This window comes from Zosterops lateralis (assembly GCF_965231275.1).
Source record: "Zosterops lateralis genome assembly, chromosome: 1".
NCBI lineage: Eukaryota > Metazoa > Chordata > Aves > Passeriformes > Zosteropidae > Zosterops > Zosterops lateralis.
The window spans coordinates 105,553,452-105,616,779 of NC_139762.1; the positions used below are offsets into that span (position 1 = coordinate 105,553,452).

At 37.9% G+C, this 63,328-nt stretch overlaps 1 protein-coding gene and 1 long non-coding RNA gene across 4 annotated transcripts; one reads left to right on the top strand and one right to left on the bottom strand.

The window, feature by feature from the left end:
* Positions 1 to 8,161: 8,161 nt before the first annotated feature.
* Positions 8,162 to 13,207, bottom strand: LOC310919040. Its single transcript, XR_014591780.1, has 3 exons — positions 13,011 to 13,207; positions 11,030 to 11,082; positions 8,162 to 8,647 (listed from the first exon to the last, which is right to left on the bottom strand). It is a non-coding gene; the product is annotated as an uncharacterized lncRNA (long non-coding RNA).
* On the top strand, positions 12,248 to 51,805 carry RBBP8 (RB binding protein 8, endonuclease). Of its 3 annotated transcripts, none has more exons than XM_083878134.1 (20): positions 12,248 to 12,385; positions 14,009 to 14,058; positions 20,950 to 21,170; positions 26,298 to 26,340; positions 28,719 to 28,814; positions 30,917 to 31,029; positions 32,571 to 32,646; positions 35,692 to 35,861; positions 37,265 to 37,366; positions 38,056 to 38,153; positions 38,806 to 38,939; positions 39,880 to 40,765; positions 40,850 to 40,976; positions 42,310 to 42,410; positions 42,801 to 42,915; positions 43,790 to 43,942; positions 44,539 to 44,608; positions 45,526 to 45,622; positions 49,150 to 49,291; positions 51,206 to 51,805. In XM_083878134.1, exons 3-20 carry the CDS (start codon positions 21,059 to 21,061, stop codon positions 51,301 to 51,303), a joined length of 2,733 nt encoding a protein of 910 aa, XP_083734260.1. In that variant the 5' UTR covers positions 12,248 to 12,385; positions 14,009 to 14,058; positions 20,950 to 21,058; the 3' UTR covers positions 51,304 to 51,805. The 3 variants fall into 3 exon arrangements, with proteins under 3 accessions (XP_083734260.1, XP_083734261.1, XP_083734259.1); XM_083878135.1 differs by lacking the exons at positions 12,248 to 12,385; positions 14,009 to 14,058 and adding exons at positions 18,261 to 18,455; positions 19,505 to 19,581; XM_083878133.1 differs by lacking the exons at positions 12,248 to 12,385; positions 14,009 to 14,058 and adding an exon at positions 18,261 to 18,455.
* Positions 51,806 to 63,328: the final 11,523 nt, after the last annotated feature.

The following is a 63,328-nucleotide window of genomic DNA, read 5'->3' on the forward strand; positions in this document are numbered from 1 at the left end:
CTCACATATGGCTTACGGATGTCTGTCAGAGTCATAGGACTCACTGCAGGACATCTGGTAATTTGTTGGTATAAAACACTAAATGCACCAGAACCACTTAACTTCACCAGCTTCTATGCAGAGGCCCTGTAATGTGTCCTGCAAGAAGATGGGGAGGTACTATGTCACTCTACAGAAACACACAGCAGCCTCAGACTGCTAGGTTCAAGTTTAGGTTCATTATTCTAATTCATTAGTATAATTATTCTATTCTATAATAATTATTCTATTCTATAATAATTATTCTATTCATTAGTGAAAGCTAATCAGATTAAGATAATTAAAATGCAACCAGGCACCTTCAGCAGAAAAAACAAGACTAGAAGTCCAAGCAAGGAGCAGCATGTTTTTGCCCATTGGTTGTGGTTTTCCTTGTTTGCTCAAGTTACCAGAGTCCTTGAAGTTACATGGAGCAAGCACGGCCAGGTACTGGCATTGTTTTAGCAGTATGATGAAACTAAACTGTAAAGAAATCTCCAAGGTTTGTGCGACTTAACACAGAGTTCTGTGGGTAGATCTTGGGCTGCAGACATAGGTTATGTGGGGAATTCAGTTCCTTACAGTAACTCCAGCTCCTCAGGGCAATCTTGGACTTGTCACTTCAACTCTCTGTGTCTTTTCTCCTCCCCATTACAGCCACAATGATGATGCACTGCTGTCTTACCCTTTCCTGCCTCACCTCCTTGGAACAGGAGCTCCTCGGGAAGCAAGTTGCTGGCAGGAGCACAGCAACAGTGGGGCCACCGGCGCTGATCTTCATGGCTCTACCAGCAGCAGGAGGGTGTGTGGCACTCCAGTGTCACCTCTAGAGCACACACAGCAAGGTTCACTGTCCCTGCCACAGTGCAGGCAGAAGGACGGCAGGCAATAACCATGCTCTGCACACTTAATAATTTAAAGGAGGTAATTGCCATACATAATTTAAACCTTATGGGTAATTCAGGAAAGTGGAATTAATTAACTATGTTGGCACTTGGTTTTGATTCTACTGCTAGGATGTATTATAAAACACATAAACATCATGGAAGTGTTATTCTATTTGTCATGCTGTGTAACAAACTGGGGAAAATACTACTGAATAGGAAGCCAACATCTTTCCTCACTGCCTTAAGTAATCATCTCTTCCAGTACAGATCTGAGGCAACAGCATTCCTGCTATTAGCTGTCTTCCAGTTACACAGGAATATGAGGTACAGAAATAAAATTCCATTTGTATTACATCTGCCTTTCCTAAGTGGCCAGTGTGTACCTTGCTCAATTTAATTCTGGAATCTCAGACCCAGCCAGAAGCCAGCCTCCACAAGGTCACTCACCTGGCAGTCTTTTGCCAGGTTCTTCGCACTTGCCTATTTTCTTAATTTTCTTTCATGGTGTTTGTGTGTCTTTTGATCTTTCTGAATGATAAAACAAGGTAACCTGAAAAAAAAAAAAAAAAAAGGAAAAAAAAAAAAAAAAAAAAGCCATTTTAGCATGTGTAACAACAACCTTGTTGGAATTTCTCTGGAAGGCTTGTAGTCCAATCTTGTAGCAGCTAACACCTCAGGTTGAGTCCTTTTCTTGTTGTGACCCAAACATTTGCAAAAAATTGGCACTTTTATCCCTTTTTTTCCTCATAGTATCTAGATTTTTAAAAATGAATATTTCACACATCAGTTTTCACTTAGGTATTGAGACAGCTGGCTGCCCTGATGGAAGTGCAGAGATTCCAGCTGAGCTGAGTGTCCCCTCAAAGTAAAAGTAAGGTAATGGCTGCTCAAAATTAGGCAACTGCCATGTTCTCAGTGGCAAAACTTTATAGAGAGACCAGACTAAAGAGCTGTGCCAAGAGAGATATTACGTCCTTTTGCTTTTGAAGTGTTCCTAAAGCTCAGGTTTAGAGACCAAGGCTTTCCTCAGGTGCTAGAGCTCTGTAAGCAGCAGTAGCATATGTATTTCAAACATCAGCCACTGCTGAAAGACAATGAACAAAGGGCATGCAAAAGGGAGGAAAGAACTCCGAGCCAAATTCTCTCAGGTCACATACCAGGTGAGATGACACCAGTTCAGGCTGTTCACTTGTCCAAACGAGGCCCTACTGCCATCTGCCCACATATTTCTATCTTTCCGGTGTTGTTGCCACAGCAAGTCCTTCATTCTTTTGAAAAAAAAAAAAAAAAAAAAAAAACAAAGAAAAAAAGGCCACCTGAGCCATTGTATGTGTATTGATTTGGTTGATTTGCTGCCTGTGTAACTCAGAGCATCATTAATCTGATACAGAGAGCACTATTTGAAAGGCTTTGACTACGTACAATATCAAGTGTCACCCTGGGCTTTAGAGTACAAAAAGTACAGATAGCACAAACAAAAGGGCCATATTTACCCTGGTTTAACTCTTCCAGCCTTGTAACAATTGCCTTAATATGGTTATTCTGAGTTCAATCAAAGGAAAATCTGAACCAGAATAGAAAAGGGAGAAAGTTGCTTGGATAAAGATGTTTTCTTGATTTCTTAAGAATGTTGTTTGATGGATATCACTGAAAATGCCAGATGATTGGAAACATTCATGTTACTGTTTTTCAGATGTTGGAATTGTCTGGTTTCTGGATAGCAATATGCTTATCGAAGGTGCTAATCACTTCCTCCACATAAGTAAGATTAATTTCTCTCCAGAAAATTAATATCCAGGTAGCCTCAGACCAGGACTAGTGAACTGCTTCATAAGCAGTTGGGTATCAGTAAAAACTCCTGAGAGTATATTTAGAGAAAGTAGCAGCAGGCATTTGCTTTCACAAGAAAAAACCTTTCAAACTCAAATACACCTTGTGATCTTGTCCAAATTCCTTCCCCTCACCTGTATTCTGATCCATCCTTCTATTGCTGTGTCAGCTATCATCCTTGCTGTTCCCATGCCCTCTTTCTCTTATTCTCATCAATTGCTGCCAGCTGCTGCCTTCCCCAACAAGACTTAACAACCACAGCACACAGGGCTGCTGTACAGGCTGCAGGTCACCAGCCAAGTGCTTTTGGAGTTTGCTCTGTGATCCCACATGGATTTTCAGTATGTTTCCCCTGTTCCTATTACCCACACATATGCATCCAGAAGAGGTAGACTATTTCATTATGCCAGCTGGATTAAAAAAAAAAAAAAAAAAAAAAAAAAAAAAAAAAAAAAAAAAGCACCAAATCTCCAGTGTAATAGGGCTGTCATAAGCCTGAAGCAAAACAAAACTCAGCACCCTGGCCAGCCTTCCTACCCTTGATCACTCCCCATATTACTCACCCCCAGGGCCTCAGTCTAACCTTTATGTCATGCCTGTGGCAGACAGAAACTCCTACAGTTTCACTGAAGCTAAATATTATTTGAATTTTCAGTCATTCAGGTGTCCCTTAAAAGAAACTTTGCAATGCAATTCAATGATTGTCTTTCTCCTACCAATACAATCCTTTTTATGTTGAAAAGGGTATTTTGATCTGAATGACAGAGGCTGAGCTGGATCCTGCTTTGTTTTCAAGCCAACAAGGTGGTGGAGGGCCAGGGCACACTTCAGCTTCCAGGTTTTTATACAGCCCAGAAACAGGCAAAACACGATCTATAAACTTTAAATGAGGTGAGAGGGGGACACCAAAGCCACTGAAGTTGCTCAGTTTTTAAACCAGTTCCAGTACCAGTTGAAATCAACAGCAGGTGCCTTGAAATTCACTGAGAACAGAACGGTGTTCTTTCATGTGCATGTGCTATTCCTCGGGCTTAGCCCTGCAAAAATATAAAAAAGAAAAAAAAAATTTCTAAAGAAACTGATGTTGTTGCTGACCCAGGTAGAACACCTATGACAAAAAAAAAAACAAACAACTTCTCTGTGTCACTGAATTATTGTTTCTTACTGACATTAAGAAAACAACCTGGAGATAAGCCATTGATAAATGGTTTCTATTTCCCCAAAGGTAAGTTTCCCGTTTTACACTGCAGTGCAGACAATCGAGCCTATGTCAGCTTGTCAGTAACGCGTGACAGTGGTTTCCTGTAACAAACAGGCCATGTTCCACTCTACACATTCCAATTCCATTAATCCTTCTACTACTTTGTGTTTGAAATATAAGCAGCATGATTGGAAAAACAATAAAGCTATCATCTGAGAAGTAAGTATATAAGGGTGCAGAATTCTTAGAAAACAGTATTGCTGACACTGGACTGTCCCTGGGCTTCTCAACACTTAGTGAAGATGAGATCTTGACACCCTAAGAACAGGTTAACCTAATTCACATGTGCTGACAAAACCCAGGAACTGAGGGTTTAACCCCTGCTGCTGCAATGAAGCAAGCTGAAGCTGCTGCAATGAAGCAACAGATTGCTCCTGCAAAGAGTAATTACCCCTGCTTCTGCTCTGCTTTCACCCCAAAATAGTCACCATTTATCTATTTTGCCAGCCTTTTATTGAGGAGCAGCTGGATAGCTGGCTGCACAGGGGATGCAGATGTCCCTTCCAGCACAGGCATTCAGGCAGCAGAATCTTTGCCAGCCCAGTTTATAAAACAGGGTGACCCATTTCATTCCTTGGTTCTGTGTGCCCCCACAGACTTAAATAAAGACAAGTCTTTGAAGAGTCCTAAAACACAAAACCTAAAGAGCAGCAAATTAGTGAAAGGAGAAAGCACGACTGGACAATTTCCTCACGCACTCACACTGAGATCATCCATTTCATGATGAAAAATTATTTTATGCACTTCCTTAATGAAATAACAATATCTTAATTTCTAACACGGAAGCCTGCTTTAACAGTAGCAGAGCCTAGATCAATAACTTAGATGTGGTTTAACATTTTCTGCTTTTGTTTCGCTGCCTTTTAAAGCATAACTCAAATACAAGTTCCTGATATTTGTTCCTAGAATTAATTATATTCCTGTATTTGCTTGAATACAAGCCAGAAAGTAATGAACTACAGACCTGAGTGTCAGAAAAAACATATGATCAAAGGTACAAATACACAATTCACTATTCCAAACATTCTTTAAATTACTGGGGTGGGTTAAAGTGTTCTCCCATTTAGCTCACACATTTACTGAATTAAAAAAGCATTTGTTGGTCAGTATTCTTTGCTTTCTTTTAGGTTCCTAGTTGCTGCCATTTTACAGAGCATACTGTCTGGTCCTGACTGCATATGAGTCAGCCTAGTTTTAAGAAGGTAGGTGGAGAATTAGTGTTTGGGCCAGGTGAGGAGAGTGATAGTTGTTTCCCAGTTAGTTTTGACTAGAAGTGGTTTATTGGGGAGCATGGGGTAAGCATCCTCAGAAATGCAGTTGTGTTAATTCTAGAGGGTGCATCAGAGTGGTTTTTCTAGGTGTTTTCTAGGTGCTGTGCCCAGGAAAGAATGGTTTCACCACTGCGTGTGTGCATTTCTAGATGCTTACAGAAGAAAAACACCTTGCTAATTTGCAAATAGAAACATTCAAGGCCTCTGCACTGTACAAGTAAGCCACTTTTTAAAACTCTAGATCAAATTCCAATTATTTTACTTTCAAAAAAGCATCTGTTAAAACATGAATTTCCTAAAGAAGATCATACTGCAAAAACTTGCACAAAGGATGATTAGGACAATTCCTTTTAGGTAACTGAATTACATAACACTTAAATGATATGCTTTACCTGTACAAGCACCAATTTAGAGGACATACTCCAGGTCAGCCTTACTGACTTTGCTGCCCACTTTTTGCTAATCATGGGGGAATACAAATTAACCTTATGAGTGGCATATGAGCAAGCTCAGTGGATTAAGCCTCAGCTTTAAAAGGTAACCACCACCAAAAGGACTAGGGAACACCATCAGAATTCACTAGTAAGTTCACTTTGCCAGTAGGATACATTGACACTTGCTACAAGTATTGTTCAGAAGGGACTAGGGCAAGGTAGCCAGCGTGCTGTAAATTCATGTCTTAGCTTACTTCTCTCTAATCTGCCTACGTCAGACACAGTGATGAAAGATGAGATTTTAAAGTGATTGCACTGAGCAAATCGAAAAAGTTGTCTCATCACTGAGGTTCACATTCAAAACTAGACCTCCTGTCTTAGCTTAGCTGATTTGGAATGGAAGTCAAAGTGGCTGCAGACAAATTTGGTCTAGCTTAAGTGAATCATCCAAAAAACTCTTCTACACTAAAATCCTGAAATATCTGTTTTCTCAGACAACATGACTCAGTACTTAGCTATCAGCTGGATTCTGACTTTGCCTTAGGTGGAGGCTCAGATAAAGGTGACCTGAGCCATCAGTCCTGACAATCCTGCCTTCTGTTAGGAGCTTATGGAAGCACCAGAAAAAATACACTTTCCTTAAGGCAAACTACCACTTCCCTTGGAATTTTCAGAAGCTCACCAGTACTTAAGGAAACAGCAATACTTACATTGTGTCTGTATTATACAGCTTTTTTTTTTTCTTTTTGATCACTAGAGCATTGAAAAGGCTGTGATGTTATGCACAGCACAGTAAACACAGTGCAAAACGAAATTTGACTGGGATCATGTAACGAAGAATCACTTCAAAGTTTATATCTTTCCTGTGCGGGTGAAGAGTTTATGTTTTAGCCATGCAGTTTTCCTGAGGGAGAAAAATAACTCTAATACAAAAGATACTGTTAAATCGCAATTACCTTTTCTGTGTTTGTTTGTATTCTTTCAGTTGATCCCATCTCTTTAATGATAAAGCATTTGGAAATGAGGAAAACGTATCATTTCTAGACTTATTCCAGTAATGTGCTCATACTGTAGCTGTCAGTTCATTATACAGTTTCCTCATTAAATTTTAAGGCCTTTAACAGCATTCACATTGTATTAAGTGAAGTTTTGATCACTTTGCATGTACCAGTTCCCCAAAAGTTTGGAGCATGTGCCCCTCAGACATGCTATCACTGCTTTGTTTCAAAATGAAACACGTTTGGCTTTAAAAAATAATCCTGTGAGCCCACCATTTTTGTCTACCTTGCCAAGGTTTGCTGGTACCTCAGCTATCCTGATACAGATTTTGTGAGACTGTGCTATTATATTTATTTAATAATTATGGTTTAAAAATTCCTTTTGTTTAAGTATAAAAATTTTAAACCAGACTATTTCACCATTATACTCCACCAAAAAAGCCCACCAACACTTTCATCAGAATATTTTGGAGACAATGGCAAAGTTGGCTTCTGGATCAATCAAGAAGGTGAGTGGTGGTCTCTTTGCCGTTTGTGAATGTCAGGGCTTCAGATGTATGTCTCAGAGGAAGGTGTACAGAAGCTCTGTAAAGATCTGTGCTAGTGAAAGGCACCACCACACCTTTCCCACTTCTCACTGCCCTTCCCCTCTTTCTGCCGCAAGATACCTCCTCCTGGGGTTTCCCAGAGGTAGCTAATCTGAAACAGGATAAAGAAGAAATACTGAATGAGGCATAAAAATAAGCCACTCTGTTCATCCAGTTTCAATAATGCTGCAAGACTGGTGTGAACTTCTTCCTTTTAAAGTCCTAAGAGAGCTGACAACAGGTTAAACGGTGTGACTGTTGTAGCTGCTGGATATAAACAAGTGATCATAGATGACAGAAGCTGAAGAAGTGAGAGAGGGAGAGGATGTAGAGTTAGTGATCTGCTGCGTGATGCCCTGAACTGATACAAGCATACTTATGGTTTAAGTCACAGGCTGAAGGTCAAAGGTGGACGCTTGATGGGTCTGTCTTGATTTTCCATTTTTTTCATGCATGGCCAGGAAGGGAACCTTGAGTCACCATAAAGCATGGTTCTGTATACTGTGTATGGACTTGCACCACAGAGAAATGCCTGCCTAAATTTCTTTCCCCCTTGCTTAACAAAGTGAGTAGCTCCCTTAACAGGTCCCTTAACAGCTCAAGCCAGAAACATATACTGGAACAATAATTTTTTCAAAATTATTTTATCATACAAGAAAGACAACATAAGAGGATTAAAAATCTGACTTCAGTAAAGTCATTAGCAAAGCTCCTTCTAACTTTAGAAGCTTGGAATTTTCTCTGACAGACATTAATTGCAGAAGTCAAAAGCTTTGCTTTTGAAAAGTTGGAACATACATTTACATCCATCTAGTGTAACAAAAGATAATGTCTCACTAACACTAGGTTTCAAAACAAAAATATATTTTCTCACTGATACTCAATGAACCAGAAAGCAACAAATCACGTTATTTTTTAAAAAACAGACCTATTGAAAATTTTAGTGAGTCTTTCTTCAGGAAGAAGATTTAAACAATTACTTCATTTTGCAATATGAGGCACAAATAGAAATCTAATGTGCTAAGAATATTTCAGCAAGACTCCTAGAAAAACTGTAGCTCCTTAACAAAACTATCTGGTGTATTAGTAAAACAGAAGACAAATGAGTAGTAGACTATCTACTCGGATTTTCTAAGGTCTATGACCAAGGCCTGCAGAGGATACCATAAGTATAGATCAAGGAATGAGAAAGTTCTCATATTTAAAATAACTGAAGGTCTAGATGACAAAACAGAGAAATAAAATATGACTGAAAAATTATGCTGAATAATTTCAGCAGGTGAAAAGAAAACTGTGAAGTCCATGATATCCCATGCTTCTATGTCTTCATATAGAAAGCCTGTTCCTTAATACAGTTGCATCTAAAAAAGAAGACAAATAACAAAAAAAGTATTTATTATTCAGACACCTAAACAACGACAGCAACACCTCTTCTGGTTCCTGCTTTATAACTCTCTCTACAGCAAATATTCACTCTTTTGTAATGATTAATCTCCATTTTAAAAAGGCAAAGTAGTTCTAAATGTCTGTAAGACACCAAAAAATAGTAACATGTCAAGTTTTTTTCCTCTCAGAGAAAAATAGCAAGCTTTTGTATCAGGCTTACTTTTGTAGTGAGAATAGTGATAGTTCTCCTGTAATTCGTTTTTTATATCCTGCTGTCTCAGACAAGGTAAAGGAGAAACTGTTGTCATCAACAAATTAGTTGCAACAAGTTCTAAACCTGTTTTTGCTCAGGAAACCATGAAAAATGCTTTAGGTTGCATCCCTTGGCTCACTTAAAGGCATTTTTCTCTAGTTAGCCTCTAGGTCAGAAATTAACTGCTGCTACCTCTCTTCCTTTTCCAAGGTTGGACTTGGCCTACTTTTCATTATGCCCTTTATGAACCAACAGTCTCCTGCCCTTACACTGCTACACGACTTGTCAAGTGGAAAGAAATAATACCTAACTGTGATAGGGGGTGAGAGCATGTGTGTTATCTGAATTTGCTGGTGAATACTGAACAGCTTTTGATAGCTACAGGGAGGTATGTTGTAAACTCTCTGTAATGAATACTTGTAGACATGAATGTTTGTGCATACCTTCACTATAAGAACAAGTTGAAGCCTGCACCATTTATACTGTCTTACTTTTCAGAATTGCACCTCTCTTGAGACTTCTCTCCTGAAGAAGATTTTATGGGATCACTGTATAAATTGGTAGAGTTCACAGATAAGCATGATGAGACTTTTCTTAATGGAAGCTGGAGATGACAAACAACTTTATTCTCACCTGGAAAAGGGTGTAACAGTAGGTTTGATTTTGAAGAGAATTCATCTGTGAAATCTATTCAATGCAAATTATATTTGAAATAAGAGAAAAATAGGTCCTTCAGATAATTATACTGCCTTCCTCAGGAGGGAAAACTCTCTCTCAGAGAATTCTGAGTGAGCCTGATACTACAATATTTATGTCTGTGGTAAGTCTACATTTAAAACTGTTATGAGACTGAGAACAAGAGTCAACTGATGTCAAAATAGGTGTTGATACATACAATGACTTCTGTGTCTTAAACTTTTGCTTTTTACTTATAAAAATTAAATTTCTGTAATTTGTGGAAATGAATATAAAAGCATAACTTAAAATCTCAATCCTGACAGGAACTCTGTATGAGAAGCTCTAACTAAGAAAAAGCCCCTGCTGAATCTCTAAGGGGTGTACCTGGTGCGTTTTGTTTGAGGGGAAAAAGAGTCTAGAAAGAACCAGCTTCTTTAAGCTTGCAAGTGAAAGGAAGAAGCAGTAAACATCCTTTTCATCCCTAGACTTTTCAGAGTCCAATAAAGAGTTCAATGGCAAATACAATGCCTTTAAAGACCCACCATCAGGCTCACTATAAGACTACAAGTTCAATGATGAGCTCAGGATGTAGAAAGGAATATTTCAGACAGTATCTTTTATTAGATGAGCTGACATAGTTGGAAGTAGACCAGCTTTGAAGCACATCAGCCCTCCTTAAGTCTAGTATAAGTTTAGAGCCTTTGCCACATTGCACAGTCTCACAGCTATTTTGGGTGGTAATTTACTTGTGTTAATCAGTTACACAGTTCATCCAATTATGTGACACTCATAAAACTCAAATCGTAGGTAGACATGGTACATTCACATTGGATAGGGATTTACAGTTCAAGATTAAGTGCTTGTGGAAAGGGCTTTGGAGACTTTAAAAACTTCCATTTGATATGGCACCAAGATTGGGGCATACCCAGAACCCAAGGTCTCCATCACATTTGGCAGTGATGCCTGATTATTCAGTACAGCCTCCTGAATCACCAAAACCACTTCCTGCAGCGGACTTTCTGTAAATCCCTTATCCAAGTACTGACCCAGCCCAGCCCTGCTTAGCTGTATGCAATCATAGCCTAAGGTGATGTGACTGCAAGCACAAACAGCATACATCTGGCATTTCAGCTCAGTTAGCTGTCTTCAGAAAAGAGCCTTCTTTTCAATGCAGTTTTATAGGAAAGGTTACTTTCCTGTAGTAAAATCATCTAAATATATTCAAATATCAGCTTGTCTTTTATATTCAGTCAGTGGTGAAAACACTGCTACACAACACTGTTCAAATTTGCTGGTAACTTCCTGTTCTGATCACAGATTGTCTAGTAACTATTATTGAAACTGGTAAGAAAAGATTATCTAAAAAATTATAAATATCACTGTGGGATCCTTTTATGAACAAACACAGTTTTATACAGTTACTCACAGTCTTTGATAACATTCAATATGGTGAAACTTTTCAAGCCCAATTTTAGGTGCCTAAACAAAAAATAAGCACAGGTTTAGCAGACTGGTTATATATGTAGCCATGATTACATTTCCAAAAGTGTTAATTACAGCTTTTACTGATTTTACTCAACATCTCTGAGAATCACAGCAGGAGATCTAAAAATTATGGCCTATATCTGTATCTGAAAAAAAAAAAGTTTACACAGATGCAGGCTTCTGTTGGGGCATATGCTGATCTCTGCCTACACCCTGAATAACTATGCAATATGCAGGACTGCTGTGCAACTATTCTTGCCCCACAGCCATGAACAAGAAGCAGCACAGCTGCAATTGCAGCCCATGTGCTACTGTAGCAGGGCAACTGCCGCAGTTCCTCACAGTTATGGAAGCTTGGCCTATACGTGCCATGTTCTCTGACCTGTTTCACCTTGAAACAGGCTGTGCTGTAATTCAAGGTCAGGTTGCACAGACCTAGGGCTTCACCAAAGTCACAAGGTGGATATTCCTTGTGCAAGCTCCCAATGTGCTGCCTCTCATGTGGTAACAGGCATGCTGAGTCCTATGCACACAGTAAATATACTTTGCACTGGAAATAAATCTGAATTAGTGCATAATGTTGGGGGGGGGTTAGCTGGTCACACTAAAGATTTGGTGTTACTCCAGTATAATAAGTCTATACTGTTAGTGTTATTTAAAAAAAAAAAAAAAAAAAAAAAAAAACCACCAAAAAAAACAAAAAAAAACGAATTTCCTTCTCTGCTTCTCTTTGCACTTATGCTGGGCAGACCTCTAGCCCAGTTCATCTGCATATAAAATGAAACAAAATTTATAACAATAAGATCTTGCTACGCTTCATAAGGATGTATCACTCCCCCACCCCTCAGTAAATTATTTTGCTGGAGGCTACATCATTCTCTCTGAGTAGTACGAGGGAGTTGACAGAGGCATGAATAATTCGCGGCGCAGAAGCCTCCCCAGCCGAGCTGAGCTGCAGCATGTTGGGCCGGCCTTTGATGCAGACTGGTTGAGCAGGTTCCTGGGTGCCCCGGGAACCGGTCTGACGGGCCTGTTATGCCAACAAATTCTGGTATGATTCCATGCTCTCCAGAATGCAGAAACCTGCCCAGCCAGTTAAATGAAAGGCATATTAGGTTATCCATTGCACATTGTATATATCTTAGGTGCAGCAGATCTCCTCTCGGCATTCTCTAGTGTGGTCCACAGTGGCTTCCTCATCTCACTTACACTTGAGGTTTATAGCTGGAGGGGAAGTCAATAGTAAATATTTATCACCCCGACCAAGAGCAGAACTTTTCACAATTCAAACAGAAGGGTGAGTTTTGAAAATCTTTCTTTAAAATTAATTTAAGATAACCTTAAGCAAAAAAATTCTCTGATGCTTGAAGTGGTATAGTGGCTATCTCCTTAATGTGTGTGAGCACTGCCAGTCTCTATGGCACTTGTTGACAGGATTTCGGTAATTGCAGCTGTTTGAGCCTTCTGTGTGCAGCTCAACATCATCTGCTCTGTCTGCAGGATTTACTGCAGAGACAGTTCAATGAGCCTAGCATGGGAGTGAGAGACAGAAACTCTACAGCCAATGACTTGGTATTTTGAGCAGCTCACTTAAGTATTTCTTATTGGTCTTCTCTTATACAGTATTCTTATAATCCCTGTCACATAACAGCACTGTTTTGATCAGGCATAGTGTCATTAGAGTAAGATGTGTGGTTACTAATTCTTACCAGAGTAAAATTTTAATTGTTCAATTTTATAGAGTGAGCTACTTAAGCCTAGATTTATCTGTTTCATGGTAGGATAGGAAACTTACTTGTCATTCTTACTGCTTTTCTTTCTACATACTTATTAGAAATTTACCTGTTTAGAGTGACTAGTGGTGGTAGTAATGGCAATAAAAAGCAGGGCTAGTCATAAAGAGTATGACCTGAAAGTTGTACCTGTATCTGCAGCTGAATCCATTCACAGGTTCTGTGTCAAATAAGAAAAATTAAACAGTGTAAAAACAAAAGCTGTGGAATCTGGTAACTGATTAACTAGTGGAGCACAGAACTACTTGCTGAGCTGAATAGAAAGGAATGAAGACAGGTTTTGTCATGCCTGTTAGGACAAAATAACTCTTTAACTTAAGTAAATGTGAATCTTTTCAATATCTGTGTAGCTACATTTTTAAAACAATCACACAGCTACTTCCGTCTCCCAGGAATTCTTGGTTTTATCTAACTTTAAGCAAAACAATTACTATTCTCTTTTGTGATGTGAAAAAACCCCATATCAGAATCAGTGGATACAAACCACTAGATACAAAATATCTATACAGGATTATGTAAGACTTTATGGTACTCACACAACAGGAAGCTTCAATTATGTCTACTGCCAGCTATTTCCAGGTTGAAGCTAAAATTAATATTATTCTTTTGTAGAGTGCCAAGAAAAAGGCCTCCTGAGCCTCTTAAAAAAATCAATGAAGTGAAATCACCTCAATATCAGCACTGTGATTCTCACCTTCTCATTATCAGCACAGCACTGTGCGCATGTAATTTTTTTTCTTCAAAGTGCAGATAAACAGAAAAGAACATAGGAAAATGTTGTCAGAAGCTGATAATATTCATCAGGAAAAAACAGTTTAATTTTCTTATATTCTCAGTTGATTCTGCTATCAAATATGTAAGGAAAACTTGCTAAGGGATAAGCCATTCTCCAAAGAAAAATTACAGCTGGCTGAACTGTATGGTCAGCACAAGAACTCTATGTAGAGCCTATAAAATGCTACAAGTGAGCTTTGATTTCTAAAGCCATAGGATTTTAACACAGAACATTTTGAATATAATTAAAATTCAAACTCAATAAACCATTTTTTCAAAATGCTGCTTTCCATTCTTTACAGTTTATATGTTCTGTTTTATTTGGTTTTTCCTCAGCTGCCTTTCTTTTTTAGGTGGCTGGAAGCACAGGGGTTATTGTCTGGGGATTTCTTTCTCCCAGATGGTAAGTAAAATATTACTTCCCATATGTTGTTTCTTTTCTGTCCCTGAATTCATGTTGTTCACTACAGTAAAAGGTAGGTGGCATGATTTTTCGCACAGATCTGTTAACTTCTACTTCAGCCTTCCAAAGCTGAGATAAATACACATAATTACTCAAACTGGTCATGTTACCCTGAGAAACATCCGTATGAACAAAACATTTCCGCATGCAGCTAACACAAATAGGTGCTGCTGCATAGAGCCTGAGGACCAGGAACACTGCACTGGGGTCCTGCAACAGCATCCCTCATGTTGCGCCTTTTTTTTTTTTTTTTTTTTTTTCATCAAGGCTTCCTAAGAGACCTGAGAGTTTGAGTTGAATAAGCCCTGCCAGGTTCTTACTATAGATGAGGAGCAGTGAAAGCACTTCAAAGAAGAGAGTTCCTTAAAATGAACAGTGTTACTGGCATTGGGGAATTTGATCTTGGCTCAGTTTCAAATGTGGCTACGCAAGCAGCTTGAGAAGAATCAAATTCAACTAGTAGGGGGATGGAGTGGCTTCTCTCTATTTTTCCAGAGAAAGTAACCACCTGTGAGAGACAGGAGTGGTGGTGTCTGTTGTCTGTGTGTCCTCCCATCTGTAAGAAATCATGCTACTCAGAGCACTTCCAGTTCCTACACTTCCAGTTCAAATTCCATTTAGGTAGCAGCTGAACTGTGCCACATACTCTTATTTGCTGCATCTGAAGTTGGCTCCTTTGATGTTCTTACTGGCAATTGTAACATAAAGTAGATTAAATGAACATGACTAAAGAGTTAATAATATATTTATCCTTGCAGATGTGCAAGTCGAGGAGGTTGTGAACACATTGGCCATGTATATGTATGTGTGATCTATTAAATCCGATGCAAATACAAAAGGATCTCACTATTTTATTTTATACATATATATATATATGCAAAGAATGAAATAGTTACCTCTGTGCATAAAGCAAATAAAATATTTAAATTGGACTTCCTATTGTAATTCAAATCTGGTTTTAATCTTTACATCTAAATTTAAAGCCATAGAAACAAACAAACAAAAAATAAGCTTTCTGCTAATGCGTTTTAGCCCTACTCTGTATGCATATGCAGTGAACTAGGCCATCTGCTGCTACCTGAGTGGTTAGAAACACTGATGCAGCCTCTGTACTACTCCTCAAAAAGGGAGGGGGGTGTGTGTGAATTAAAGGCTATTTTTAGTTTTATCTGTGCTGCAACACCGCAGTACTCTTACAATAGGATTTCAGTTCTTAGCTGATTTGCTGGTAAACAGTCCACTCATCAAGGAGAAAGGCATTGCCACTAAACTGTAACTGAAAATCAACAGCTCCACATACTACTACAGGATTAAACATTTCAGACCATCCAGGTCTAAAATGGGCTAGGACAAAACAAAATTCCCTTTTTGCAGAATTGCTCATGGATAAGTGTTCTGTCACCTAGTTCAACGTGCCACAGTAAGGGTTATTTTGAAATCTGGACATGAGCCATGACACCACAGGAAGTTTTGTATCTGTTCAAGCGCAGCAACGGTGAAGCATTTTTCCCACAGTTTTATTGTCTAGGTGTGTGTGTTTACTTTTACGAGGTGAATGAGATGCAGTTCCAGTTAGACTAGTCATCTTAAGACACCCAGTGTGTGAATGTGGAATATCAGACTCTCCAGTAGTTTTCTAGCATGTTCAATGAGCCAGGAATCTATTCAGTGGCCAACTATGTGATTAGGGAGTATATAAAATCAAATAAATCTGGAAGGGAGATAAAAGTAAAGTTCAACCGTTAGCGTTACTCTGTTTTCATTTACTGTGGAGTAGATAAGGATAACGCTGTAGAAGCCACTGGACTTATATTGCTCTAAAGATCAACATGAGGGAATACAAAAACAAACAGCTCAGGGTTTATTGGGAAATAAAAGGGATGACATAATTATTTGCCCGAGTGCTTCCTATAAATAGTAAGAAAGGTACAGTTTATGGTAAAGTATCTGATCAGTCAGCAAGAGGGCTATTTTATAGCTACTTATCAGATCTGTGCATAGATTTAAGACATCTGCTTCTCTTAACATGAGGAAATGATTACTTGCCTACATCACAAACTTTTAGATTACAGAAGTTTCAAAAGCAGAATAAAAGCTGCCAATAAGCACTATTTAGAAAGACTGGAGTGTCTGTCACAACCCATTATAACATGACAGCTTCTTCCAAAACACGTAGCTAATTTTAGTTCCACCATATGTCTACTGATCTGATAATGGATCAAACTTAAAATTTGATAAGTAATCTGCTGCTGAGCTTCTGAACAACATTTTCATTTTACTTAAGTTGAAAAATAAGAGGTTAAACAATGATGAGAAATGAGCAAAAAAGTTAAGTAGAAGATTTTTTCAAAATACTTCAGAATTAATGGTACATACTTGATGGGAAAACAAGAATATTTTCAACAATGGGCAACAACAGATTTGAAGCTTGAATCATGTGTCATCTCCTGTCTTACAGTATTTCAAAATACCTCAAAAATGTTGAGGTATTATTCTTATTTATATATTTAATTTATGTTGTAGCTCCTTATTTATGATGTTTTCTTGACACTTGAGTGGTCTGAGTAATGTAAAAAGAATTAGATGGAACAGCTACTAACAATTATGAAACACCTGGAGAATTAACTTCTAAAATATTACTATTAACAATCTAGAATGTTTGCAGTACTCCCCCTTCCAAACTGATCAATAGTATGTCTTCTAGTCATGCAACCAAGCTGTCTCTGCAAGAATTCCTACATGCGCCAAAATGGTCCAGTGGAATCATGTGAAGGCAGAATAGTAATAGTGAAAAACTGTTTTGTTTCTATTTCATTACTAAGAACTACCTAAAATCAAGGGCTTTATCTCATTGCAGACAGCAGGGCAGGTCCCAATGAATGAAGGAATATTAATCTGCAATTTAGGAAAAAAATAATTTTTTGAGAAGTGACAAAAAAGTTCAGCAGCCTCGACTGTGCTAACTATATGTGCCTACTGGTTTCCATACCCACATAAAACACAAAAAAATGCCTAGGCTGCTTTGTTGTACAGTAAAATGATGAGCCATGGAAAGAGTGAAGATCAAGAGGATGAGGGGAAGCCCCCCCCACGTACTTCTGTGTGTAAACCCCAGCGAAGAGATTACAAATCCTGGGGCACAGAATAAATTCAACAGTGCAACATTAAAGGCAAGGCCACTTCTGGCACAGTTGTACACCCCAATGATCCTCTTTACACCGAAACCAGCAGGCTGATGTCAGAAATAGTGCGGCCAGCAGGATCCTGTACTCGGCACTGGTGAGGCTGTGAGGCTTGGGCCCCTCAGTTCAGGAAGGGCGTTGAGGTGCTGGAGGGAGTCCAGAGAAGGGCAGCAAAGCAGGGTCTGCAGCACATTCCCATGAGGAGCCCTGAGGGGGCCGGGGGCGTTTTGCCTGGAGGAGGCTCAGTGAGACCTTCTCGCTCTCTACAAACACCAGAAAGGAGGCTGTAGCCAGCTGGGGTCAACCTTTTCTCCCAGGCAACAAGCGACGGGACAAAAAAGAAGTGGCCCCAGGTTGCTGCAGAGGAGGCTTAGGTTGGACATTAGGAAGAATTTCTTCACAGAAGGGATGATTAGACATTGGAATGGACTGCCCAGGGAGGTGGTAGAGTCACCCTCCCTGCAGGCATCTAAGGAAAGATTGGATGTCGCAGTCTGTGCCATGATCTAGCTGACACGGTGGTGTTTGGTCCAAGGCTGGACTCGATGATCTCAGTGGTCTTTTCCAACCCAGCTAACGCTGTGACACTGTGACTGTCGTCGCACCCACCACCCAAACCCCGCGGTGGCCGCCGGGGCGGGACACTCAAACCCTCACGCAGCCGCTGTCTCGCGAGAGCACCGAGGAAACCTCGCGAGAGCTCCCCGCGCGCCCCGCCTCCCTGGGCGCTCGCTGAAATTATTATGGTTTTTTTTCCCGCCGCTGGCGCGCGGAGCCGCCGGGAGCCAACCAGGTAACGGCGCGCGCTCCGCTCGTCCCTCCGCCGGGGAGAGACCGCGAGCGCGCCGCCCCCGCCCCGCCCCGCCCCGCCCCGCCCCGCCCCGGGGCCGCCACAGCCGCAGCCCCGAGCCCGCCACAGCCCCTCCGGCCCCGAGCCCGCCACAGCCCCTCCGGCCCCGGCCCGGGTCCCCGCCGGGCGCTGCCCCGCCTGCCCCAGGGAGCCCATCCTCTCCGTCTGGGAGGCTCCCGGCGTGTGGGACATGCCGTACCGCTCCTCTGGCGTCCCGGCTGCGGGGTGTGACCCGAGCCTGGCGGGAAGCTCCCAGGTGTTGGTCATGGCAGGATTTCCCAGAGCATCCCGGCGTGTCTTTTCGAGTGAGTTTTCTGTGCGGTGTTCGTGCGAGAGGGAAAGGAGAACAAAGTTGACCGCCGGGAGGTACAGGAGAGTTGAGTTTGTAGGAGCAGCCGGTGGTTTTTGGTGAGGGCGCCCAGAGTCCCGAGGGGCGGAGAGGCATCAACACTGATAAGCGGCCTCGGCGCCTTTATCGGTGCTGATGGATTCCAGGAGGCAAATCACTGATGAAGCCGTGGAAAGCTTTACGGTGCCGGAGGGAGTTGGTTTGTGGAAGAAGAGGGAAATGGACGCTTTTAGGTGGCTCTATGGAAGCGGCAGGCGGCGGGACAGCAGCAAAGCAGGACATCCGGAGAGGGGCTGGCGCTGTGCTTCCACCCCCATCTCCAGCAGCTTCCAGTGATGTCCCTGCCTGCGAGTGTCCGAACATCCAGCTCTGGAGTTTTTTTCCCCCAAGGACTGGAAAGCACTTTCTTAGGGCTGGAGACTAAGCCATCACTTTTACACCTGTGCAGCTGCCCAGGCCCTTCAAAGGCCCGAACACCTGTAGGAAGCAATGTATCATTTTGGGATCTTGAAGCAGATGAAGCTTGGGAAAATGCCTTGCCCTTTTTTCCTATTTGCAGTCGGCTGATGTGCTAGTAATTTGCAGAAACTCTGAGCGAGTTTTGTGCTTTTTTTTTTTTTTTTTTTTTTTTTTAGTCATCTTGGGGGAAAAAAACCCAAAACAAACACTATGGACACCATTTGCTGTCTAGAGTCAGATGACTTCTCCGTGGAAATGAGTCATCTGAGATACTTAAATCGGAAACAGTGAGTGAAAGCAGGCGTGTGCTTGATAGAGAAAAAGCTTGATCCTGAAACATCTGTTGAAGGTGCAAAGCAGGAGTTTAAAAGCCATTCTTAATGTCATTAGGCACTTGTTTCCACAGAGTGTTGTAAGATGGCTTAATGTGGCTGCACACAAAGTGGAGCATTTCAGCTGCAACAATGCAAGCAAATTACTGTTCAGCTTCTGTTGAAGACTCGTAGGCATTGCTGATTTCAAAGGGTAATTTAATTTTCTCTTAAGGATTTCTCTGAAGATAACATTTGCAGACTTGAAGCCATATCCTGAAACAGTCACTGAATTTGCTATGGACAGAGAAGGTTAAAGCAAATGTGGAGCTGCCAGCTGCATTATTGTAACATTTATGTATCCTTATGCTAAAGAAAACTTACAGTTCAAGTGTTTCTGTTGAGAATAATGTTCTGACAGTCAGACTGAAAAAAAAAGTGACTTAAAACAGTGCACAGAGAGATGAGACAGGAGAGTGGAACCAAAGCCTCCAGGCCCTACACTTGGTTACTGACCACTGGACTGAACATTTGATTGTGGTGAATCTGGGGGACCAGCTAAACCAGTAGCTGCATTCAGATATTCTTTAAGTTGTTTGAAGTCTCTCAAGATAGGAAATGCAGCTTCTTGACTAATCATGGACCTTGAACTGTAACTTACACCTCAAAAATGTGAGAGCAAATTGTTCCTTCCATTTGGCAGTAAAGGCATGGTGGGTTGCTTGCTCAAGTTGCTAATTTAGGATTAGCACAAAATACCTAGCATTTTTTTTTTTTTCCTTACTGCATTTTAAATTACAAAGTCATAGAGATAGCTATGTCCACCTGGTAATGACAGTCCCTGTTCAAAAGTGTTTGTTTAAAATTGACTGCATAAAAATGGGGAAAACTTGGAATGTCCAGTTTCACACAGAGGGAACTGAAGGACAGAGATTACAGGAGTATTTCAGCATTGGACACCCAGTGCTGGTAGAATTGAATCTTACCTTGGCTCAGAGCCAGATGTGAGTACCATGCTTCCTCTGTAGTTTGCCTGAAGGCATCATCTCTGTTAAGAAGCCTTCAAAACAAGTGAGAATTATGGATAAGATTATCCTAAAAATTGTAGGCAGTCAAGCTTCTGAGACAGAGCTATCTGACTTTGATAGTTCTTCTCAAATATTAATGTTTTGGAGATTTATAAATTTTTTGTGATTACTCTCCATTTTTTTTTATCAGGGAATGGGAATAATTGTAATATAGAATTATGAAGACTTCAAGGAGATGTGAGCTTTTCTTTGCAAAAGGGTGTCATTTGAATCCAAGTTTATATAAAGGATGTATATAAACAAATCCATCTCTGATAAAACTTTTTGCTGGCAGCCAGATTTTGGTACTATGGCTTACTTTTGGAAAACAGGAATTCGGTGTAACTGTATCTTTAGATAGGAAAAAATAATGACTCCAAAGTATTTTAATCTAAATTTAAGTTGATAGCTTTTGAAGGGGAGGAAGATTCTGTGAGCTTGTAATTGCCTGCAGCAAAATATTTAGAATTGTCCAAGCCTTCAGGGTGACTGTCAGTGTGAAAGTATATAAATATATATCCTCAACAAGGATAGACAGTAAACTTTGCATTTCATCCATGGCTACAAGTTGTGCTCTGATCAATTTAAAAGTGTTATCATTCTGTTGTTACAGACGTACCCCTCTCTTCAGAAACAGTTTCATAACTATGTAATTTAAAATACAAAGTTTGAGAGTGAGCCAGTTCTGCAAGTCAAAGAAGCTGGGAGCAGAAAAAAGCAAGATGAGTGCATCTGGAGGAACCTGTGGGAGCCCTAGTTCTGCAGAACCTACAGGAGACTTCTTCAAAGAACTGTGGTCCAAACTGAAAGAATGTCATGATAAAGAAGTACAAGGTAAATCATTGAAGGTTGGATTTGTTAGGTTAAAGTTGGTGTTTGTCAGTTCCCACAGGAAAACTTTGAACCAAAGTGCTCTGCATGGAACTAAATAGATTTTTAATGTTTTCAGTTGTGCAGAAAGTTGGACCCAATGATTACAAATGAGTAATCCTTAGAGTCCTTAGAGTTTGACCACCTAAGCCTGGTTTAACAGGATTAAATTATCAACACGTATAAATGATTTGCTAGGTCAGTGAAGAAAAAGTAACACAATGTTCTGTGGAGTCTCTGCTTCCCTACAAAATATTTATGTGTTACTTTACCTTTAATGGATTATCATTCAAATTTCCAAACCATGTTATTTAATAGATTATTTTATTTTTGGCTTTAGTTGCTTCAGATACATTAAAATTATTTGTGTTGTTTATTTCCCCTAACTTGTGCAGAATCACTGCAGATTAATGTTACTGAAGTGAAAATTATTTCTTCAGATTTTAGCGTTCCAGATTTCCTCAGCAAAATTTATAATGTTTTTATAATATGATTATTCTTACATTATGTGATTTGTAATAACAGTTTTATTGCAGATTGGCTGTTAATGTCTGTTCGTTCTTCAGTAATTCAGAAAAGATGAATTATTGCACCATACGTATTGTTACTGTAATATTGTTTTGCAAGGACTGTTCATAAGGGCTTTTTGCTAAAAACATGAAATAAGTTAACATTTTGTTCTCCTAATCTAAGGTCACATCATCCATTCTTTTGGATGGAATTGAAAGAGTATTGGACTGTATCTTCTAACAAGTTTATCCTTATGTATGGAATAGTATTTATATTAGGCTGGAATAAAAATGGGTGAGTTTTCGTGATTTAAGAGCTTTAATAATGCAAGTGGGTCTTTACCCAGACCATTTCAGTGGCCTTGGTTATTTCTACCAGCCTCAAAACAGTTTCAGGTCTGTCCATTTTGGCCCAGTTATCCCATCACTTCTTGGTTTCAAAAACTCTTGGAGATTGTTTTATAATTAATAGATGTTACATGTCTCCTACTGAAAGTCTTGATTCAATAATTTGCAGCACTGGGCTGTGACACTTTGCTGTTGATTATTAAAAAAAAAACAGACCAAACAAGCAACCAAAAAGCATGTACCAATATGGCAACTGGAAAGAAAACTATAGCAGACAGTAGCATTTCTTTACATTAACATATGAACTACAGTTTTATATTGTGTTCCAAAACACACAGAAAATTAACTTTTTTAAATAATTATTTTTTAAATTGTTGATGGTTCTTTTTGGAGTGGGTGTGATGTCAACCACAGATAAATGCGGAAGTACTGACAGAATGGGATCTGGCAATCTATGGCATGTCTGAACAACAAAAACTTAACAAACAAAAAGCTCTGATGTAGAGACTTATGTTAAATGACCCTTTCTCTAGTTTCTTGGGGTGTGCAGCACGTGATTTTCAAGTGTGGCTTTTCTTTATGCAAGCAAGATACTCTTTAGAATGCGTGCAGGGTGTGGCCAGGTAATTTTGCCACCAGGCAGTCTTTTTCATGCCTAGCCCTTTGTCAGTATGTCCCACACCGTGTTAGGCAAAATTAGGTCTTCCATGATAACATCAAAGGCATGCCTGAAGGATAGTTAATTTTTTCAGGAGGTGGGGATCTTCTTATAGAAAATGGTACTGGAAGATATTTTAGAAACATCAAACAGAGACTTGCCTAGACTTTGCTTGTTTCTGAAGTCTATAAATAAGAATTAAAATTGACTCATGAGTTTCCAATCTGAATGTCAGCAAAAATTATTTTAAAGGTGGTGGAAGGTGGATTAAGGGAAAGTTAGTAGTTGTTGGAAAAGCTTTTTGCATGTACAATGTGCTAAACACTGAAATGGTGAAATTATTTTTATTTAATATCCATGAAAAGTAGAATTTATAACACATGAACTTAACATAGTCAGACATGTTGTGTATAGAAGTTATACCTATAGAATGTAGATTGAAGAATGCTTCAAACTCATGCAGTTTGAAAGGGATTTTATTGAATTTTGATATTACTATATTATTGTAAAGGATGTTTTTTTCCACTCTGATGTAAATAAATCCAGCTTGTTCTTTTAAACTGATCACTTCCAAAAAATATCAAATTTTAGCCTTCTACACCCAAAATAGCTATTATTTAACCTAAATTCATTATGAGACAATGGGCAGGACCCCTCCATCCCATTTTCCAAAGATTTTGGGTATGGTCAGTGTCAGTTGACTTTTCATGGAGTTCAGAAACACTCAAAAGCTCAGAATAATGGTCATTAAAACTATTGGCTTTTATTTCCTAGAATGTGTGGGATTCTTGCATAGTGCCCAGAAGATTCAAAGGAATTTAATAATGCTTTTTATAAACTGATTTATTTCTACAGGTGGTAATTCTTATGTCTTGCTTGTAATAATTATATAGAGTCTTGCTATGTGTGGATCTTATCAAGATGGTTTCTGAGGATTAATTTAAATCTAAAACTCTGTACTAAAATATATATATCAGCATGGAAATGTGAGCAGTGTTTTATGTACAAGAAATAGCCTAGTTTTTTAATTACTGCTTACCTCTGAAAAGCAGATATCAACAGAGAAAAAACTGTACTCATAGAAGGAGAGAAACTTATGAGTAAAGCAATCTCATTGATGGATTGCTGTAGGAAAGGAAATGGCTGGAAGTTCCTCAAAAGTAAATAATTATAGAAAACAGAGCTGGAAGGGATTTTAGAAGGTCATCTAGTCCATCTCTGTACCCTTGAGGTAGGATTATGTCTGCGTCACTGCTGACAGTAGCCTGTCCAACTTGTTTCAAGAAATCTTCAGTGATAAAGATTCTGCACTCTTCCCAGGCACTGTCATTTTTAAGGAAGTGCATTTAATGCATTTGAAAATTCATCAGAACAGGAATTATCATAGCCATTAATTGAAATATTACAGCTATGTAGTCTAATCAAATAGCAACTTTCATAAAATAGTGTTTAATTCATCTGCCTAATGATAGTCAAAAGGAGATCTCCGTTGCTTTAATAGGTGTAGAGTCATTTACTAATGCACTTACAAACTTTAGGTAATAAATGGTCTAATATGGTCTACAGCTTGTCTATTCTGTAAAAATATTGTGCAAAAGATAAAATTGAGTTGGGAAGGGGCATTGTGTAGTTCCACAGAGTTTTATGTGTTCCCTATGTTAAATAAGGAAACTTGAAAAAGCAAAGCTCCTTAAATGAGCCTGCTTAAAAACTCTCAGTGCTCTGGAAAAGCAAAAGGAAGAGACTGCAACAGATGTAGTAATTCATGGCTCTTGGATAAATGTGACAGGCTGGTTTCCTGCTTTCTCGTTGCAGTCATTTGAACTAAGAAAAAATGCAATCTTTAAGTAACTAGTTTAGTTTGTCCCGAATTCAGGTGAGAGGGGAGATAGTGTTACCTGGAGCACAGTACTGGGCCTTTTGAGCCCTGCCTCTTCAATTGGTCGCTCAGGTTGCCAAAGTTACAATCCTAAATACTTGCTGAACAGAGTACCTGTTCATACAGGAGGTGCATTGTTGTGCAGCTTCATTCCTTCCGATGGGCGTGGAGCAGCTTTAAAGCAAGCTTTATAGGGGTTCTAATTGCAGATGCCTAATTGACTTGATGAATAGCAACTACTTAAAAAAAATAAACCCTCTTTCTGTGCTGATCTGCATGATAGAACATAAAGTCTCACAGGTGCTGAACACTTGGAGATAAAAGAAATCTTGCTATACTTCTAAGATTTTTTTTAAAGTAGTCTGTCTGCATTTTTAACTCATTGTCTCGCTGGCATCTTGTAGCAAGTATGGGTTCACTGAGTCTGTGGCTGGCGTGACATTTTAAGTGGCCTGAAGAGTGAACCTTCTCAAGCAATTAATTTTTCCCTTAGAGCTGTTCCTAGTTGAGTGTAGTAGGGGAGGAAAAATAGTCTGTTAGCTGCCTTAGCCTACATTTTCTATAGTAAGATACACAGTATCAGCTGTGTATTTGGGCTTAAATTCAAAGCAGTCTGAAGTTTTCTTACTAGTGTTCTGGTTTTATAAGTTTATCCTGCGATCCTAAATTCATATTGCTTTTGCAAGAAAGCTTACAAGACACCTGATGTTCAACCTGAACTTGGTAGCAACTTTTCATAGTTGGAAGAAAATAAACATGCTAGGAAATGTTATGTAACTTTCTGATATGATATGAAAATTTCTCTTGGATTTCTGCGTAAGAAACCATTCCATCATTGGGGTCTGATTATTTCTGTTTATTTGGAATAGGAATGGCCAGCTTGTGTGTTGCTAATATCACATAAATTTCCATAGTGCTGTGTCCTGCTTGTTAAACTGTTCTGTACAATAAATATCTTCTTGTCTCTGTGCACATACAAATGTACCCAAGACCTCGCAAGCAGATTGGCTGGACAGTGTTCTGTCCCCTGGGCTGTCAGCTGGCCACTCCTGCTGAGAATATCAGTTATATTTGCAAACCTTTTTACTTCTGCTCAGAATATATAGTTAGGAGTGTGGAGCCCTTCATGGGAGAAGGGCTACAGATGAAATATCATTCCTCAATTCACCTTCAGATATTCCAAGGAAGCTTTGACTGAGCACATCTCCAAAAGAAGGATGTTGATCTTCTGTGCTTTAAAGCCTTGAATCACATATTTTTAATGTTTCCTTTATGCATATACACTGTAAAGCATTTCTCAGTTCAGTGACTGGATGCTTCATTTCAAGTGTAGTATTATGAATTTATGCACACTCAGAACATATTTTATGCTACTTATGTGGGCAGAGTCAATGAAAATAAATTGACAGTGCTGGCTATTCATGTATGGTTATTTCACAAAGGTGTTTGTTTACTTGTGTAAGTGGAAATCTGTATGTTTGTTTAAGAAGTTCATATTTCCTGGAGATCACAATGACTATGTTTGTTTCCAGGATCCTGTAGAACACACTCAAAAAGTCCAGAAGGAACCTTTTTCTCTCCATATTTTTTGTCTCTCTTTGCCGATGGCAGTGGCAAAGGTGGAGTTAATTTATTGTCTCACTCATTTTTTAAAATCAGAATTCTGTAACATGTAATTTCTTCTTTCTACTTTTCAGGCTTACAGCTGAAAATATCTAAGTTGAAAAAGGAAAGATGCTTGTAAGTACTCATCCTAATGATCTAATTTATTAAAGGAGAGTCAGAGTCCCATTAATGAGCTGCAATTCTTGTAAGATCAATTAAGGTTTCATGGATTCTTCCTTTAGATGTGTAAAAAACTCTGCTTACTTTAATAATTCAGCTGAAGTCATCTGAAGATGTACAGAGCTGTTTACAGGGTGTATTTCTTAAGTATAATTTATAAATTCAGTAGTTGTTCATTTTTTACTCTGAAATGATGAAATTATCTATTGCTTTTGATATTTGCCTGGTGTATCATAAATTGCTTCTATGTTCTGGAATCTTCAATTGATCAGTCAGTTTTCTAGATGAGAAATGTTATCAGTGCTGTGACTGAACAAATACCAGATAAGTTAATCATTATTTGTTGGAATCTTTCTACAACTGCCATATTGTAGATACAGTACTGTTACATAGGAGGTCTTGTTCTCCTTGCTGCATCTGAATACCTGGGGTTTAGTATTTCAAACTTGGTAATCAGCTGACAATGAGCACCTTATTTTGTATCCCACTCCAGCATTGGAGCTAATGACTTGTAAACCCTAGGTCAGAGACCAGACATTATGCAGTGCCTTCACAGCCAAAAATGTCAGTCATGTTTATCAGGTGCACTAGAATTTTAAGGGGAAAAACCCCCAACCAGCAGCCTAGTTCCTTCTGTTGTTTTATTGTCTTCACAGGGCATTTTACAGGGTTTAGGTGAGAGGCATGTAGTATTAGTGTATATTAATGTCTTACTTATTTATGGCAAATGACTTAATGACATAGAATTACTTAGAATTAGCGAGAAACAATTTTTAAATTTGCTAGTTTAAGCCTCCTGTGAGTGGCAGAAACAGAAAAAATGAGGGGATTTTTTGCAGTTTTAGTTTTTTGTTGAAGTTTTTTTTTTTTTTTTAATGCCCTAAACATCAGGAAAATACAGCCTGCTTTTGTCAGGCTTCAAATTTTGCCATGGCGTGGCTGCACTTGGTTAGTGAACTGAGGTAACAGATCTTTAATATTTTGTCCTTCCCAAGTAAAAGTACAAGCCTTAAATAGTCCTTCATGCTGTTTGCATGTAACTGTTTTATAGGTTGAATATGCAGTTGGAATGGCCTATGTGGGTCTATGTGATGGTAAAGAAAAATAAAGCATCTGTACTTAAATTTAAGGATTAATAAAATATGCTTGTGATTGTACACCATTATAGAAGTTTCCAGCTGTCCCATTCACTTTATGACCCATGATTGTGAGTTTCTCATACTACCATAATGCCAGCAATATGAAAATGTGGTTGGCTAAACATATGTTAAAGGGATAGTGCCAATTTAAAAGTATGTTTGTGTAAAATAACGTATCAACAAGTTACTAAATATGTTTTCATTTCCTGATGTGTGTGTGTGCTTAACAGTTTTTCCTGAGCCAATTTCATGACTTCCACAAGTAATCCATCTCAGGCACACTGGAAACAAACTGCTTTCATGGATATATACAAGGGATTCCATGGTAAAAAGAACAGCTGGGAATTTCTCAGAAGTTAGTCATTGTCATGTTACACAGATTCAGGCACTTAGCTTTTGCTGAACAGTAATTTCCCCGTAGAAAATAATTGTGTGCTTGTCACTCGTACCTTGTTTGCATCTTGAAGAGATGTTGTGATCTGATAATAAAACTGAAAGGGAGCCAAAATTGGGAAGTTAACGTTACTACTATTCCTTAGCTTTTTTAAGGAGAAAACATTCCTTGTTAATTAATTAGTTCTAGTTTTTAGAGAAGGTATTTTCCACAAGATCATCTGCTTCTGAGGGTTTTGGAAAGAGACTTCTCTTGTCTTTATTCATATTATGGGAATACACCCTCCATAGAGAATTTCTTCTTGAGGAAGTAAACCTCTAATGGATCTAAAGACTTTTCAGAGATTTTCAAATCTAATGTGGTTTGCTACGCTGCAGAATTTACTCACAGATATAACAAGACCAAAACGACCCGATTGTGAAAGCTCCCATTAGATTCCCAACAGCTCCACAACACAGTAAAGTGTAAGAGAAGTGTTTGAGTTTGTTCTCTGAAATTGTTGCTTGAACATTGTTAGCTTTTATGTCTTGACTGTCATCAATTCTAGTTTTTACCTGAACAAAAATCAGGTGTAACAGATCACCTGTATTATGAATTCGAAACTAGCTGCATCTTTCCTCTGTCATTTGTAAATTATTATTAATCAGAAACACTAGTTTTATCTTCAACTTAATGTTTTGCTGATGTTAATCACATTTCCCAAGAATATGAATGAAACATGCCAGAGAAAATTCTCCAGTGAACAAGTAATTACTGCAATTTAAAGCTAGAACTCTTTTTTTTCCTCTTTCTCTTTTCAGGGATGCAGAGAGGCTTGAAGAGTTCTATACCAAGAACCAACAGCTCAGAGAACAGCAAAAAGCACTTCATGACACTATCAAGGTTTTAGAAGACAGGTGAAGTAGTGTCTTCTGGCTTTTGAATTTGCTGTATTTTACTCTTACAGAGTAGTTCTGGATACTTTGCAAGTTGAGTTTATTGTGTTTTGGTGTGGGATTTTTTTTTTTTTTAGTAAGCCAGTCCTTTTCTAATGCAATCCAAATAGTGTGTTATAGAGAAAGGTGTAGAATTTGCATTCTTCTGACTGAAGAACAATCAATAAATATATAACATATTTATCTCATCTATATGACTAAACATAAAAAAATAATGTGTATAAATCAATAACAATTTCTGTTATATTGTTATTTTCAAAGTGATTACCTTGTTTAGTTGAGTTAAGATCAACAAAAGTTAGAATAGAGCAGCTTGGGAGGCAAACAGACATTTTAAGGTTCATTCTTTTGTATCCATCTTTGTATAGTTAAATTTTTGATTGATCAAGATGTAATACAAGTACAAAACCCAAAGGCTATAATATGTTGTGAATTTAATGAAATAACTCACTAGGAAATGTTTCAGATTTGAGGGGGTCTTTTTTAGCAATTGTCTGTTTTACCTAAATTTGATCACAGGTTCTGTCACTGGTTACCTTCTTTTGTCTTAGGTGTTAGGAGGTGTTCTCCTCACCTTTTGATCCGTTCTGCCTTTTCCTTATTTGTTCCTGGTTAAGCTGGTATAGCAGGACAAAACTAATAGACATGAAATTGCAGTGCGTTTTTTCATCTTTAAAACTATACCTGTTTTTGAAAGTGTATCTTAAATTTGCCGTTAATAGGGTCTCAGAAGCTGTCTGGGCACAGGAGATCATTACACAGTAAATGGTTTTCCACTACTCCTGTGTTACCTCAAATTTTAAAGCTGTGATACTCTACTGCTTTCAACTCCATTTCTCTGTGAAAGGCATTAGGAATTAAGCTTGTAGCCATGCAGGTAATAAACTTTCATACCATGTAAGTAGAGAGGCATTCATGGCGTGGATGAACTTTTCTAATCCCTTATCAGATGAATTACTCACATTGTGAAAAACAAAAGAAGTATTTCAACTGATTTAATACAAGGAGGTTGTAATACTCTGTTGAACATTCAGATTAGCTAGTATGAAGAGGCATTTCAGTGTTTTGCCATAATTCTACAATATTATAACACCAATAAACCAGTGTGGCTTTTACTTCCAATACTTAGCTGTGAAACTGGAAACTTATATGGTTTGTTTAGTTGGGTTTTTTTAATACTTGATGTAGTAGCAGCAGCAATGCAGAACTTTTGACTAACTGGTTTCCTATTTAGTAGGCAAAAGAGAGTCTAGTTTTCACTTTGGTAATACTGTTAGCTTTTTGCTGTGTACCAGAAATAAATACATTCCATTTATCACCTATAAAATGAATACATATTTCATTGCATGAATGAATGTGTCAGATAAGATGGAGTGATTCTAACCAGTCCTTTTCTGATCATGGATGTGTTTTAAACAGCTAATCTAAAACCATTAGAGACAGTGGAGTCAATTCCTCTTATGAACTTTTGGATCCACTTCAAATTATTGGTGCTTAGATAAAGATGAAGGGTTTCACATTTGCTTCGCAGTTGATACGGAGTGAAACTACTACTCGTCCTTTTTATTTGATTATTTTGCTTAATGACTGTACATACTCTCCTTATATGAAGTAGTAATTCCATTTAGTGTAGTGTTTTATTTGTATTTTTTATATTTGTATTTTATTTGTAGTATTTTTATTTGTATTTTCTTGAATGAACTTTGCTTAAAATGAATGCTGATTTATATCTGACAGTGTTCTTAATAGGATGCGTCACAAAGGATTTCAGTGGCACGGTGTAGCATGCTCCACTTTATTAAATAAAGTAAAGCATGTTGTTTGAGAAGTATCCAGTACCTACAATCATTTATTCAAATGTTAGAGCACATAGTATTAGATCGTTCAGAAATCTCAAAAAATTGCTATGTGAACATGTAAAACCACAGTACTTAGTGGTGTTCTGCATAGCTGAAATTTTCTGGTTTTCATTGTTCAAAAGGTCTTTTAAGCATTGGTATCTGCTTCATGCATGGCAATATTTTCCTTAACAGAGGGACCTTTTTCTCTTCATTTTATTGTAGATTAAGAGCGGGGTTATGTGATCGTTGTGCTGTAACCGAAGAACATATGAGAAAGAAGCAGCAAGAGTTTGAAAATATCCGGCAGCAGAATCTCAAACTTATTACTGAGCTTAGTGAGTTTTATCCCCAAGGCTGAAGACAAAACATGCTATTCTGTAAACTAGTTCTCCAGTAATTCCTGCAACTTGATGTAATTTATATGTGGTGTGTTTAGTAAGCCCAAAAAGTTCAGTCAGGGGATACTTAACTGTACAGTCTGAAAATATGTAACATACCAGTGGCTAGTCATTTGACCCACCTTCTTAGATTGAAGTGCTGATACTGAAAGTGAACTGACGTGGAAAATCTTACACTGTAAAGTAGCTACTTTAGATAAAATGTGACTGCTTCTGTTTATTCCTACAGCTAGAATGATTGCCAGGTTTCCTAAGAAAACCCAGACTTCAAAAGGAACTGGTGATTGCAAAGCATCAAGTTCAGACAGAACTGGGTTGAGCTTGTGTCCTGTAGTTGGTTTTGGTCTTTGACTGCAGTAAACCCATAACTGTCACATAACCACCTGAGGCCACAAAAAAAATAGCTTTATACCAGGTAGCTTGTAGCCAGCTCATTTTGAAATAGAACATGTGAGACAAATTAAACTATTCCAGGTGATACACAAGCAGGACACAAGTATGTTCATAAAGAGAGTTTGGAAAGATTTGTTGTATAAAGCATAGAATAGTACAAGACAGAATTTTAAACTGTTAATAGTATCTTTACCATTAATTGTATCATTTAGTTGTCTTGCTTGGTCGAGAGCAAGCAGACATTAAGTGAGATTTAAAATATGGGAAATGCCAGACAAAAATTAGCTTTTTGGTGCTTAATTAAATTATGGAAATATTAGGTTCTGTGGTAATACAATACACATCAGTGTTTCAAGGGGTTCTAATATTGGGCACTTATATAAAAATATTCTGAGTTCTGAGTTTAATGATGAGCAGCAGAGAGGGTACAGCCAATCTCTAAATATTGCTCTGAATCTTAAAAATCAAGGTGACACCTATTAGGTACAAATCTTGAACTGTGACACAACAGTAGGCTCCCATGGGTTTGGGTTGAGATCTATATAACAATGAAAAAGATCAGCTGAGGAATCTAGAGGCAAAATAGACAACAACAAAATAAAATCAAGAACATAAAAATTAAAGTGAACATAAGAGTTGGGAGCTATCACTACGTTAGTTTGAGACAGCATGGAAGAAAGGCTTAATGGTTGATTTAGTGGCTAAAACCAACTTCAAATTGCTTTATATTTCATAGGTTACCTTTAGCCTAAGGAAGCAATTTTATCCATGGAGACAAGTGAGCAATTCACTCATCTTTACAACACAGTCTCACTCGTGTGTACATGGACAAAAGTAATTAATGATTGTGTAGAACTAACATAGTTAGTAATTGTGCCACCTCTGCCTTTTCTAACATGTAATTTTACTACTTTTTTTAATGACTAGCTTGAAACTAGCTTAAAGCTTCATTTTCGTAAACCATAGAAAAGGGGTATGGTATTACATTTTACATTTGGTTCTGTTTGCTTAAAGGACCTGATGAGATTATCATGTTAACATGTATGCATTGATTTTTTTAAAAATATTTTTTCTATAAATTTCAGTGAATGAAAAAAACAACTTACAGGATGAGAATAAAAAGTTGACTGAACAGTTCCAGCAATTACAGAAGGAGCTACAGTAAGTTTGGGGTTGTTTTGGATATTTCCCCATTCTTCAGTAGAAATTCTGGGAATATAAATATCATCTTTTAAGTCTTTAAATCTTGTTTCCTCTTTCTAATAGATAGACTGTGAAAAGATAGTCTACTGCCACTATAACAAGCTAAGCCCAGTTTCCTTCTATTGTGCAGACTTTTATTTTTTTTTAGCTTGTTTAAAACTTGGAGTAAAACTAGGAGAAGTAAATTTATCATAGAAATTTTACTTGAGTCCTGCTCACGGTGTATAGCAAAGCTGTACATCTCACACTTTTATTTCTTGGTTGCCTCTTTACCATCTGTTTTTTCCTAGGCTAAGACTTAAGAAGACTTCAGACTTATTTAGATAGTCAAAAAGTCCCAGGATCTTGCAATACATTTTTAAAATTAACTTATTATAATTTTGCAATTTTAAAAGAAAAATACTATAGTAAGTTTTGAAAACAAGACATAAAAATAATGAGCTACAACTTGACTGTAAGAATGTAGTAAGATGATAGTAAGAATGTGCCATCTAATGTTGTGGTTAATATGTGAATGTGGTGTACTGTGCAAGGCAGAGGTAGTGTTCCTTTCTTGTTGTGGTCTGACATCATCTGAAACTTAACTCACTTTTGCCTATCTGTGACTAAGTTGTGTACATGGGAGAAATGGCACAGGATGTGTGGACTTGCTAGGGATGGCTTTTTGTGTGTGTGGTTTATTTCTTGTCTCTGTCAGAATTCAACTTTGATAGGAAGTAAAACAACTGGGGTTCAGTTCAGAATGACTGTAGTCCTATTTCTTTCTATTTCTTGGTTTGTTTCCCATCTTTGCGCCTTCATTGTCCTTTCTTTTTTTGTATGCATTTAATCTTCTCAGGGTAACATACTTCATGACCTCAGCTTCCACTAAAAATCTCTGGCCAGTGTAGAAAAGCTGATAATGACCAATGTAACAATAAGTTATTTGCTTTGCATGTTAGGTGATCGTTCAAGTAAGTGTGGAGTTGGGTGGATAAACAGTAATTTACAAGCATGGTACTGCTGTTTTTATACAGTCATTGCATTTGGTTGTTTTGGTTGAGCTATAGTCATGGTATTTTATTTAGAATTAGCAACTTAGATTGATATATCATCATCACATTGCAGGTGCAGAGTAGCAGATTGTTTCTAGTGCATGATATGAAATCAGATTTTTGCTGTCTTGTGTATTTTGTAACCAAGTTATAACATTACGAATAACAATCTGAGAATTCTCCATAGAAGTGAAACCAGTGAAAGTTTAGAAGAATTGTATTATCAGGTCCTTTATGACATTGAGATTTCATTATGCATGGATGGAAACAGCAAGGAAATTTCTGCAAAAACCTTCTGGGGTCTCAGATAAATCCATGATTCTGAAATTATTTATTACATAGTTATGATGTACAGTATGTATGGCAGCTGCTTCATTTGGTGATTTTTTTTCTGTGTTATGTAGAACCTACCTCTTGGTTTGTATAGAAGTAAGGTGCAGAAAAAAATATTTTTAGTAGGTTCATTTGTCAAACAAAGCAGCATGTGCCAGCAAATTTAAAGAGAACTCCAATAGCTAACTTAAATTTTCAAAGTAAATTGATAAATATATTGCTCTGTTGTTTATTTTGATTTGTCTCTTAAGATATTGTTAGGAGATAATACAGTTTTCACATGCTTTCTGTGTAAATGTGCTAGAGAGCAGGAATTGCAAAATCACACAATAGGATTCGTCAAGACTTGAGAACATCAATGCATCAGTATTTGCCATTAAGTATTTAAAGTCAGTAGTGGTAAAAAGCCTTACTGCAAAAATGCTTTTTGTCTCAAGCCAGACAGCTTTTTAAAGTTTTCCATTACCTTACTTTATGTAAGATTTTGTAGTTCAGCTTCAATACAAGCAAAAATTTATCTGCATTTCCTCTTCTTCCCTTGGATCATAACCTTATGTCCTTCTCTTTATAGTTAGGAAATTATCTTTTGGCTCATGTTTTCTCTTGAAAATCGTAAGGGGGAGCAGAACTGCAGGAAGATGACCAAGTAGGCTGACTTAGATTTCTGTGTGCTTTTCTTTTACTGCCTCTTCCACATCTCACTGCCACCACCATAGGGAAGATAGTCCCTTATGAAGTACTCAACAAACTTTAAATTCAAAGGTCCAAAATCAGTCCTTTTTTGTTATTTTCTCACTATGTCTGGATAGAGTTTTTTGTAGAGAAAAGACCTAGTTATTTGTTACACTAATTTTTATATACTGACTCTCCAATAGTCTGGTAGAGCTGACAGTGAGAGAAGGTAAACTTCATAACTAATCTTGTATTTTACATTACTTGTTTCACATGCTTTTTTACACTATTCCCTGAAGACCTTTTTGAGTTGAGTTAGAGGTAACCTCAATGCTTTGGAGAGGGATTGCTTTGAATACAGTTCTGTTCATTACTATTTAAAATTGTCCAAAAGCTTTTGTTTTGTATTCAAGACAGTATTTCCAGATCACTGAATATATTCAGAATTAGAAAGGACCCAGCGAGGATCATGAAGTCTTAAGTGAATGGCCCATCCAGAGACTGAACCCAGAATCTTGATGTTATCCAGCACCATGCTCTAAATAACTCAGCCAATGTCAGGGTCATAAACTGTGAAGATATACAGGGATTTCCATACAGGGGGAGAGACACTGATCCATCCATTTTGGCATTCTTTTGTTAAAGAAGCACCTGCTTCAGGACAAGCTATAACCTCTACAGTGCCTAGCTTCATCCAGGAAAAAGGGCTTCCATGGTGCAGTTGTATGTCAACTTCAAATGTGAAGAGCTAGGGTTATATGCCATTCTTGGGCTGGATGGAGCAATCTTTTGTTAGATGTATCTAAAAACTGGGTTGAGTGTTACTTTTTTACAGTGTAATGTTATTGAGGTGGCTGTATTTCCAGGATTGTTACGTTCTTGTGTGATTGTCCTGCTTGCTGAAGTGAAAACTCTTCATCTTGCTGACTTGGGGTTTTATTTGACCACCTGATTTGGTCTCCAGGGTGCAAAAGCAGCAAGTAGTGGAGGCAGAAGAAGGAGTCATTCCAGATTCTCCAGTTCTAACATCTTCATTTTCTGTGGTTAATCGTATGAGAAGAAAAAAAGAGAATAGGCATGTCCGGTATACAGAACATACACCCCCAGATCTGGAACTTAGGGAAAGCAACAGTGGTAAGAGTTTTTATTGTTTTTTTTGTTTTGTTTTTTTTTTTTTTTTTTTTGTAATTACTTAAGGGCTAAAGAGAAAGATGGCATAAAACTTGATTGCAAAGGGCAAAATCCAAAAAAAAAAAAAAACCCTTTGTGCTTTTTTTGCTTTGCCTTTTCTCTTTTTGTGTGATAATGCGTGAGTCTGGGGGAAAAAAAAGTCTATAGCAGTAACTGTTACATCAGTGATATGCTCAGAACTTATTTCAACCTTCTACTTTTATTCACCCACATGCACATGCAAATATAACAGTTTTCCAGCCTATATTTCTTCTCTAAGTGCAAATTGGCTGACAAAGCATCTGTTCAGGTTTGACTTGTGCACGCAGCAATGTCACCACCTAGTGGAGAGTGAAACAGATGTTTTGCCACATTCTGAAATTGTTCTGCAATGGAAGTAATTTTACTGAAACTGATAGCTACATGATCTCTCTTTGTCTGTATTCTACACTGTTTGCATTTCTTTTGTGTCTTAAGTTCAGAAGTATTGTGTGCATTTAATTACCAGTCTTCGTTCTGTAGTGTCATAGAAATAAGTCTAAAATATTTTGTCTACAAAAGGTGTTTTTGTGAAGTAAGGCACTTTGTGCTTGTATTTTATTTATACATAGGAAATATCGTCCAGGTCAATTTATCTTGTGGCATTAAAAAAAGGTATTTTAAATATGAATACATCTAAATATTAGTCTTGACTAAAAGCCTCTTCCCAAGAATAAATATAGGATAACTATGGGATGAAAAGGGTGAGCTGGTTATTAATGCCCTTTATGTTGCATTGGAAATTTTTAGTGCTGTGAGTAGTTTCTCCTTTCTAAGCATACCTATCTCTCTCCATATTCTGTATTAAAAAATGGAGCTACTAAATGAATCCAAAGTTTAATGTGTAAGAAATGGTGTAAATACCTACCACAGTGAAAAGTCATTGGTCATCAAAGTAGAAAGGACTACATGGCAAATGTTTGTCATAATTCAGATCTCAGGTTTTTCACCTTTTTATTACCTTAGCTGATGCAGAACATTGTTGCCTTGGAGGGCTTACTCTTCAATAGTTTCATTGCCCTATTAACAGCTTGAATAACTATTTTTATGTGGTCAGACTAGATGGTGGTGTCATTTTGTGTTAGTATTGTTTTAGGGCTGACTGGCTGAGATCATACTTGTGAGAAAAATGATTAATATAAAATATTTATCATTTTATTTTTATTCTGACATATGACTGCCACAAATTACCAGATTGCTGGATCTACTGACATAATAAATCTTGCATTCAAGTGCTTTTAAGATCAGAGTCATTGTCTGTAGCTACACAAAATTATCACAACAGGATACCTGATTTCACCATGTGAAAATGTTTCCACATCTCCTAGAGTTTGGAAAAATTCCACTCTTTTCCACACAAGTGAACGCTCAGCACGGAGGAGAGATACTAGTGGCAGACACCTGTGATCCACATCTGTCCCCTGTGCCGAGTAAGTGAATGAATAGATTTCATTTTAATTCCATTCAATATCAGGCAAAAACATTGTAAAACTGAGGTTTCATCTCTTTAACACTTTTTTAACACAGAAACCTAATAAAGTGCAAACCTTTTTCAATTCTTTAATTACTGTGAGAATTGGCATGGAATTATTCATGCAAGTCAGAGTTGTGGTGGTTGCTGTTCGTGTACTTTCCAATCTTATTATCTTGCCCCAGTTTAATGAACTGAGTAACGTTGAACCCCTCAAAGAAGGGAAACTCATCTATTTGTTTTCCTAAAAACCCACAAAAAATAATGGCGACTGTCAGGAAATATGCAAGACAAGCATTGTATTATAAATACACATTATCTCTGTTCTACATGCTTTTACTAGACTACCTGTGCCCTGGACTGGAAGTGTGAAAAGCAACTTTTACATTGATTTTTAATTTTGCCAAGCTGTATTCAAATTTGACATGTATTTCTCTGTGCTGATACAGCAGTTTGCTCTCATCAGAAATTCTTTTGCCACTTACCACTTCCAAATACAGTTTTGATCTAACAGAGATCAAACTATTTCCATAAATGACAGTTTTAATTTGTAATCTTTTTACTTCTATGTTTCTATCATCTCTGTGAGTCAAGCAAGATACTCTAATGCATATGTAACTTATTGTGATCTTCTTTCTACTCACAAAGATAAACCGAGGGTGGGAGGATACCCTGTTCCAAAACCATCTTTTAACTTGGCTGCGGTTGTCGCAGAAACAATTGGACTTAGTGTTGAAGAAGAACCTGTAAGTATTCTTAGACAACCAGCTTAGATAACTGAATTTCTTAGATAACCAGCTTCTTGGGCCAGTTGTTTTCAAAACCAGTATTTCTCTCTTTTGCATTAAAATTCTGCAAAAGTAGTCTGAGCTCCAGTAAGCTCACTTTGGTTTGCTTTTGCTTAGTCTTTACTGACTTGCTTTAGCAAGAAGAGATACAACTGTGCTGACCTGTCTTGGAGGGGTTGAGGAAGAGGGTGGAGACATAGTTTCTCCTTTCAAGTTTTGTTACTACAGTGATTTAAATCCTTGGGTCTGCTAAATTTCCTTTGTGCAGTAATCAAATCTAAGACATTGAAAAATATTTCTTGGCAATGAGACTGGTTGGTGACTCAGAGAAGATTATTTGATGGTTTTGGTTGGTAACTACCATGAAAATTACAGTATGCAGAATATTTTTGTGTCCATTAGTGTGAATGAATTTTTTCAATTTCCATAAGATTTCTTTAAAGCTGCTGGCCCTAATTTCATCTCTTAGCTTTTACTATTTTTCAGAGTTTTGAATGTTTCGATTTGAATGCGTCGTCAGAGTATTTGTGTGCCAACCAAGCATATTTCTAATTTTTAATCCAGTATCTTCTCACACTTCTTTTCTTTGTTTTCCTTCACCACTTGCAAGGAGTCCCAGAGTGTACTGAATCTGAATCTTCCCCTCACTAATACGGTTATGAGCCAGGCCTCAGAGAGCATGCAGTCTGAAGACTCAAGAAAACATCCAGCTTCTGAATCAAGAAATGATGACAACAATTTAGGGTGCGTGTCCTCTCAGTTGTAATAGTATTGTTTTAAGCAAACTTATAGAAGTTTGGGTCTTCATAGAATTCCAAACCTTGCATCATTTTTTGCTTTAAAGATAGAGAAATGGAAATAAGTATTTTCATATCAGAGGGCTTTATTTGAAGTAAATAACATGAGAAGGAAAGAAACTGATAGAATCCAAAACTGTAGACTTTTACTTAATTCACAAACTTCTGGTTTGGGCTTCTTGTGTACACAGTTCCTTCTTTTCTAACTTCTCATTATTGCAAGGTATCTTCTCAGGCCCATAACCCTGTGGATAGTGGGCCTGAAGCTGGAATGCAGGAAGGATCCTATTGCTCTGATTAGGTGTCAAACCAATTGGCTGTTGCTCTTCCCACTCTCCTCAGGATGTTGTGGTCTAAACTGAATTATTTTTTTGTCCCTATTTGTCGTCTTGAATGTATGTTTTGTTGATGACAGGTAAAAAACCAAGCTTCTGAAAGAAGCTTGCACTTTTTTCATTCACTTGCAGAAGCTTTGAGAATCTGTTGTGGTTTTAAGATCTATACAGGAACCTAAACAGGCTCTTATTGCAACTATTTCTCACTCTCTTCCTTTTCACTGAAAGGTAGGGAATCCTTGGATAGAAGATACTTAGGCAGGCTTAACTCTCTCCTTGGTTCTCAGTTGAACCTGGAGCAGAATTTCATACCACACACCAAAACGAAGGATGAGAGTTGTATTTTTTTTGCCTTCTACAGCTCTTACATGCAACAGTACCCATCCCTAGAATAGGTTAATTTTTGTTTTTCCTTCTGTTTTCATTTAATACTAGCAGCTCACACAATTTTAAAGCAGATCAGCAATAGGAGACATTATAATTTTTTTTAATATAATTTTCTCTCTTTCCATCTGTACATCAAAAAAATCTCTCATGTCTCATGGTATTCAGTATTTCAGATCCATCTCATATCACTCCACCACATGATGACTGGGATTCTCGGGCAGCTTCTCCTGTATTTGGAGCTTCTAGCAGCATGAAGAACAACTCAAGTACAGTTCATGCTCCTTGTATTTTAGATTCAGGGTTGAAGCCTCACCTCAAAACCAACCTCTTCAACAATCCATCCAGTTCCAGGTCTCATAAAAGTAGATCAAAATCTGAAGATGTTGCTTTTGTTGCACCGCTGAATCTTGGGACGGAAATCAACTCAGTTATCAGCCAGGCCTCTGCCCATAGACAAATGGTTGTGAAAAAGAATTCTAATGAGACTGTAACCTGTGTTGGAAACACCTGCACAGCTAAAAATGAGGTGATCAAGAGTGATGTCCTTCCTGTATACCAGAAGCAGCTAGAAGGCAGGTGTGCTAAGAGAAAGAAAGCTGAAGATGATCATGCAGTTAGCTGTGAGAAAACATCATTCAGCAAAGAAAGCTCTGTGCCCTTTGGATCCAGTTTGCAGCAGGGGAATGGGGAACCTACAGGTGATAAGCCCTTGGATCTGTCTGATCGCTTCTCTGGAGTTCGTGGGCAAGAGAAAAAACAAGGAACTGAGGAGACATATAAAAATAGACTGAAGCAAGTGACTCTGCATGACATTTTTTCACTGATGGGGAAGACCATTCCTGAAGGTTCATCATCCATTCAGAATGCCAACAATGAGAGCTGTTTGTTTGGCAGAGATTTACAAGAGGAATCCTATGTACAAGAGGCAATGCTGGGAAAAGCATTCCCTGACAGGAAAAACCAGATCCCAGTGAAAGAAGAAGTTCCTCCCTTCAAATTTGCACCACTGCCGAGTTCTGCAGAGACAGAGGAACTTTTTGATGATGTAAAGGTATGATTTTCTGACTCTCTTTCTTCTCCTTTGAAGTATTTTATTTAAGTTTTGGGAAATAGTAAAATTGCAATATGTTGTTAGGTTGCCAGTGGCCATGTACCAAATAGAAAGAAAACAAGGACAGGACATGAAGAGTCTGAACCAGCATCTGTACTTCAGCCAAACCCTTGTAGAGTATCAAAAAGTAAAGCACAGCAAAATGAGCAAGGTAACTTGATGAAAATGTTCCTTTTACTGCCTCCATACCCCCTCAGCCTGTCCTGTAATCAAACAGAATTTTTTCCTCTCTTCCTTTCTTCCACTTTCCCTTTGTTCTGCTCCTAACTCAGTCACATTCTATTTGAGATTTCTCAAGATCACCCCCAACATTTACAAGTCTGTGTCTTCCTGGCATACTTTTGCCACTGTATACTAAATATATCATTAGTATTCAGGTGTACATTCAACAGGCTAGGAATCTTGTTCTTTCTTGTTTGTTTACCATTGTTATTTGTTGCAGTGTAATAATAAAATCTCATGAAGTTTGAGTTTAAGCTATCTGTATCAAATACTTGAAAACTAACTACTCAAGTGTAAGCATAAGTAATTGTGTTAATATTTTTCATTATTCCTAATGATCTGGTCAAGAAATTTGAACTTAAGTGATAATGAACACAGGCTGTCATATAGTCTTTCCAGAGCATGTATCTTCTTTCCTCTTAAGTGCTCCCAATTGGAAGACTAACTTTTTTTGAGCTAGTGTTGTAGAATCAAGGCTTCTGTACTCCTCAGCCAAGCTGTTACACTGCATCCTTTATTTAGAAATATTTGCTTTATGAATTTAAAATATACTTGCCAGTAGTTGGTGTGGCCATGTAGCTTGGAATCAAATATTCCCCTCAGAGATAAATCAAGAGGCATCTTTGGAACAAGAAACAGACACTTTTGTACTCTTTGCTTAGACCTGACACTTGTATTGTCATTGATAACTCCAGTAGTGAACCAGCTAGGGAAGGCACCCCCTGGACCTGTTTGTTCCTGGACATAGGGACAAAGGATGAGGAAAAGGCTGAGGTACTTAGTGCATTTTTGCCTAAATCTTTAATAGTAAGATGAGTTGTGCTGAGGGTACCCTGCCCCTGAGCTGGAAGACTGGAATAGGGAGCAGAATGAAACCTCCATAATCTGAGGGAATATTGTTGGTGACCTCCTGCGCCTCTTAGAGACACATGGGGCCAGAAGGGATCCACATGAGGGTACTGAGGGAGCTGGCAGAAGTGCTCAGTGAGCCACTTTCCATCCTTTATCAGCAGTCCTGGATGACCAGGGAGATCCCAGTTGACTGGAGGTGAGCAAATGTGACACTCTCCCATAAGAAGGGCTGGAGTGAGGATTCAGGGAACTACAGCCTGTCAGCCTAACCCAGGTGACCAGGAAGGTTATGGAGCGGATCACCTTGAGTGGCATCATAAAGCACATACAGAACAATCAGAGGATCAGATGCTTCTGGCAGAGTTTGATTTTGATTATTTGTCTCTTTTTCTCATATTTTGTGCATACAGACCTGAAAGATAAACCCTCTTTAGAAAACTTCCAGTGGAGCATTGACCCAGGAGCTGACCTTTCACAGTACAAAATGGACATTACTGTGATTGATACAAAGGTGAATTTTTATAATAAGTCTGCATGTCCTATGATGTTGAAAAAACCTGCAAAGTAGTATAATGAACATTGTTCTGGACAGACCAAACCCACTTTGTAACAAGATTCTGAATTTGGCTCATTTGATATTTGTTCATGCTACAGTTACCCTAAAACATTTCCACTGTTTAGCTGTACGTCATAAACTCAGCAGGTATATTCTCAGTATGAAAGTAAACAAATGGTTGTGAGAAAGAATTCTAGTGAGGCTGTAACCTGCAGAAAAAAAAGTAAATCACTGTCCAAAAAGAAGTCAGTAACTGCTTTAAAAGTGTTTCAGGTATGCAGCACTGACACTGACTACACCAGTTGCTTCTGGATGCAATTGTCATGTTTACTTTTCTTTTCCTAGGGTGGTTCTCAGACCAGAGTTGGAGGGGAAGTTGTTGATATGGATTATACATATGTTAGTGACAGCGTGCTATTAAAAATGAAAAATCAGGAGCAAAATCAGGAAAGCAGTCCACGTAAGACTTTTTTTCTTTACTTTGGTTTGCTTTTTTGTGGTATGGTGAGGTTTTGGGGGTTTGTTGGGGTTTTTTTATTTGGTTGTTTTTTGAGGAGGAGGAGGAGAAAAGAGTAAAAGGGCACTTTCTTTCCTGTATGGCTAGATAGTAGAAAATGATTTGCAGTAAAAAAGTGGTGATGTATTTTTATTGGTCATGCAGGTCAGTCTATTTCCTAAAGAGTTGATGGTCGGTTTTTTAACACAGGTTAAAAAAAAGACAGGATTTGTGCTGAGACAGACAGTAGCTATTCCTTTACTGTGCTTAAAGGGTGAAATACTTAACCATGTATCAGTTCTGATCTCAGCTGCAGTATACAGCTTTGAAAGTTTTCTATGTAATCACATCAGACTTTGTATGAGAAGACTAATTTTATTTTTAATGGCAAATAAATAGAACTAGTATGTTTAAAATAAATCCAAATGTGTTTATATCACTTTTAACATATTGTATGTGGTGAATCATGGCTACAGGGCAGTGACTATTTCCTACCCACAAAATGTATTTCTTTCTGCTTGGATAAGTCCATAATTATAAGAACAAAAATTTCATGTGTCCAGTATTAAGGTTAAAGGGTACCTCAGAGTGATTTAGCAGTTAATCAGATTTTAGAAATGAGATCCAAGGTATCTGAAAAATAAATGAGCATTGGCCACATTTGAAAGGTTGACAGAGGAGTTGCAGCAAGAATAAAGATGTAGCTATTTTTGAGTTAATTGGTACTGGAGCAGTAAGTAAATGTTAATTCTTTTGATACGCATTTAGTCAAAATGCAATTTCTTGACTAAAATCATTGAGACACTGATTTGAATGTTCTTTGTGCTTTTAATTACAGGAGGAGAAATAACAGATCTCTTTGATCAGACAACCCATGAAGATTATGAATCCTGCCTACCAGAAGATAGTCCTTCTGCATGTGATGAAAAAGAAGCTCTTCATGATGAAGAGCTGGATAAGGGACTAACAGCAGCAAGCAAGAAACTAAAGGGTGGGATATAATTTGGTTTTGTCTTTATTAGCTTACTTAAACTACAAGAGTTGATTTGATATCAGACTCTGTTCTTTAGGAACAAATATGCCAAATTAACCTCCAGTTCTTTTTGCATAAATTTGTGGTAAAGTTAATTACTTGTAAGGACATAACATAACGCAATCTGAAAAATTTTTTGGTAGTTCATTTATCACCACACAAATGTGGAATGTGTAGTGGAAGTTGGCACAGCAGCAGAACACCAAAGTGACTCTTAAAAGAAACACTGGGGTTTGGCTACAGTTATTTACTTTTCTTCTCACTTTTCTAGGTTCTATTGAAGATTTTACAGTATTTTGTATTTTAAGCAGCCTTTCCTTTGATGTTTTTCTTGTCTTTTTTTGCTTGTCTCACTGCTGTTTTCCTTCTGCTCCAGCTTTTTGATTGCTGGTTCTATTGATTCTGTATTATTTTTAGCATTTATTTGAATCTGTTGTCTCAGACTGAAATGTACATGGCATTTTTATCTCTCTTAACAGTTGGTTAATAACTTTACAGAAGTTTCTGCAGGCAGTCTGTTAACCTTATATTTTGTTTTGCATGTGCATTTACAGAACATGAGGATAAACAAGATAAAGCCAAGCAGAAAGCTTTTGTGGAGCCTTATTTCAAAAGTGATGAGAGGTAATTTAGTTTGTCGTATGGGCATTTTAAGGCTGTTTGTATCTTCCCTACAGGGAATTTGATCCTCCATAAAATAAATGTGTTTGTGTGTAACAGCTGAAGATGCAGAGTTAGAAGATCTACTACATTAGATAAAAAACTTTAGATAAAAACTGGGATAGGGGAAAAAATGTTGAGATGCCTATTACATTTGCTGAAGAGAAGAGATTGTCTCTTCTGCTTTTTATAATTTTAGTGAATACAGTGTTTTGTAATTCATGTGGTTTCTTACAGGCATGTGGTCATGCCTGAATTTATAAGCCAAGAACATGTGGGCTGCTTGTACAAATGAAAACCTTTCCTTCTCTGGTATTTTGCCCCTTACTCTCTAGGCAGTAGATGAATAGTGTTCAACAATTGCACCTCTTAGTGCCTTCTCTGGCGCCTTCCAGTGTAATCATAATTGGAAGTCTGAACCTTCATTTTGTAATGGTACCAAGCCATTCAGTTAGCTCATATTTTACCTCAGTGCATGTTTTCTTTGTAGAAAGTTGAAAAGAACCTACTCATTTTGAACCTCAATGAGTGTTCTTCTCATGGAAATCATTGCAAGCACAACTCTGTCTTGGACAAAAATAATCTATAGAAGATCTATATTTGAATAATTTCTATATAGTAATTACTTTTACACTATGAAAAACCATAATAATGAGACATACATCTCTGGTTATGTAAAAGTTCATATTACATTCAAAAACTGTTTTATCTATAAAGATTGCCCTATTCAGCTATGAAAGGCAGTATGATTTGGGTTTTGTAGACAATTTCTGAATTATTTTATTTGACTGTCCATCATTGTGTTAAAAAAAAAAATGGAAATTTCCAGTCATGTAGAAGAAATAAAAGTTCTATTACGTGAAAACATTTTTGTTTTTCAGAAAGAATACTGTGTTAGATTTTCCTCATATTGAGGTTGTTCGAAAAAAAGAAGAAAGGAGAAAATTACTTGGCCACACTTGTAAGGAATGTGAAATAGTAAGTAGTTAAGTTAAAATTTGTTAGTCTTCCATTCTCCTAATTCAAAACTGTATCTGGGTGCTGAAGTGCTGTTTTTAATTATTAATCTGGTTGCATCATCATCATTACCTACAGTAGCTGGGAAGTGTTTACCAGAGCTGGATAACCAAGTTTGCAGGTGGTTTGTTAGTTTTTAGTGTAGTAGCTGTATATAGCATGGAAAGTCTTGGGTTTGATTTTTTTTTTTGTGTGTGTATCTATATGAAAGAAGAGCTTCTTACATCATGGGTCCAGTAAGATTACTGTTATTAAAAATTACATTAGCTGGTCAAAGAGCTATTACAGACTTCCAAACTTTGAATCAACAGCTCTAATGAACCTTACAGATGCTGGAATAAGTAAATTCTATATCCTGTTGTACCTTTATATAGATAAACAGATTTCATTTTGGTTTAGTTGATTTTTTATTTTTTTTCTGGGTTAATTTTTTTCAGTTAATTGCACCAGCTAGGCAACAATGTGTATATTTATGCAAATGCATGCAAAAATGTTTAAAATTACTTTTTAAAAATATATGTTTAGAAGTATGAAATTTTAGATTTCATATTACACATTTTTTTCCTTCCTTTCTATTCACTTAACTGCTTTCAGATACTTGGTGTAGGATAAAATATTGATGTAATTACATGTATAATAAGGACATTTTTTTTGGCCATTAATAGACTTCATGATCTAATAAATGATGACTCAGTAGAAGTGTGGATTAATGACTGAACAATGGTGGATTTTCTGGAATATTTCCATTTAATTTCCACATGTATATAGAATCAACATTTTTCAGAGATTCTCCTGCTATTCATTTTATAGTCAAGTCTCATTTACTTAGCTGAAAAAATTATTAGAGTATGTTTTTAATGAAAACATTTTCTGAAAGATAGTTTTGGTTAAATTCATTAAATACAAATACTTAATTTTTAGAGTCAACTCCAAATACCATTTAAAAAAATATGTTTGATTTAAAGAGTTTGAAAGAAAACAAAACAACAACCAACTTTCAGTCTGTTTTGTGGTTCCGGAGCCATGTGTTAAGCATTTTAATTTCCTGTTTCTGTAAGCTACAGATCTTCCTTCTGCAAATCCAGTTCTAGTTACTTTCTGTCAAGTTGGGAGTGATAATTATGGTGTCTGGAAACATTCAGAGCTCCAGTTTTGTAACAGTAGGTTTCTACATTAAATGCTAGGAAAGTTTGGATTTATTGTTGGTTTTGGCTTTTTTGGACTTTTTTTTTTAAAGTCTACACCATTCAAGATTAATGTTTCAGAATGTGTGGAATGCTCAAGTGTGTCATTGCACAATAATGAAACTAGCTTTGAATTAAATGCCTGTGGAAGAAGGGAGTATTGGATAAAGCCTAAATGACGCTTTAGAGAAGTCTTGGCTTGCTGATTATGGGTTCAAAGCCATATGGGTTTGAAAAGCTGCCAAAGTCTAAGGGAGTATTTAGGGAGTGGGTAGAGATCAGTAAATTGATTCTGGCCCTGTACTGCAAGTGGTGTGAGTGGGGTCAGTTACTGTCAGTCTGAGAAGACCTGAGATTGAACTTCTGCACATGCCACAGCAGACTGATATTAAAGTCCTCTATAAGTGCTTATCTTAAAGTTTTGTGGAAGCATCTAATTCACTTTACAGTGTAGAACTTTTGATAAGAAGTCTTGTTTCTTTTTTTTTATGACCTTGTGATGCTATTGGAGAAAGATTGTAGGCAGAAGTTATTGGTAGCTTGTAAAAGTAAGGTTTGTTAGTGTGGTTGGTAAGTGTAGCTACACTTAGGTGAGTAGGAGAATCACTCAGATGTTTTTATATGCATTTAGATTACAGGAATTACTCTGTAAGTTTTTGCTAAACTAATGGGAGGAATGTTCTTAGGGTTTGTTCCATTTCTGAAACTGTAAATTGTAGAGTTTTATAAACAATTATTTTACAGGGAAGACAGGATGAGATTGCAGTATCTTCCCACATGGGAAAGCCTAGCTCGAATGTTTTGTGTGGATTAAAATTGCTGTGGACAGTGAGATCAATCTAGAAAACAGCTGAGAGTTCTTTTTGCTGTTTAGCTGACATACATAACTCTCATTCTCTGTCAACCTTAATAGATTTCTAAACAAGCCAAAGAAGAAAAGTTTCTTTCTAATTCATTTTAAAAACTTGCTTATCTCGATTTTTGATTGTTCTTATTCTCTGTTCCTAGTAAACTGTATTTCATTGTTGGATCTGTAATTATTCTTTGCTAATCATAATTTTTTTAATTTAAAAAAATGCAACACACTACCAACTTCTAGTAGATGAATTTCTAAAATTTCAGGCTATTTACAGGACAAAATAAGAGGCACTGCTAATTAACCCTAAATAAAACTCAGCAATGTTTGTCTTACATAGAAATTATAGAATTCTTATAGTTAATTTTGTTGACTTAACACCTCATTCTTAACTTTTGTCAGTAAAAATTGAATGAGCATACTTTACAATTCCAATCCTGCCAGTAGCTGGGAGCATGAAATAATCTCTGTTGATAAAAGTATCCTGTTCTTTTCCTGATTTCCTCAGTCTAGGTCACTTTCCATCTGATTGAATGAATTGTTTTAGCATTTTCACAAGGGTCAGGTTTCTTGTGTGGCTGTGACTGTTGATTTACCACTTGAATCAAACAACGCATTCACGTTAAAAATATTTTGACCCTCTATGTGCTCTAAGGTCCAGATTCGTATTTTTAGGAGATACAACTAGAATTAAAAATTAAAACAGTAGAAAACTGCATGAGAAAAATATACCCTAACTTTCTATGGTGCTACTCAGGGGAACACCCAGCAAAGAGGTTTGGAGAGAGTGTATACTTTTCTCATTGCAGCCCCCAGTACAGCTGATGGGGGCGAAAGAGTATAGCCAATTTACTGTAGAGAATGCTCAGCTGGCAGATATTTCTGGAGACCCAGTGTCAGTCAGCTACTTGAACTAACTCTGTATTTATTTCTAATTTGAGGGTAAGTAAGTAGGAAGCATTTTTACTTAAGTTTGCAGTTACTACTGTAAATTTGGATACTGGAAATAATTTTGCAGCATGGGCTTTGTAGTGGAGTTTTTTTCCTTTTTTTAAAATTTTATTTGTAAATGCAAGCTGACAATAAATTTAAAAATTCTCATCTCTTTCAACACCTGTGCTATTTAGCTTTATAAAATCAGTCAGTAAATTGTTGACGTAAGTAATTGTACACGTGCCTAAACCTTGTTACTTATGGTATGTTAAAAGATAGAAGGTTAACAAATCTGCCACGATAAAGTTATACTTAGTCTGTAAATTCAGTAAGCTTTTAGGATAATTGCCAGGTGTTTGTCACTTGGATAATGAATCTCTACTCTGGCTGTCCTCACCATTGTTTTTAGATAACAGTGTTAATAACCATAGTGATCGATAATGTCAATTGTGTAAAGCAGTTGCTCTATTATGTATGAATTTGTTAACTGGGATTCTTCTCCCCCTCACATTCAGTATTATGCAGACATTCCAGAAGAAGAGAGAGAGAAGAAGCTAGCTTCCTGTTCAAGACACAGATTTCGCTACATTCCTCCAAGTACTCCTGAAAATTTCTGGGAGGTGGGATTTCCTTCCACCCAAACCTGCGTGGAAAGAGGTTTGTGAAGAAAAAAAAAAAAAAAAAAAAAAAAAAAAAAAAAAAAAAAAGGCTTGAAAAGCACTTTTTAGGCTTGAAAAGCACTTTTTAGAGCGTTGTTTTTTTTTCCTTGAAATTATCTCTAGTTCATATAGCAGCCTTTCTCACCCAGTCCTGTTGAGGTCTTAAATATTGTCTGGTTTTAGCAGTTCCTGTACTGCTAAGAAAGGAATATATAGAGAATTTCTTAGAGCCTAGATAGAGAAGGCAGAAATAATTGGGATTTTCATAGAACTTAATATAAACCCTACATATTTTTGACCATAAGCAAGAATTGGATTTTCAGAGGCAAAGGCCAAGGGATTGTACTTACTTAGGAGAGACACTATTGATGTCCTTTGTCAGTGTTTTTAGAGCTTCATAATGCCAGGTGATAATGGAAATGTTGTAGGTAAGGTGTAGTTAAACAGGTTTTCATACATATACCCTGCTTGTTAGTGACAATGAAAAGATACAGTGTTTGGTTTTGGGGGTTAGTTTAACTAATCTTCACATAGAAGTTTATTCTTTCTAAATAATTTTTCAAAATCTTAGACACTGGTGTAAAAATGAGTTTTTACAAATTCTATTAAAACAAGATGAGTTTGTAGTTTACTCTATGTACAATTCTTCAGAAGTGATGAAATGCTGGGGTGAGGAGCCCTATAGGAACCCTCTGAGCTACTTATATCTTTACTTGTGCAGTAGTTGTGAAACATTAATCCTTGCTTTTATCTGTTCTTGTAACAGTGTCAGGTCAGGCCTAGGAAAATGTAGCCAGAGTTATGTATGTGCAGGACCATCCTTAATCTTTCAGAAGAGGGAGCCTTGATTTTTATGAACCATATAACTTGTTACTACCCAAGTGGAATCTGCTTGCAGCCTCATTAAAAATTATCTTCTTGGCTGTCTCCTTGTTCTGCTGGAGTAGAGTTGTCCAGTTGTTAATGGTCCTTAACAGCATATCAGAGGCAGACTTTAGATCAACCCTCCCATGGAAAAGAAAATACTTTATAGCGGTGCAGCAAGAGAACTAAAACACGAGAGAGAGTTGCCGCTCCAAAGTAGTGGGTTATAACATAGGTATTTTCTACTCCTTATTGCTATCTCAAACAACACAAGCATCTGTTTGTGGGGGCATTTTTGGGTTTTTTAAATAACTGAATTACACTGTTTTTTTTAAATAACTGAGTTATGAAATTTTCCAACTATGAAGTAAAAATCTACTACTCTCATTTTGGTGGATGTTGTTGCTGATAAATGGTAAGGAATTGACAAAAGCCAGGTGGTGAAACTGACTTGCATAAAATGTCTGTTTACTGTCAGTGTTAGCTAAGTTGAGCGTGTTACAGAAATTTTCTATACACTCCTCATCGGAGAGCTTTCAAGGTGTGTTTGATCCATGGGCTTATGTCTGGCTTTTTCCAATCTTTAATAAATATAGGTGCTCTTAAAATAGAGGGAGGTACTGTTTAAACCCACAAAACACATGTGCCTGAAGTTTCCTCTGTATGACTAGGATTTACATTTTTAAAACTGATTTTTATTTGTGAATTGAATTAGCAGTTCTTGCATACTTTGTTACTCTTCTGTAAAATCCTTGGTAGAAAGAAAATGGAAAGTGCAGTTTTGTTTTGAACAGATGAACAATTCATAGTTTCCATTCTGTTCTTCATTGTCAATACTCTATATTGCATTACTGTGCAGTCACCTACTAGAAAGCAGCTGTGTACTTTTAAGGAATGATATTTGCACACTGGGATCTCCAAACTTATGTGAAGTCAGAACCAGTTGCCCCAAAAGGAAAACATATCTTTTGAGGCTAAACACATGTTAAAGCTAAAGTTATGCCTGCTTTTATATTATATTTCTTACCTCAGGTTTTTTCTTTTTAAGGCTACATTAAAGAGGATCTTGCTCCCTGCCAACGTCCGAAAAGGCGGCAGCCTTATGCTGTAATGTTTTCTCCAAAAGCCAAAGAGCAGAAGACATAAAGCATGGGAAAGTAAGGAGGGCCAGCCTGAAGTGCCTTTCCTGTCTGTAGATATTTATAGTTAATATAAACTTGAAATAAAGAACTGCGTTTTCCACAATGATAGATAAATTGTTTAATTGAATATGTAAGTTTTATAAAATTCATTTGCAAGGCTGATGTACTGATGTACCAGGAAACAAAACTATTTAATGTATGTTTGTTTCATATTGTGTTCATACATTTTGTATTCGTTTTTGCACCTGTCAGACAAGTCTGCTACGTTTCTTTTCTTTAAGGCCAGCAGCTGAAATTCCAGCAATCTGTCTAAATTTTGTGTCATGAGTAACTGGTTTGAAGTCATTGAAATCAGTTGTTTTTGCAAGGGTAAATGTCTGTCAACGGGAACAGAAATGACAATTTTCTAGGGTGCTTATATTTTGCTCTGGATTTTCTTGTATTTCTATTCTCTTGTTGCAAAAATGGTTGTATCTACTTGGAATAAAGCTGTATTAAATATGAAATGTGTCATAGCTGTTCATAGTTTGGAGGTGTGAAAACCAGGAAGTCTAAGTGTCTTTCTTCAATTCTGGTGTTAAATGTATAGCACCATGTTTTCCTCAGTGTTTAAATTAGAATATCCAATATTCCTTTTATTTTTTCCTTGAAATCTCTTTGCATATATATGTCTCATTTATCGTTAGAGATAAGCATTATTATTTCTAAATTTGGGTGACAGCTCTGCCCAGAGTTCCAGTGGACAGCAATAGTCATCACTTAGATTACAAGGGATTCTCCAGAGATATTTTAAATTAATCTTTTGTAGCTGGGGATATATTTCCATACTTGAATTGGGGGAGTAAGATCATCCAGTATCACAGAGGCAGGGTAATACCTACAGAGGTAGGCAAGCCAAAAACCACCATAAGATCCTTAGGAATAAAGAAGCTACAGAGTTGGGTTCAGCCAGTGAGAACTCTTTTAAAATGAGATCATAAAGCAAGTGACTATTGAAATGCCATAAGTGAAAATAAAACAGTAGAAAATACAGATACATCTGGGGTTTATCTGTATATATTTATATATATAAATGTATCAGTAATTTCTATTCCTGCACTTTATATGTGGGTATAAAAATATATTTAAAAACTTGGTGGATAGGACCATTTAAATTCAGCTGTATTTGTATAGGGATGGTGGCAGGTTCTGCTGGTGGAGAGGTTGTGGCATAGGCACAAGAACAAATGTGATCAATTTAACTGTAACACTTAGGTGACAAAATTCTTTTAGGTTGAAATTACAGGCCTTGCAAAAACGTAGAAGGTATAACAGTAGGCTTAGTTGGTTTACTTACTGCATAAAACCAAATAACTATGGAAGTCTTTAGTCATTCCCATATGTACTAATACACGCAGACAATAAATGTTTACAACACTGTAAAATCATTTCTTGGAGCAGTCAAAGAACCCATGCCCAAGTAAGTCTGGTTTCCTGAATTTTTTTTTTTTTTTTAATTGAAAAAAATTTAACAGGTGCTGCCAAAAAGTGGAATTCATGCAGGTATCTTGAAAATTGTTTTAGAAGAACTATTCCATGCTCTGAATAAACATTTATCTATTGAAAAATAAGTTTTTAACAAGTATAGTAGGAGACTGCTTTAACTAGAGAGAGCCTTTACACAATAGAAGCTATATCCACCAAAAGAAAAGTGGAAGCATATTGCGACTTATCAAATGTAAATTTTGCTATTAAGTAGGCTGTTAGAGAAAATTTCTGAAAGAAGTAACTATAAATGCTATTTTAAGAACTATCAGAACAAACTTTATCAGGAAAAGTGAAGGGTAAAGTAAAAGATGAAATAATAATGGGAACATTTAAAGGTAAGATGACAAGAAAATATGGGATTTTTACAGCACTGTTTGTTATGGAAGTACCAGGGAACCTTTCTTTGCAGAGCTGTTGGGAACTGAAATGGCAGAAAAAATAAATTATGAGAGTGTTGGCAAGTGGGCAGAATTAGAGCCTGCTCCTATGAGTCGGAAGATGAGAAGAAACTGCTTAGTCCCTCACTATAGCATGGAACATGCCACTGAAACCAGCTGTGGTGGTCAAGAAGAACAAAGTAACAATTCTAGCTTGAGGCTTTAAAAAAGATTCCAAGGAGATCAGTGGGGCTACAGCCTGATGAGTTATGGAGTCATGGGAACTGGGCTGATTGATAGGAGTATAACAAACAAGATTTTCAGACCTTTATAAATACAATGTGAAAAGATTACACTTTTTACAGCTGCTGTTCTGATGGCCTTTTAGATACTTTGAAGGCATCTAAGTATGATTTATCTGACAGCTCACAACTTGTCATAGTGCAAAAGAAGTTCTCTCCTAGAGGATGCCTGTTTAAAGGTACATAAGACATCACAGTGGGATTCTGCTAAGTACCATTTTATTCAGCCTATTTGTGTTCTGAGAAAGGGTGGAGGGAGAAGTCTGTTAAAGTATTCACTGAGCAAGTGGAACTGAGATGTAGAAGAGGAGGGAAATTGCAGAGCAGAACCCCTTCACAAGAAAGAAAGGATGTGATGGATGCTGATAAAGTCATGAAGTGTGGAAATAGCAAGGATTGCTCTCCAAGAGCAGCAGGTTTAGTTACACCAAGGAGCAGATAGTGTCTATGAGGGTATTACTGCTCCACTAGAGGACAGTAAGGAACTGCTTTTGAGCTTAAAACAGTGTAAAATCACTCCTCCTTACCCTTTGATAGCTGGCCAATTTTATAAGATTTAAATTGATTTTAAAATCGTAGATCTCTTGTCTAGCTCTTCTAATGCCAGAAAAACTATTTTGCGTCATCTTGAAAAGCAAGAGTTCAATTGTAAAAATTGAGAAACAAAAATAGAAACAGACTGATTTCTCCTCCGAAAACAAGAAAAAAGAAATACCAGAAGTCTAAGCAATCTTTCTGTACTAAAAAGATTATTAACATTTATAAATTTTAAAAATATTAAATATTTCTATTTGCAGAAATTCTAATTATGGCTTATCTGCATTTTTAGCACACTCTTGGAATAATATGTGTCTTTTGCCCAGAAAGAATGGAAGAAAAAAAGGGAGCCAATTAGAGCCAGCAAGGAAAGTCTGCTAAAAAAATCACTTAAAATATTGTTACATTTATACATATTGGCTATCTTTGTCTTCTTTATGGCATGACAGCACATTGTAATTGCAGTCAGCTGCACTGTCAAGAGGAGTGGACTGTATTCTTTGAGATTTGTGGGGTTTTCCACGTCTGTTGGCAGTGGGAAAAAAAAAAATCAGATAAAAACCATAAGCTGAAGGTTTCTGTCTTTGGAGGAGATCAGGACTAAAACCAATGTTTGTGAGCCAAATATTCAATGGCTTCTTACCTGAAGGCATTACTCAGAAGTTGAGAGTGGGAGAAATTTCTTCAGGTGTATTGAATTATGAGCATCCAAATGGGAATCTGTGAACAGCTGTGCCTGTTGGGTCATGCATCCACCACCTGGTAGAACAGTCAGGATAGCCACAGCTGAATTCTGGTTTCCTGTCCTTGTCTGGGACTATATCTTACAATTCATGCTGCATCTTCTCATTTGATGAGATAAGGGAAAACTTAGTAATTGATGCTAGGATTTGTGCATCTTGCCGTTATGTAAATAAATACTGATACAAGATTAGTCATGACTGGGAAGGAGTTGAAGACTTGACATTCATGTAGTAGGTACCCCCAAAGAAACAGTAATAACTAGGAACTCATCCATTCAACAGCATCAAAAGCAACCCTCCTTGGAATAGGTTGAAAAGTGGAATGGGCTTCTGAAACTGAGTTTTTCTGAACTCAGATGAAGGTAAACCTCTTGGGTTCCAGCTGAGCTTATGGCCTGCTGGAGTACAGCTCATTCCTAGTGATTCTTAGCATATATATTCCAGCCTGTGGCATCCAGACACTGGTGTGGATCCAACAATTGTACAACTTCAAGTTGGTGGCCTAGTGTCATTCCGAAAAACATAAAGATGTCAAAGTCATGGCTTTAGCACTTCTGAAGTGTTATCTGTCCACTCTGCAAACAATCTCAGCCTGAGAAGGAAGCCTTTGATCAAAAAACAAAAAGGATTTTTAGACTGCTCGGAACACAGAAGTCAGATGTGTATTTGGTAAAATGCCCACAGGCAAGCTGTATTTCCTGCACTGCCTATGAGGCCAACTTGGTTGCTAGTTACTTCTAATTAGTTGTGCATTTGAACTTTGCCTTTCTCATGCAGAAAGGATGAACACCTTGTCTCTAATGAAGCAGAAGGCAAACTATGTCTGTTTGCTGATAATGAGGAACTCCTGTTAAAAGAAAAAAAAAATATTACAAGAGCCGAAAAAGTCATAGGCCAGGGAAGAACACAGGAGAGAGCAGATGAGAGTGATGAGGTTCTTGGTGGTACATCATGGGGTATCAGTGGACTCCTGGTTTTAGAAATAATAAACACCAGCCCTGATCCTCAAGGGAAGGGGTTTGCTATGTTCAAATAAATCAGTCATGGAGCATTAGGAAGAAGAAGCTGACACTTCCTTTTTACTGTGTGTCTCTTAGTATAGAAAGACTGCTCGGTCTCAACAGTCTGTCTTTGCTGTGTTCCTGCACAGAGCAAAAAGTTTCCGGGAGTGTTCTCTGTGTACAAGTACAAATACCTAACTATGAAGGAAAGACACTGCAAAAATAAGCCCAAGATTTACCTCATCGGAAGATGGACCATGCTTACTTTAGGCTTACTTCCTTTCAATAAAACCTGAAATGTAGAGTGTTTTCCTCAGAATTCACTTTGCTTCTTTAGTCTGTGCATTGCAATCTGTATTCCTGTGTGTCACCATATAAAAAAATTATGTGCTGTAGATGATAAAAACAGCCTTGTCCTCTGTGAATTATTTTTAAGGTTACAAAGTGACAGCACAGGTTGGGTTGTTGCATCTTAGAGCAAGGATGTGCTATAAAAATACACAGTTCATTTTGATCATCAAGTTCAAAATTATGATTCCTCTAAATATATATAAATCTCCCCTCGATGATCAATATGAGATTTTTGTTTTTTCTAAATTGCAATTCTCTTGTGTCTCACCCCACTCTTTTAAAAGCTACTCCTCCTCTTTAGAACATCTTTTAGGATACAGCTATGGCTAGACATTCGGCATCCTGGGCACAGTGCCTGAGGTGCAAGCATCATCACAGCAGAGCCACATGGACTTCTTGGGGTCTGGGAGGAGTTACTGTATCACGTCCATTGTGAAGAGAGCTCCAGTCAAGGGCAGCGAGGTCTGTCTCCCACACTCAGCAATGGTGGGAGATAACCCTGCCCAGCAGGAACTTTGGGAAGGACATTTGAAGACTGCTTGTCCTTGGGTGGCTTTTGTCTGCATTCCAGCTGCAACCATGAACAAGGCTTATCAGTCTCACTTACATAGCCAGGGTTCCTGTTCAGCATCTCATTAGGAAAATTAGTTGGAGCTTAAGGTCAACATGGGAGAAAGGTTTTTCATTACAGATGGGAAAGCGGATTGAAGCTAAAAGTGTAATTATTGGGAAGGCATCCTCAAACTAGAATGTTACAAAATCAGGATGGTAACATTTAGTACATACTTTCTACACCAGTAAGTGACTACACTTGGAACTAACCAATGCACCAACAAAGTTTTCAGTACAAACTGGTAGCACATGAGATATTCAGACAAGAAAAGTGGGGAAAATATCCCCAGAAATAATTGCAGAAAGAGTTCCATGTCCACTTCTATTCCACACCATTCCACCACTACAAAGATATTACACACATGTGGTGATGATGCACATGAATACATTTCAGGTACTCTACCAGAATAAATATAATATTAACAACGATTTGGAAATACAGATCTCCCTTTTACTACCCTTTCTAATTTCTAAGTTTTCTACCCAGGACTTCAAAGTAGAGATCAGTTAGATTTTTGGTTTGAGGTTGTTTTTTTCTTAATTTTTGATAGTCACTAATTTTAATAACTGTTTTGAATTAATTTATTTTCAGTTACCTAATACCTTACTTGGCATAGTTCCTACTTAAGACAACAATTTCATGTGGAGAATGCTTTAAGAAAAAAAATGTAGTGATACAAAAGATAAAACCTTTATTTGCCTGTATTCCAAAGCCAGTAGGAATAGACAGGATCCAGTGCTGTGGATCAGAGAGACATGAAACAAGAAACAGAGAAGACAAAATTCAGACCTAGTCGTCAGCTCAAATCCATAAGGTGATAAAAGCCACTCAATTCCCTCACAGTCATAATTACCAACTCTATGAGTCTTTTTAGAACAGTTTTAACTAAAGTGAGAATAAAATAAAGCTAGATAAGAAAGAAATAACAATTTAGGGGCCTTTAGGAATATGTTTTATGTGCTTTACTTGTGCCCTTGGGTAAATCAGTTGTGGGAAAAGATAAGGAGATTAAATACAGTCTTTAAAATTACATTCCTAATGACTCACCATTTCAGAAAGCTTAGGAATTTAAGCTGCAATTGAAAAGCAGCATAAAATGAAAAAAAAGCTAACATTATCTTGGATAATGTGTATCAGATAACGAGTTGATACTCTTTTAATGTTGAACAGATGTCCTAGAAGAGGCAATTATTTTAATTCAAATTTTCTTTTACTTAACCCAGTTTGCAAAAATACAGGTACTCTCACAAAAATGTAAGGATGAATATAATTATAACCAAGACACCAATAGCTGCAAGTCAGAAAATCTAATTTTTTATTTCTATTCCACAGAAATATCCTGCGTCTCAAATTGTAGTAGTCATGCACTTTGGAACAAAATGGCAAAATTTTCCATTAAATGAAATAAAAAATAATTGGGTTTGAAATATTAGACTTCTTGATGTATTTCACTCTGCCCTAGAATTGAACTTATATCATTACAGTCAAATTAATAGAAGCAGGCAAGAAACTCAAAACTCATCATGACAACCCTCTCTGAAATCACTGTGCTCTTTACATGTGTTTCTAAAGTGTTTTGCTTGCTGGATATGAAATGAATACTTTCCAGCTTGCTAGCCTGCCAAGCACACTCCATTAATTGCTAATAGATCATTAAATGCTTGGCAAACCATTCAGAGAAACCAATGGAACTTTTGAAGTTTAATCCTAATAATTTGACACTTAAGCAAGGAAAAAAAGAAATGTAAAAAGTTGCAAAGAATATTTTTTTAGCCATACTTTGCTTCGTTTTTGGTCAGTAATAGAGAAGCACATGAAATCATTGGAAATATGATTCTGTTCTTCTCAAACTTGTGTTGGAAGAGTTAACTGTTTAGGGGGGGGGTGTCAGAAAGCCCTTTTTATTCCTCAGCCTCTGTGTATTGACAGAGAATATTTTCTTAGCAATCCTGGAAAAGTATTATGCATTCCCAAGAAAGGAATTGGATTTATGTCTCATCTGCTCCATCTTCTGCTGTGGTTAACAGAGAACACTGAGCCAGAGAGGTCTGGGATTAGTGGCACTTACTGGTAAAACTCCAGAATGCCACTCACCAAGACTTTGTTAAGGCTCTTTTTCACCCCAAGGATAAGCAAAGGATATTTCTGAAAATTTTGTCAAGACCTTTAATGGCCATGTTGTTCTGATATAATATTGTGGAAATATATGACTTATTTCACAAGTCATTAAATGTGATCAATATTTCTTTAAAAATACATGTATGTGCTGTGGAGACTGGTGGTCTCCAGGCTGTGCCAGCTCTTTGAAGTTACTGCACATATGATCTTCTCACAGAACTGGGTTCGTTTATAAAAAGACATTTATGTTAAAGCAAATGTGAACTGGCACTGAAACAATTGCTATTAAAATATATTTCCCTTTGCGATGTCAACAATTTCCATCTCAGTATATATAAAAATAGCTCTCATGGGCTTTCTCAGAAGAAAACTTCTGCAGAATCTGCTTATCCTAGGACTGACCTGGGAAGGACATGAGAATAGGAACAGTAAGATTTAAGGCATTTGTTATCCAGAGAGACCACAAATTATTATTCCAAATGGGTCTGTAGACTTGACATGACCTATTCTAGGGGCTCTCAGCCATGTCCCCAAAACCCATGGCAGTTCTTTTACACCCAGAAAAGACACCCATGAGCTGTAGCACAGAGTCATTCTAGAGGGAACTGCCTTCAATATGCAGTTATGAGACTCACAGGAGACTCCCAAAACCAAACATTTCTTCTTTCTGCCACTTGAATTTGCTACCTAGAGGCAGCACCCTGCTTTATTTTGCTCAGCTCTTCCAAATTCTAGATGCACATCCATTTCTAAGAACAAAACTGATGTTTGCCTGCCAAGGACCATCAAGGGCCTGCATTCCTGGTGGTGAAATCTTTTCCTTCACAAATCCCCATCTCTCCCAAAATTCTGGATTCAGGCTTTCAGCTCAGACTAACTTGAAGTGTTTTGAAAAGGGGATTTTATTTCAAAGGGCAAGAGACTCAAGATGCTCTAAAACCTGATGGAGTTCAGCAACCAGAAAGCAAGCTGCTGCAATTCACATCCCATTGCAGAAAGCTCAGATGTAAGTTGGGACACTGGCAGAGGGCAACTCATGTGGAGGTAGTTTTGTGGGAAAATATTCCATCTTCTCAAAGAAGCATGTTAACATTAGCTCCAAGACCATTTTGGTCAAATCCTGGCCTACTCTACTGCCACCCATTTGTGTTAACCTACTCTGTAGCTTTCCCTGTGCCATCATGCAACTGATGGCTGTTGAATCAAATCCTTGAAATTGGCTTACTGAATTTTAAATCCTATTGCCTCTTTTGCTGTGTTTCTAGCACTCAGATGAAGAGAACTACATATTTTGTACAGATTTATGCTATATAGTAGCCAAGAATAAATCATGCAAGTAGAAAAATATCAAGGACAGAGTGTAGAAAAATAAAATAACGTGATTATGAGTGTGGGTGCTGTCTCTGCAGACCTAAAGCAGAATACCTGCTGCTCTGCACATCTCTCATTTTTTTGAAAGCTAAAAAAAATCAAAAACATAAAAGACTTGCTATTCCTTGGCCATGGCTGAAGCTAAAGGGAAGAATTTTTCAGGGAGGATTTCCAAGCTCCCACTCACTAGCCTATTCAAATTTTTAAGGCTTTGGGATAGTACAGACTCATTTATTGCTCAGGAGTGGCCTGCATGTAACTTTATATCAAGGAGGTTTGATGAATTTTCAACATGTGAAATTTTCCTGGCCTACTGCCAGCACTTCTGAGATCTTCCTCTTTTACTACTTGTGGGTGTGCAATTAGGTGTTTTGGTTGTGTTTTCAGACCATTCCCCTTTCCTCTTTTCATTGCTGCACTGCTTTTGAGGGTCCTGATCTCACCACCAAGCCCACGGTTGTTGTATCAACAAAGCTACAGCCCCTAAAATCCAAAGATTGTATACGTTTCTGCTTTTATTTAAGCAAAGCTTTCAAAGTAACCTGAGAGGGCAAAAAAGCTTTCATATGCCAGACCTAGTGTTGTTATGTGACAAAAGGTAGGGACACCCTGATAACCTCACTGGGGACACAATCTCTCCCTGCCCTTTGCAGGACTGTCCCAGGAAACCCGTAGCCCCATGGGCCAAGGGTGACATCCATTGGGGTGAGACAACAGGAGAGGCTCACCTGAGGGGTTTGGCACATTATGGGGTGCAGGACAACAATGTCTTGGGATGCAACAAACTTAGAGGATGTTATGGGGAGGAATCCGAAGCGGCAAAAGGGAGGGATTGTGGTGGTTTGGAGAATAATGAATAGGAGAGTTAAGGGATGTAAGACACCAGTCAGTATCCTTGTCTGGCCATACCCTGCACCCCATTGCTGCCATCTGTCCTGTCTGCTCATTAAACTGTATCCAGATACATCCCTGGGTAGAGGTTTCCTACTGTTGCTGGCAGGAAAACGGAATAGGTCGCTCAGGAGACAGACATCAAAACAGAAATAGCCTGGGCCAGATATTTCTCCATGCCTACCTGAAAAACAGCTGGAGGAGTCGGCTACTGATCCAGACCGAGCACAGGGGAGAGTGTGAGGTCTGGGATTCACTGTAAGACCTGTCTGCATGTGTGTGTGTGTGTGTCCAAAGCACAATGAGAGCATCCAGGGCCAGCTGCCAGGTAGGCTGGGATGACTGGTTACAGAAGGGGTCCATAGCCTTATGTGTGTGTGTGTGTGTTTGTCCCTGCCAGTGAGTGGGGCTGGAGCCCTCTTGGGGCTCGTGTGCCCCCCAGATGCCAGTAGGTACTGATGGATTGGATATATGAGAACACTTCCTGCCCATATGGTGTGTCTGTATTTCCAACACACAAGCCTTCATGTGGATCAGACACAGAGGAGGACAGGACTAAAACTTTCGTGCTGCTTGTGCAAGTGCTGTGTTTTCTAGATGTGCTGGTTTGACTGGGATAGAGTTGGTTTTTTCAGTGAAGCTGGTGCGGGGCTGTGCTTTGGACTTATGTTGAGAAGAGTGTTGAAAACAAAGGAATGTTTTTGTTCTGGCTGAGCAGTGCTTACACAGAGTCAATGCCTTCTGTGCTCCTCATTGCACCCTGGCAGCCAGGAGTCTGGGAGTGCACAAGGAGCTGGGAGGGGGCAGCTGATCCCAACTGACCAAGAGTGTATTCCAAACCATATGGCATCATGCTCAGCATATGGAGCTGGGGGAAGAAAGAGGAAGGGAGGGATGGATCTTCAGAGTGATGGAGTTTGTCTTCCCAAGCCACCATCAGGTGCGATGGAGTCTGGCTTTTTCTGGAGGTAACTGAACACCCATTGGGTGGGTGAGCTGAGCTGCCAGCTGCGCTTAAACCACAACACTGGATTGTGGTGTGTGGCCACATGTATACAGGGTTTGTGTGTGTGCCAATTTGGAATTCATACTCAACCTGCCTACGGACTATTTTTACCTGCTGAGCTGCTGAATCCAGCGACCTCCAATCCCACATGTCCTGGTCTCTGCTCAACTGAATGCAGCAGGAATGAATAAGCGACTTAAAGTCTGATATTTACTGAGTTTTAGACAATTGGGGTTTCTAAATGGAGGATTTTTTCCTATACAGGAAAGGCTTACAGACACATGGGGTCCACCCAGTCTCTGCTGGTGGCTGCTCAAGGACCTGTACAGGGAAAAATAATTCCTGACTGCTGCACAGCTACCATGCAAAAATTAGAGAAACAAATTATGGAGGGAGAAACTTTTAAGTGCCATTAGTGTAGAGGTTGCAGGTTCTCCCATCAAATTTAACTAATGCAAGGCTATGCCTCCAGGATGGCCGTGTCTGTGGGTTTCATTCTTTCATGCTGTGAGGGATTGCACAGGTTCCTGCACAAGATCATAGGATACATGACCTGGGACTGCAGGTCCCTCCCACTATCCAGTTACCAGGAATTTTCCAGTGAGACCCCATAAGGAGGTGTCACTGATAAAAGCCAACCTGAGAACCCTCTCAGCATCAGCACTGGGCACACTAATAAATCATTTAGCCCAGCACCTTCTAAATACCAGCCCCAAAGCAGCAATATTTACATAAGTTTCTCCAGCCCAGTAGTCAGATGATCTCTGACTACTTATGCTTCAAGAGAGCTCTCAGCATGAACAAGAAGTGCCCTGACTGGGTGAACAGCTCAGACTTTTCACAGGGACAGTTTGCATGGTTAGCTTTGGATACTAAACAGTGCAAAATAAAGCAGAGAGTATTTCCTATGAGTCTGGGAATTCAGACCTAATTCTAAACAAGCAAGTGCTTGCTCCAAGCACCAAAGCTATGAATAAGCATAGTAAAACCCTTCTTCTGAAAGCAGAGTGATGGAAAGCTTTCAAACCCTTTAAAATCCCTGAGACCCTTTAAAATTCCTTTTCAGACTCCTGCATTGTGGTATCAAGCAGAAATGTCACCTCAGCACCTGCTAGAATGCCAGGCTGGGTTGGCTGTGATGCTGCTTGGAACACCTGACCCATTGCCCAACTGTGGATTTCCTGAGACAGGA

Excerpts from the sequence above, each read along its gene's own strand:
- RBBP8 (XM_083878134.1), top strand. The coding sequence starts at position 21,059 with ATGAGTGCATCTGGAGGAACCTGTGGGAGCCCTAGTTCTGCAGAACCT. Across the intron at positions 26,341-28,718 it reads TTGAAAAAGGAAAGATGCTT|GGATGCAGAGAGGCTTGAAG; the intron begins GTAAGTACTCAT and ends TTCTCTTTTCAG. Across the intron at positions 37,367-38,055 it reads ACATCTGTCCCCTGTGCCGA|ATAAACCGAGGGTGGGAGGA; the intron begins GTAAGTGAATGA and ends CTACTCACAAAG.